The 72089-nt window shown below is 44.7% G+C and overlaps 1 protein-coding gene across 1 annotated transcript; it reads left to right on the plus strand.

The window, feature by feature from the left end:
• The first annotated feature begins 21303 nt into the window (after positions 1-21303).
• On the plus strand, positions 21304-47626 carry CA4 (carbonic anhydrase 4). Its single transcript, XM_069971774.1, has 8 exons — positions 21304-21403; positions 35810-35854; positions 38267-38437; positions 39790-39935; positions 43678-43770; positions 44533-44596; positions 45017-45177; positions 46885-47626. The coding sequence occupies exons 1-8, from the start codon at positions 21343-21345 to the stop codon at positions 47062-47064; spliced, it is 921 nt and encodes a 306-aa protein (XP_069827875.1). The 5' UTR covers positions 21304-21342; the 3' UTR covers positions 47065-47626.
• Positions 47627-72089: the final 24463 nt, after the last annotated feature.

Genomic DNA, 72089 nt, shown 5'->3' on the forward strand with positions numbered 1-72089 from the left:
CAGGAGAAGCGTGGGACGGTTATAGCGATGCTGCAGCTCTAACTAGACATACGCCATATTCTTCTATAGGCACGCACCTATAGGAAGGATGGCCAATATAATAGGGATTGTCAGTGCTATAATAGTCATGGACTGTTCTTATAGGGGGGAGACGAATCTAACCTGCTGATAGCTCCCTGGTGGGCACAGAACGACCCCCTTAGGGTAGCTTCACACATACCGTATCGCAGCAGATTTTCTGCACCGGATCCGTAGCAGATTTGACTAAATGAATTATCACAGCATTAAATCCTGCTGCGGATTTGCAGCAGAAATTTTGCTTCAATGTGGTACGTGTGAAGCTACCCTAATGATTATCAATGGGGGGGGGGGCAGTTCTAGCTGCATACCGGGCAGAGGATTTCAGAATAAACAGCACGGAGGATGAAGGTAACAGACAGACCCTCATCTTCAGGGCCCACTAGGGAGGTACCAGCAGATTCAGTTTATCTTAGCTGCTGAAAGTTCCCCTTTTTGACCATGTTCACACACAGTATTTTTGCTCAGTATTTTGTTTAGTTTATTGGCAACCAAAACCAGGAGTGGACTGAAAACACAGAAAGGATCTGTTCTCTCACTGATGAAACTGAGTGGATGGCCGCCATTTAATGGTAAATAATTACCGTTATTTTAACACAATGGCCGTTATTTGCCATGAAATGACGACCATTTCCTCAATTTCAACAGCGTGGGAACATAGCCCAAAAGGGTTTACCAACGCACACCACCCTGGTGGAGACCAAAAACACCCTCCATTGTCCTCCATCTGACCAGGGAGGCGCTATGCTCACAGAGAACAAAGGAGAAAACTAAATTCTGAGACATAAAATGAGAAACCTAAAACATTGAATACGCAGACAACTTATATAGTGTCGTCTGACGTCTCATTTATTAAGTCCTTTAGTTCTTGGCCAGTTTTAGCCAGGAAACCTTTTTTCTTTCCTGTTTATGTAGTTTGGTATATGTGGGTTACAGCACTCTGTAATCTATATACTGTATACTCCGTTCTGAGGCCTAAAGACTTTCCAGCACGTTTTGAGGACACGCTGTAGGCTACATTGTGGTGTATATATAGATTTGTGGTGTATATATAGATTACAGAATACAGATCGCTGCTGATGCTTTTTTAGCTTTTTGCCGTCCACCATCAGTAACACATTCCGGGGAATAAATAAAAACAATTTCACAACAAGAAGGGATGAAAAACCCTAAAGAAATGACTGTTTTATGTCTGTCAGAGCGGCGTGCGTCTTCAGGCTCTCTGCACTGATAAATGTGATGGTGTGACAGGTATAGGGTAGGAAGGTAGATATTGTGCTGCAGCTCCCCGGTGTCCTCCTGTACCGTCTCCAGGTCCCCGCTAACCGCTGACACTGTCACATCTAAGACTTGGCAGTGACAACCCGGTCAGGCAGTCAGTGACTGGGGCGGTAATTGATTATCCGGGTTTTTAACATTGCAGCAGGAAGAGCTGCAGGAGGCCAGTGGGTATCGGCTGGACCTGGGAGCGGCGCTGTGGGGCTCTTCTCCTGTAAGGTAAGTACAATTTTGCACACATTATTGTTGTTTACCGCTGGTGGATGAAGATTTCTGGGACAGTTAGTGTTTGCTGCACAACAGGATCCCGAGCAAAAGTTACAATAAGACCGTTACATTTGCCGGGACAATTAGGCTGGGTTCACACTACATTTTTTTGGCAAAAAAACAGATGAAAAACGGGAGGAAAAATGGATGCAACTGTGTGCATCCCTTTTTCCACTGACTTCCATTAAAAAAAAAAAAAGTCTCAAAACGGATCAATTTTTTTGACGGACACAAAAACGTGGTTGACCACGTTTTTCTGTCTGTCAAAAAACAGGATCCGTTTTTTTTTGTTTTTTTTTAATGGAAGTCAATTGAAAAATGGATGCACACAGTTGCATCCATTTTTTCCATCCGTTTTTCATCTGTCTTTTGCAAAAAACAGATTGAAAAAACTGCAAAAATGTATGTGAACCCAGCCTTAGTGAATTATAAACTTTGCATAAGGGAGCCGTATGAGACTGACATCCCGAGTATATATGGATGCAGTTTTGGTGAGATATGACCAAACACACTCCAGGAATAAAGATGGCGGCCGATGAGGTACAGTATCTTTTAGTGCTACACATATACATTTTAATAGTCTGAATAGAAGTAAAGTTATAAAAGTTTTCCGCTGCGTCAGTATCATATATCACCTGTGTACATGTAGCAATGTATAGGCCGCACACAAGATCCGCTGACCGACAAAGGTTTGCTGATTCCTGGGCTGAGTACTCCTCCTCCATGGACAGTCCTAGGGATCCTCGCTTGCCTGATAATTGCACCGTGTGAATTGGCCTCTAGTTACTGTCCACCAGCTACTAACTAGCACGGATTTACTGATGCTATAAACCTGTCCTCTGTCTATAAATCTGCTTAGTCCTATAGTCGCCCTAGAGATGTGTGATTGGTAGACCGATCAAGGACAGAGGTCACCATACACAAACAGGCCATTAAAAGCAATGGCTGTGCAAACCTATAATAGTGATGACATCATAGAGTCGGCTATGGACAAGGAAATGGTGTGTAAATGGGGACCTCAATGTGTTTACAGAGGCCGCTCTTATTATGGCAACTCACCGTGCACATACATTGCCCTTGTACAGGTCGGCGCTCTGAGTCTCTAATGTACACATTGTAAAACCTTATGTCACTAGAACACTATACGCGCCTATTTATCCACCAGTATTTGACAGGTAAATATTATTTAGATTTTTAGACTTTTTCTTTAATCTGCCTGTTTTGAGTTTTCACCCAAAGATTCCCATAATCTGGGATTAAGGAGTCGCTACATGAATTATCCCCCCCCCCTTTTCCTTCTTACAATTACATATGCTAAAATTAAATTAGAATAAATAAAAACACATCATAAATACGAGACCTGCTCGCAAGAGCGTACAGACTACAAACTGGGGGTAACACGAGGCACAAGTGCTTTATTTGCCCCTGGTCCGGCCATTGTACATAGAAGGAGCTGGATGTTTCACGCCAATGTCTTGTTACAGGTAAAACGTATAAAGTGCATAGAACCGTCAAAGATATAGTAAAAAGTGAGCTGACAACAGAAGGGGGAACAAGATGAGGAAAGGTTATAAGCGAGCCTGAAGAGATGAGTCCTCAGGTTGCACTTGAGTATTGGGAATGAGGTCTGAGCTCTTCTGGTAGGGCGTTCTAGAGAACTGGTGCAGCACAAGAGAAGTCTTGGAGGTGATAGGTTCTGATTATGAAAGATGTTAGTGTAAGATCACTAACGCAGAGCGCAGAGCACGGGAAGGATGATAGGTGGAGATGAGGGAGGAGATGTATGGAGGGCAGAGTTGTGGAGATGAGGGAGGAGATGTATGGAGGGCAGAGTTGTGGAGATGAGGGAGGAGATGTATGGAGGGCAGAGTTGTGGAGATGAGGAGATGTATGGAGGGCAGAGTTGTGGAGATGAGGGAGGAGATGTATGGAGGGCAGAGTTGTGGAGATGAGGGAGGAGATGTATGGGGGGCAGAGTTGTGGAGATGAGGGAGGAGATGTATGGGGGGCAGAGTTGTGGAGATGAGGGAGGAGATGTATGGGGGGCAGAGTTGTGGAGATGAGGGAGGAGATGTATGGAGGGCAGAGTTGTGGAGATGAGGGAGGAGATGTATGGAGGGCAGAGTTGTGGAGATGAGGGAGGAGATGTATGGGGGGCAGAGTTGTGGAGATGAGGGAGGAGATGTATGGGGGGCAGAGTTGTGGAGATGAGGGAGGAGATGTATGGAGGGCAGAGTTGTGGAGAGATTTATGGGTGAGGGTGAGGAGTTTAAACTGAATTCTGAACTTAATGGGTAACCAGTGCAGTTACTGGCACAGTGGGAAGACTTCAGTGTAACAGCTGGAGAGGAAGATGATTCTGGCTGCTGCGTTCAGGATTGACTGGAGAGTGGAGAGCTTGGAGAAAGGAAGAGCTTAGGGAGTTACAATAGTCAGGACGGGAATGGATCAGGACTAGGGATGGTCCGAACCGAGTTCGGTTCGGGTTCGTACGAACCCGAACTCTCGGTAATGATTCCCGCTGTCTGCCCGCTCCGTGGAGAGGGTGGATACAGCGGGAGGACCGCATGGAAAACTGGGATATAGCCATAGGCTGCATCCCAGTTTTCCAGGCTGTCCTCCCGCTGTATCCACCCGCTCCACGGAGCGGGCGGACAGCGGGAATCTGATGCCGAGCATTCGGGTTCATGCGAACCCGAACCTCGGCAGTTTCGGACCATCCCTAATCATGACGAGAGAGTCTGAACGGTGTCAGTGGTGAGAAATGGGAGGATTCTGGAGGTGTTTTTGAGATGTAGATGCAAGAGCTTGGATATAGGGAGTAAAAGTCTAGCATAACCCCCAGACATCGAGGGGGGGCTGCCCAGGTAATCACTAGATCGTCCGGGCAGCCCATAGAAGATAGCAGCAATCTGCTGCTGCTGCTCCTATTCCATGGACCGACGGCAGCAGATCGCTGCTATCACATTCGTTTGTCTTTTAACATGTTGAAAGACAAACGACTGCAATGATCAGCCGAGATCGTTCTTGTCGGCTGATCGTGGCCTTCTATTAGACGGGACGATTATTGGCCGAATATGGTCGATAATTGTCCAAGTAATAGGCCCTTAAGGTTACAAACCCACTTGGCGGGTCTGCAGCGAGTCTCCATGCTGCGTTTTTGCAGCGAGACTCGCTGCAGATCCCGGCCCTATGCTTTTAATGGCAGACAAACACGCAGCAGGGATGTACATCCCTGCTGCGAGTTTGTCTGCAGCCCTCCCCATTAACCCCCCGGCCACCGGAGCTGATACTTCACCTGATCCCGGCTCCCGCGGTTCCCGATGTCTTCAGCAAGCCGGAGCGGGGACCAGGTGAAGTATATGCTCCAGCCAGCCGCCCGCAGCCCCGGATGCCCGATCGCCCCCCCGCAGCCCCGGCCGCCCGATCGCCCCCTCCGAAGTCAATAAAAGTGCATGGGTTACACAAACCATTCAGGCTATCAGTGGAGATCTGTTTACAAAGCTTTCTATGTGAAATCCAAACACATGTACAGTGTAATATATAGAGGGCGCGGGGATTTACTTCCCTTGTCGGTAATAATTGATTATGCTCAAAGCAAACTCCCCAGAGATCAGTCAGTTATGGTGACGGATCTGTGATCGGGGTTTATGTTTCTCTTCAAATTCAGAATTTCTGTGTCTTCCCACATGTGTCCTACTGAAAATATACAAGGAAACAAATAATCACAATATACGATTAAAGGGGTATTAGAGGGTTATGCTGATGAGCTATCTGTTCATTGCTGTTTCTGCTCATTGTGTAGCGGTGGGGTGTGTAACTGCGGCCCAGCTCACGTTAAAGGGAACCAATCAACCTGTTTGGGCTGATATGTTTCCCTTGAGCATTGTATAAAGCACCTGGAGCGGCCCCTGCACGTACCGGCCCCGGCCGCAGCAGGTGCTTTATAACGGAGAAAATGACTTTTATTCCCCGGCTCGTGACTAGATACGAGCGGGGAAGTAGTCATGGTGGGCGGCTCCCCGCTCGTATCTAGTCACTGCGCTCTGCCTGTCAGCTCGCTCGGCAGGATGATTGACAGGCAGAGAGGCCAGTAACGGACCTCTCTGCCTGTCAATCATCCCCTGTGAGTGCGCTGACAGGCAGAGCGCAGTGACTAGATACGAGCGGGGAGCCGCCCACCATGACTACTTCTTCGCTCGTATCTAGTCACGAGCCGGGGAATAAAAGTCATTTTCTCCGTTATAAAGCACCTGCTGCGGCCGGGGCCGGTACGTGCAGGGGCCACTCCAGGTGCTTTATACAATGCTCATGGGAACCATATCAGCCCAAACGGGCTGATAGGTTCCCTTTAAATTAATCAGCTCTGAACAGCTGATCGGCGGTTGGTGTCAGGTTACGGATGTGCTCTCCTGTGTGTAGCTCGTCACTAGTGTTGAGCGGATCTGTCAAAATGTTCAAGTTTGGAGACGTTATCTCAACCAAACAGCATGGTGTCTAACTTCTGCAGGGGAGTCCAGCGCCGAGCGTTTAGGTTCAGATAACGTTGCCGCTTAACTCTTCTCATCAGTAAACTTTGCCTGGAATACCCCTTTAAGGTTTATGCAGTAAGTATGTTCAAATCATGTTTTTCTCTCCATTTCACTGTTTCTGTTTCAATATGCTTGAATGGGAACTCAGGCTCCATTTTGTTTCTTTCAAATCAACTGTTGTTAGGAAGTTATACAGATTTGTAATTTATTCTATTAAAAAATGTTCAGTCTTCCAGTACTTATCAGCTGCTGTATGTCATGCAGGAAGTGGTGTATTCTCTCCAGTCTGACACAGTGCTCTCTGCTGCCACCTCTGTCCATGTCAGGAACTGTCCAGAGCAGCAGCAAATCCCCATAGAAAACCTCTCCTGCTCTGGACAGTTCCTGACACAAATATTAAAGTGACTGCATTGTGCCAGTGCTGCAGTCTATTTTTTGAACGGCGGCCTGGTTCCCGCACACAGGGCCAGTCTAGTCTGCAAAAAACACTGCAGAGACACCATCACGTGTCTTGACATCAATGAGATAGCCAGACCTTCCTCTAGTAGGGAACAACCAAGCCAAGGAATGTCTCCAGTCAAGGAAACCACCCAAGCAAGGTATCCATCCACAGACAGCTGTTTCGGGGTATTTCCCCTCATCAGTGTGGAGTAGAATTCTGGCTAGTGGGAGCAATGACTAGTAAGTGCATGCAAAAGGAGATTAACCAAAACACCGCAGAGACACCATCACGTGACCCCCGGCCCCCAGTGTGACAAAACCCCCTCTGTGACCCGGCTCCATTAGAATCAATAGAGGGGGCGGTTACACTGGGGGCGGTGGTGCATTTGCTATAAATGTAATGAATGGGGGGCTAAAATTAAAAGAATTAGCTTTGTCAGTAATAAATGCCATTGTCAATCTGTTATCAGTCCTTCTTTGCTTGTGACAGCCTTGAGGGACTACCTATAGAGTATATGAGTGACGGGTGAGCTTATATTCCCCGCACCCCCTGCCTGTTTTTCAGTTTCTCAGAACTTCTCCTTTAACCTCTGACAGAGTACACCCTTTCCATTTATTACTTTTGTAGAACTTAAACAAATTACAAGAAATGTTAAGAATCTGTTTTTCAGGCTGGGGCTACAGGACACCTTTGGTTTTGCAACATGGAGATCCCCAAATAGCATTGCATCTAATGTGTGACTGCAGTGTGACCGCAGTGTGACCGCAGTGTGAGTGCAGTGTGACCGCAGTGTGACTGTAGTGTGACCGCAGTGTGAGTGCAGTGTGACCATAGTGTGACCGCAGTGTAAGTACAGTGTGACCATAGTGTGACCGCAGTGTAAGTACAGTGTGACCGCAGTGTGACTGTAGTGTGACCGCAGTGTGAGTGCAGTGTGACCATAGTGTGACCGCAGTGTAAGTACAGTGTGACCGCAGTGTGACCATAGTGTGACCGCAGTGTAAGTGTAGTGTGACCAGAGTGTGACCGCAGTGTGACCAGAGTGTGACCGCAGTGTAAGTACAGTGTGACCAGAGTGTGACCGCAGTGTAAGTGCAGTGTGACCAGAGTGTGACCGCAGTGTAAGTGCAGTGTGACCAGAGTGTGACCGCAGTGTAAGTACAGTGTGACCAGAGTGTGACCGCAGTGTAAGTGCAGTGTGACCAGAGTGTGACCGCAGTGTAAGTACAGTGTGACCGCAGTGTAAGTACAGTGTGACCGCAGTGTGACCGTAGTGTGACCGCAGTGTGACCGCAGTGTGAGTGCAGTGTGACCAGAGTGTGACCGCAGTGTAAGTGCAGTGTGACCAGAGTGTGACCGCAGTGTAAGTACAGTGTGACCGCAGTGTAAGTACAGTGTGACCGCAGTGTGACTGTAGTGTGACCGCAGTGTGACCATAGTGTGACTGCAGTGTGACCAGAGTGTGACCGCAGTGTAAGTACAGTGTGACCGCAGTGTAAGTACAGTGTGACCGCAGTGTGACCGCAGTGTGACTGTAGTGTGACCAGAGTGTGACCGCAGTGTGATTGTAGTGTGACCAAAGTGCGACCGCAGTGTAAGTACAGTGTGACCGCAGTGTGACTGTAGTGTGACCAGAGTGCAACCGCAGTGTAAGTACAGTGTGACCGCAGTGTGAGTGCAGTGTGACCAGAGTGTGACCGCAGTGTAAGTACAGTGTGACCGCAGTGTGACTGTAGTGTGACCAGAGTGTGAGTACAGTGTGACTAGAGTGTGACCGCAGTGTGAGTGCAGTGTGACCATAGTGTGAGTGCAGTGTGACCGCAATGTGAGTGCAGTGTGACCGCAATGTGACCATAGTGTGACCACAGTGTGACCGCAGTGTGAGTGCAGTGTGACCATACATCCTATCACCATACATCCTATCACCATACATCATATCCCCATACATATAACCATACATATAACCATACATCCTATCACCATACATATCCCCATACATATAACCATACATATAACCATACATCCTATCACCATACATATCCCCATACATATAACCATACATATAACCATACATCCTATCACCATACATATCCCCATACATATAACCATACATCCTATCACCATACATCATATTCCCATACATATAACCATACATCCTATCACCATACATTATATTCCCATACATATAACCATACATCCTATCACCATACATCGTATCCCCATACATATAACCATACATATAACCATACATCCTATCACCATACATCATGTAACCATGCTCTATGTTCGCTGATCGTTGTCTTTTGATGTCTTTCAGCATGTTGAAACGACTTGGATGGCAACGATCTTCTGCTGTCGCTCTGTGTAATAGGAGTGGTGGCAGCAGACTGCCGTTATCTAAACATCGTGTGGGGCGCCCCTCCCGCAGCTACAGCCCCTCCCCCCAAGGGTGTGAGAGGTTCCTTGGGGTTATTGCGAGTATTCTGACCAGTTCTTGTAGGGTCCCTAGGAAAGCACTTAAAGGGGATCTTTAGGGTTTTACTCAAGGTAAAGATTGCCATCTAAAATGGAAAGGTGAATTGTCTGTTATGTATACGGGAAGCCTGCCGATATATCACTAAGTGTGTAAGCCCATCGAGGTGTCCACATTGGTGGGAGGCTAAGTGTGATATATGGAGTTGACTTATTCTGATGTCAGGAGAAGTAATTGTTGGCTGTACACAATCGTGTGGGTTATCAGTTCCCATCTGTGCGTATACACAACAAGCAGATCAATGCTTATTATGGGTGGGAGATAGTAGATATGGTGATTATTGACGGGCAGATACACAGGATTGTATGTGGGGGTGGGGGTGGGGGTGGGGTATATATCCTTATCAGGATGGCCAACAGGTGGTCGGAATTTACCTTTGTGACCGATTCCTCTCCTTCCTTGTTAACAAACATTGGAAAAAAAATTCAATAAAATATTCTTTAAAAAATAATAATTATACCAATAATACCAGATCCAAGACCAATTATCCCGTACAATATTTGTTAGGACTCTCCCCCGATACACACTAACTTGGTGGACATTACTGAGTTCCCTTCTCACTTGCTGAATGTTATTTCTTTCAGTCCCAGCTTTGTAAAATTCCGCTGTCACGTGAACCATCTGTCACTCTGTTCTGCTGAGAATTGAAAAGGTTCATCGGCTTTTTATAAGTTACCGTCTATAGAAAGAGGTGTTAGAGGAAAACAAGGTCTTGTTTTATTAAGCCGTACAATGACAGGTATGTGGAATCTCCATTCACGTTTAGTCCGAGTGACAAGTGTGGTTTGGATGACTGCAGAGCATGGTGGTTCCCGGTTATGTATTATACTGTATTTGTCACTTATAATCCTAGTCAGTATGTTTGTTGAGTTATATATGGCGCAGTGGCCGCTCTGTTCACTCAAGTGACAATTAACCCCTGTTTTCTAATGGGGGTAGCAGCAGTCTGACCCCCACCCGTCAGCTTCTTATCTCCATAAGGATTGCCTTGTTGAGTAGACTCCACCAGTGTATTCTGAGGAGGCTAAGGAGGAGTGCAGAAGACTCGGGTCCTATTACATGGAGCAATAATTGGCTGAATCAGGATGACATCGTTTTGTGTAGTAAAGACAATGATCAGCTGAAGAGCCGATCTACAGCTGGTCATTGTCTTTTGGCCAGTTTAAAAATCATCTCCCGCCAACAGCGCATGATGATTGTGTGTATAAAATAATAAAGCTAATACTTACCTGTCTAGGCTCCCCCAGTGTCCTCCAGCTTTGTCTGTGGGATTTCCCAGTCACCGCAGCTGCAGCTCTCACTTTTTGACCCATCTCTGTAGTGACAGAACACGCAGCCAATAACTGGTCAAGACAGGACAGCACCATGGCCAGTGATTGGCTGAGCGGTCTGTTGCTTCTGAGACGGGATCAGAAGTGTGAGCTGCAGCTGCGGAGACCAGGTAATCCCACAGACAAGCTTGGAGGACACCAGGAACTAGATCAGGTAAGTATATTTTTATTCTTTTACACCAAAGAAAGAGCTGCACGGACATCGAGCTGTGTAATAGGCTCTGTAAGCGAGCACCGATCTATTAGATCAATGCTCACATGTGCCTTCAGGAGACTGGACCTGGATACAGTAAGTATAGCTGTTATATAGCAGCCTTCAGGAGACTGGACCTGGATACAGTAAGTATAGCTGCCTTCAGGAGACTGGACCTGGATACAGTAAGTATAGCTGTTATATAGCTGCCTTCAGGAGACTGGACCTGGATACAGTAAGTTTAGTTGTTATATAGCTGCCTTCATGAGACTGGACCTGGATACATTAAGTATAGCTGTTATATAGCAGCCTTCAGGAGACTGGACCTGGTTATAGTAAGTATAGCGGTTATATGGCAGCCTTCAGGAGACGACCTGGATTTCTGGTAAGTATAGCTGTTATATAGCAACCTTCAGGAGACTGGACCTGGATTTCTGGTAAGTATAACTTATATAGCTGCCTTCAGAAGACTGGACCTGGATTTCTGGTAAGTACAGCTTTTTTTACAGCATGATAACAACAAAAAAATAATGAATGTATATTGCAAACTTGATTAAGATTTTGAAAGTTATAATGACAGGGACACTTTTAATCTTTTGTCATTGTGTTTAATGAAACCTAACATAGACCCGACCTGACAAGTATCATTGATAAATAATGTTGCATTTTGGGCTGTATTTATCACTTTTAAAGGGAAAGTTATGTGAGTCAGGTTATGCAGTTATGCAATGGGAGTCACATACCTTGCCTCTATCTGTGATCACATGATGGAGGTCATTGTCTAGCCATGGCGTGATAGATGATTTAGGATCTGTAACATGTAGCTATCAGGGGTAACCATCAGGGCAGTACAGGAAGTACTGCTGTCATTTCACACATTTTTAGAATCTGCTAGGGACAGGATAAATGACGAGACCAGACACCCACTTTATTTGGAGTTCATTGATGAAAGAAAGAAAAAGTTGATGGTAGTTGAGGGGGTACAGTCGATTTGCATTGGGCTCCAACCTTTATAATGGCAGCCCTGATAATTCTCTTTCTACCCAGGTCAGGGACACATTATAGATCTCATATAATCTGACTGAAATACAGTCCCAGCTGCAATATTATTATAAAATATCCCTGTGATGCCTAGTAAGGTAAATGTTATGTATAGGCGCTTAAGGCCATATTGCACAAAGCAATTATCGGCCCTATTCGGCCAATTATCGTCCATTATGGCCGATAATCACTTTGTGTAATAAACAATCATCAGCTGACATGCATGATGATGACTGATCGTTGTCTTTTAATGTTTTTTCAACATGTTGAAAGACGAAAGACAATGATAGCAACAACCTGCTGCCGTCACTCCGTAATGGGAGCAGCGGCATCAGCTATCTCCTATGGGATGCCCGGACGATCTAAAGATCAGTGATCGCTGTTGGTGCGTGTTATAGCAGTGAGCAGGGACGAGGAGCAAGCGATCGCTGACCTGAGAGATCGTTGTTTGCTTGCTCCCGGAAATCGCCCCATGTAATAGGGGCTTTAGAAGTGCTTTGTCATTGAGTTTTTAAAGTATTTAAAGTGACTCTACCCACAATCTGACCCCCAAACCACTTGTACCGTCAGATATCTGCTTTTAATCCAAGATCTGTCCTGGGGTCCGTTCAGCAGGTGATGCAGTTATTGTCCTAAAAAACTACTTTTAAATTGGCAGCCCTTTGCCCAACGGCTGGGGCCTAGAATATCTGTGCCCTAACTTTGCACCACCCCTCCGTCCCTCCTCCCCACCCTCTTCATCATTAGGAATGCTCCTAGAACATTCTCTCCTTTCTGAACATTGCACAGGTGCCTTAACGATCCAGCCCATGTGCCGTGCTGACACAGGTGAGGAATAGGAGGCAATCTGCCTGGAGCATTCCTAATGATGAGGAGGGCGGGGAGGAGAGACAGAGAGGGTGTGCCAGCCTAATGCATACACAATCTAGGCCAAGGCAGTATGACACAGGTCTGCAAGTTTAAAAGTTGTTTTTTTAGGACAATAACTGCATCACCTGCCGAACGGACTCCAGGACAGATCTTGGATTAAAAGCAGCTATCCGAAGGTACAAGTGTGTGGGGGGGGAGATTGTGGGAACATGGTCGCTTTAACTATTAGCTGATGCATAGAGAGGATTCCTCGGCTGCGGAATATAATAAAGAGGACGATTCAGCTCCGGAATATAATGGAGAGGACGACTCAGCTCCGGAATATAATGGGGAGTACGACCCCGCTCCGGAATATGATGAAGAGGACGACTCGGCTCCGGAATATAATGGAGAGGACGACTCAGCTCTGGAATGTAATGCAGAGGACGACTCAGCTCCGGAATACAATGGAGAGGACTCCTCAGCTCTGGAATATAATGGAGAGGACTACTGAGCTCCGGAGTATAATGAAGAGGACTACTCAGCTCCGGAATATAATGCAGAGGACTCCTCAGCTCTGGAATATAATGCAGAGGACTCCTCAGCTCTGGAATATAATGCAGAGGACTCCTCAGCTCTGGAATATAATGCAGAGGACTCCTCAGCTCTGGAATATAATGGAGAGGACTACTGAGCTCCGGAGTATAATGAAGAGGACTACTCAGCTCCGGAATATAATGCAGAGGACTCCTCAGCTCTGGAATATAATGCAGAGGACTCCTCAGCTCTGGAATATAATGCAGAGGACTCCTCAGCTCTGGAATATAATGCAGAGGACTCCTCAGCTCTGGAATATAATGCAGAGGACTCCTCAGTTCCGGAATATAATGGGGAGGACTCCTCAGCTCCGGAACATAATGGAGAGGACTCCTCGGCTGCGAAATATAATAAAGAGGACTCCTCAGCTCGGGAATATAATGGAGAGGACTCCTTAGCTCCGGAATATAATGGAGAGGACTCCTTAGCTCCGGAATATAATGGAGAGGACTCCTCAGTTCTGGAATATAATGGAGAGGACTCCTCAGCTCTGGAATAGAATGGAGAGGACTTCTCAGTTCTGGAATATAATGGAGAGGACTCCTCAGGTCCGGAATATAATGGAGAGGATGACTTAGCTCCGGAATATAATGGAGAGGACTACTCAGCTCCAGAATATAATGGTGAGGACTCCTCAGCTCCGGAATATAATGGTGAGGACTCCTCAGTTCTGGAATATAATGGAGAGGACTTCTCAGCTCTGGAATAGAATGGAGAGGACTCCTCAGCTCCGGAATATAATGGAGAGGACTTCTCAGCTCTGGAATAAAATGGAGAGGACTTCTCAGTTCTGGAATATAATGGAGAGGACTTCTCAGCTCCGGAATAGAATGGAGAGGACTTCTCAGCTCCGGAATATAATGGAGAGGACTCCTCAGCTCCAGAATATAATGGAGAGGACTCCTCAGCTCCGGAATATAACGGAGAGGACTCCTCAGCTCTGGAATAGAATGGAGAGGACTCCTCAGCTCTGGAATAGAATGGAGAGGACTTCTCAGCTCCGGAATAGAATGGAGAGGACTTCTCAGCTCCGGAATATAATGGAGAGGACTCCTCAGCTCCAGAATATGAAAATTGCAGATATAGAATCTGCATTCATTAATCTATGTACGGATATCTTACGTTTAGTGGGTCTTTTGCAGGTGATTCCCTTTTATGTTTGTAATCTGTATAACCTGAGTAACACGTACAGTACAGTAATTATATAGTTTAATAGGACTGGGGGAAAAAGCCTAAAAAAAACTATGGGGAAAAAATTAGAATACTTTTTTTCTCCTAATATATAAATGAGTATAGATAAAAATAAAAGGCCAATGTACATGTACTCTGCAATGACACATGACATTATAACGCTTATTCGGCCTGAAAGTAAACAAATTAAGATGGCTTGAAAAAAATATATTAACAAATGGCGCGGGTTAAAGGCAAGTAGGCACTACCTGTGTGGTCCCGGGTCGGACTACAAATTTAGAATCTTGTTTCTTGTGTAAATATACTGAAGAAGAGTTAATGTGTACCTCCAGAGTTTTTGTTGAGAAGTGACTGCACCCTATGAGATGGGTCTTCCTGCTGCGTCTCCATAGCTGCTGTCTCCACCGTGAATACCGGCACCATAGCATCATAGACTTACACTTTGCTGGGCCTCTCACTGGAAGCAGGAGCCATGGAGGCAGCAGGAGGCTCGCATCATACAGGAGCAGGAAGGACAGACGCTATTACAGCCCCGAATTCACAATAGATTCGTATTAGAGGAATTCCTATTGGGCATAGTGCTACACCATAGTCATTTCTCAGAAAAAATGCGGAGGTCCACTTTAAGGACAAATTATAGTCACTATAAATTACAGGACAATAAGGAAGTAAAAAAAGATATTGATGGTCGTAAAGCTTTATCATAGCATCATTAAGCCAATCTAATCTACTTCCGCTCTTACATGATGGCCATGATATACAGAAATAGTCTCAGACAGTCTCAGAACACTAGGTCCCACCCCCTTGACACTTTTTTTCCAGTGAGGCCTCGCCCCCTCTGCGTACAGCCGCACCCCCCATAATGCCCTCTCTCCGCCTCACTGGCGAAGATGGGGCAGATGTGAAAAAAATATTCGCTAACATACCGTTTGCAAATATTTTATGGCGATTTGCCCCATCTGCGCCTAAAAAAGGCATTTACGCCTTTTCATACATGTCCCCCATAGTGTATAGATGAGGCCACGGTCCAGCGTGCATCCTGCTGCGCCATTCATAGGAGGGCACGCAGTTCTGTTACGGTTATACCCAATTTATATCGTATTCCTTCCTTTGCAAAACATACCTGTAACCTTTTTTGTGTTGGCAAATTCTGTTACTATTTTTTTTAATATATTTTGGCTGATAGAGATGTAAGAGGGTTTTGGTTTTTTTGCTAAGCAAAAAGCAATAAACTTCCAAACTTACATGGGGCCATTTCCATTTGATCATTACTACTTACCTTTCACTTTTTTTTAAGGTAATTCTGGCTTTTTATTTTACCATATAGTCTTAGGGGGGGATTTATCAAACATGGTGTAAAGTGACACTGGCTCAGTCGCCCCCGGCAACCAATCAGATTCCACCTTTGGAATCTGATACCTGGCTACTTGGGACATACCTGGCTACTTGGGGCATACCTGGCTACTTGGGGCATACCTGGCTACTTGGGGGGCATATCTGGCTACTTGGGGCATACCTGGCTACTTGGGGGGCATACCTGGCTACTTGGGGGGCATACCTGACTACTTGGGACATACCTGGCTACTTGGGGGGCATACCTGGCTACTTGGGGGGGCATACCTTGCTACTTGGGGCATACCTTGCTACTTGGGGCATACCTGGCTACTTGGGGGGCATACCTGACTACTTGGGGCATACCTGGCTAATTGGGGGGCATACCTGACTACTTGGGGCATACCTGGCTACTTGGGGGCATACTTGGCTACTTGGGGCATACCTGGCTACTTGGGGGCATGTCTGACTACTTGGGGCATACTTGACTACTTGGGGTATACCTGGCTACTTGGGGCATACCTGGCTACTTGGGGCATACCTGGCTACTTGGGGGTCATACCTGACTACTTGGGGCATACCTTACTACTTGGGGCATACCTGGCTACTTTGGGCATACCTGGCTACTTAGGGGCATGCCTGACTACTTGGGGCATACATGATTACTTGGGGCATACCTGATTACTTGGGGCATACCTGATTACTTGGGGCATACCTGGCTACTTCGGGCATACCTGGCTACTTGGGGCATACCTGGCTACTTGGGGGGCATGTCTGACTACTGGGGGCATATCTGATTACTTGGGGCATACCTGGCTACTTGGGGCATACCTGGCTACTTGGGGGGCATGCCTGACTACTTGGGGCATGCCGGACTACTTGGGGGGCATGCCTGACTACTTGGGGCATAGCTGGCTACAAGGGACAATACTGGTAGCGTTGCTTCAGGTGGTACAGCTGGCATTATCTATGGCTACAGGAGCTTTGTTATTTGACAATAGTTGAGAATTATGAATGGGGAAAAAGTTCAGTCACATTTTTCTGTGAAATCTGATATGGAAAACAACTTCTATCCTACTTGGCCAATTGGGTTATTACCGTATACAATTGGCATACCTGGCCACATATTTTATACCAAGCTACCCTGGGCATGCTTGGCTACTTCTGGCATAGCTTCCAACAAGGATTGTGCTCGTGCTGAGCTCTGATGTCCATCCTGCTGCGAGTACGTCTTCCATACAAACTACAGTCCAGGGATCCGCAGCGGATCCTCCCTGTGTGTTTGTAGCCTTAGACTAGGTTCCCACACAGTATTTTTGTGAGTATTTTGCTAAGTATTTTGCAACCAAAACCAGGAGTGGATAGAAAACACAGAAAGGCTATGCTCACACACTGATGAAATTTTGTGGATGGCCGCCATATAATGGCAAATTTTTGTCATTATTTTAAAACAATGGCCGTTGTTTCGAGAGAATGCCTGTTATTTGCTATTAAATGACGGCCATCCACAAAATATCATCAGTGTGTGAGCATAGCCTTTCTGTGTTTTCTATCCACTCCTGGTTTTGGTTGCAAAATACTCAGCAAAAATACTGTGTGTGAGCATAGCCTAATAAAGTAATTTAAAAGATGATGACCTTTTTCACTGGAATTGCAAAAAATTAAGGCCCCCCTCACCTAATATTCCCTGAGTTGTTCAAATGTGTTATTTTCCATATTGTTTTTTCATTATTTGGTATTACTTCCCCTACATATCTATGTATACTGCTTTTATTTGTATGGCGCCATTTGATTCTGCTGCAATTTACATAATTCATCAATTTTGGACCCGGTCCCCATTAGGGCTCACAATCTAAATCCCCTATCTGTATGTTTGGGGAGGAAAACCACACAAACACGGAGAGAACATACAAACTCTTTGCAGATGTTGCCCTTGGTGGGATTTGAACCCAGGACTCCAGCGCTACAAGGCTACAGTGCTAACCACTGAGCCACCGTGCCCAAAAAAGTACTCCGCTCTCCCTGTGTGGGGACGAACCACCAACTCTGATGTTTACAGCCGAAATTTTGGATAATAAAATGATTGAGCAAGTTTAGACAATTCTGTGCCTAGCACTGTGCTTCTCGGATTGGTCCCCTCAGTCCTGTGTCACATGTAATCACAGTGCCTCTCTATTAGGACACATCCCATAGTGAAAGGCAAAGAGAGGGTTGCTCATATTATTAAAACAACAATGGATGCCACTATGTACAGTTATCAGGAGGCAAGGATGGACAAGCAACCCCTACGCCTACCTAAACATTTTGTGTGATATCTTGAGTTCAGTGTGATTTCTTACTGTAAGAGTAGTGACACTATGGAGCTCTCTATATTCTTTACTGTAAGAGCAGTGAGACTATGGAACTCTATATTCTTTACTGTAAGAGCAGTGAGACTATGGAACTCTATATTCTTTACTGTAAGAGCAGTGAGACTATGGAACTCTCTATACATTCCTTACTGTAAGAGCAGTGACAGTATGGAACTCTTTATATTCCTTACTGTAAGAGCAGTGACACTATGGAACTCTCTACATTCTTCTCTATATTCTTTACTGTAAGAACAGTGATACTATGGAACTCTCTATATTCTGTACTGTAAGAGCAGTGACAGTATGAAACTATTTTTTTTTACTGTAAGAGCAGTGAGAATATGGAACTCTATATTCTTTACTGTAAGAGCAGTGATTGTCAGGAAGGACAGGAAGACACACAGACAGGTGAGCCCTGAAGCTGACACCCACCCACTGGTCCTACCTATTTGCCTCAGATGCCCTAGATGGCAAACGGACAACTGGACGGCAGTCCCTGTACTTACTAAGGTGCAACACGAAACAGACAAGACAGACACACACAATGAGAGCGAGGTCAGGATTCCGGGTCAGTAACAGTCGAGCGGCGAGGTACAAAAACACAAGTCCAAAGGGTAGTCAGTAATACAAGCAGAAGGTCAGGTAACGAGAATAGCAAGGTCAGGGAAAAGATTGCGAGGTCAAGAAAACACTAGGGGTACTAGGCTCTATCGCAGGCAAGGACTGAGACACAGGGGAAGGAACTTATACACCCCGGAGTCTCAGCCCCCTAAACACAATTGGAGCCGAGACTCCAGGCTAACACAGAGAGGTGAATTGACTGGAGCAATCTGCTGTCAGTCAATTCCCTAACGTCGCTCAGCTGGGGGGAATGAGCCCAGCCGCGGCTAGTACTGTGGGCGTAGCCAGCAGGCTGACTGCCAGGGACTCCCCTAGCAACCAGCCCTGCACTAAGGACGCCGTCGGCGTCTCCTGAGCCTGGCCGCGCGCACCGCAGAGCAAGAGCCGGGAGCGCGGCCGGCCGTAACAATATTAACAGTGGGCCGGCTGCTAGGGACGCCGGCGGCGTGCCCCCAGCAACCGGCCCTGTACGTTACCAGGGACGCCGAGCACGAGCCGAGCGCGCGGCCCGGACCCTGACAGTGATACTTTGGAACTCTTTATATTCTTTACTGTAAGAGCAGTGACAGTATGAAACTATTTTTTTTACTGTAAGAGCAGTGAGAATGTGGAACTCTCTATATTCTTTACTGTAGGAGCAGTGATAATTTGGAACTCTATTCTTTACTGTAAAAGCAGTGAGACTGTGGAACTTTCTATATTCCTTACTGTTAGAGCAGTGACACTATGGAACTTTCTATATTCTTTACTGTAAAAGCAGTGAGACTATGGAGCTCTCTATATTCCTTACTGTTAGGGCAGTGAGACTATGGAACTCTCTGCCACATGATGTTGTCATGGCTGTGATGCTTTTTTTGAAAAATATCATTTAGATTACATGTGATAGGTAGCTCATCCAGGGATTATTCTGGTTGCTATTTTGGAGTCAGGAAGGAATCTTCTCCCTGTGATGGGGCAATTGTCATCTGCCTGGTAAGAGTTTTCCTCTTCTCTCCTCTGGATCCACATGTTAGGGATATGGGGGCGCTGCTTTTAACTATTTTCATGTCTGTATCTTGCCATTGCGGTGAGCTGTTGCATTTTTTTGTGTATTAGGGATATAGGTTGAACTTGATGAACTCTCGTCTTTTTTTAACCTTAATAATACCTATGTAACCATACAGCAGTTCCAGAGTGTTCCATCTATGAATCCAGGAGACATTTCAGGATGTGGATAGAGTCTAGTTCTCATATCACCCACCTACAGTGTAATACATTGTGTGGCCACCAAAGTTCATAGATGATCCACCAGGAGGCACAGGTAGGATAACCGCATATGTCCTTACAGCAACAGGGTGAATAAAGTGGAGACCGTTCTCCATAGAAGAACTTCCTATACACAATAAGCATGAAAAAGAACCCAGCTCTTAGTGGTTAACTCCTTCCTGTCAGTAACATGCATATATACGTTCCTGCTCTGATGGGGCTTCTGATGTGTGCAGGACCGCTGCAGTGAGAGCTGTCCCGCACACATCAGTGTGTCCGAGGCTGGAGGTAATGAGAGGCAGCTACGATCCCGCAGCTGCATCTTATTAACCCCTTAAATGCCGCAATCTATAGCGATCATGAGGTTTAAGGTACTCAGTGTCAGAACGAGCATCTGTGAGTGATCGGCTGCGGGGGTCCCAATCGCTTGTGCTGACAGGCGGGGGTAAGTCACTTACCTTCGTCCTGTCGGATCGGTCATCCATGTATAGAGTCTGCTCTCAGGCAGATAGATTGCTGATAACACTGATCTATGCTATTCTATGGCATAGCATAGATGAGTACATGCAATCAATAGATTATGAGTTGTGATGACGGAGAATGCCTGTGCCGGCTGATGGACTGAATAGCTTAGCCAATCTGGACTGGAGTGAGGTCCCATCCCAGTCACTGAGTTGCCAGTCCATCCCGGAGCCTAAAGGGGGTCCTGAGGCGAGTTCCTCTGCTCACCGCAGGCATGGGGAGAGGTAAGTTCGTACTTGTTATCAAATTCCCCCTGCCAGCAGCCACATTTTCAAAATGGCCGGACTTCACCTTTAAAGAAAACTTTTCTGCTAAGGATGTACAGTATGCTGGAGTCTGAGGTGGAAAAAAAACCCAATACTCACCCTCAGTCCCCAGCTGCTGCAGCGCTGCCACTTCTGATGCACCAGCTGACAATGTGACACTGTGATTGGCCGCAGCATCATGTCCACAATCTCATTCCAGCCTTGCCAGTGAGAGGATACCAGAACGGCAGTGGTAACAAACTGGGGGGTGAGTACTGTGGGGGGTTTTTTGTTTGCTGTTACTGTTATTCTTCTCCATGGTCTCTAGAAGACCTCTGACTGACGGCCCCTTTAATCTAGGTACATCTGATAATTTGAGGTGCAGTAATTTACAATTCAATCATTTAAAAATCTGTAAAAACTTTTTTCTTAACTTTATTGAACATTTGTGTGAATTTGAGCCGATCATAGAAGAGGCCAACGACTTCCTTGTTTCTGCCAGAAATAACAGTATTTACAGTCACTGAAATCTTACAAGGATAAGCGGTGACATTTATTGTTGGAAGCAAAAGATATTGAGCAGAAGGAGGAGTTGTGAGGAGGAGCTCACCTTCCCTGGGTATAAGATGTGTCAGCCGGGATGGGATGTCAGTGGGAAGGTGGTGGATGAGTCCCAGCATCACTGGCTGCAGACATGACCCTTTCCTGCCTGCTCCTCTCCCTCTGCCTGTATCTCAGCACATCCTCTGCAGCAGGTAAGACGCTCTCCTCTCTTCTTTTCATGCTCTCTTGAATCTTCTTGATAAATTGCATTGTACTCAAAATCCGGACAAGCGTGCAAGTCCAAGCTTCTTAGCGGATTCACATATCATTCTCAGTGTAACCTTTCCTCAGGAAGGCTGATGATTACAATAACTTCTATAAAGATTTGACTTTACTGAAAGAGTAGTAGATTCTTGGAACAAACTTCCAGCAGATGTGGTTGGTAAAGCTACAATAACAGAATGTAACCTGCCCGTTTTATATATATATATATATATATATATATATATATATATATATATATATATATATATATATATTATATATATATATCCTAAGATAATAAGAAGGAAATACTAATAGGGCAACTAGATGGAGCGGGGGGCTTGATCTGCCAAAAATCTTCAATGTTTCTATGACAAAATAGTCAAAAATCTGCTCTGTATTCTATGTCTGTGAATTATGGAGCTAATAAAGCTAAATGTGAACTGCAGCTGAAAGTTTAGTAATTTCACCCCCCTTCTTATCTGTTAAATCTGTCACATTCACATTGTATCTAATGTAGTAAATATTATTATTATCTAATTTTTATCCAGACACAGAACAGTGTTATTAGAAATAAACTATTATTATGTTATATAACAGGAAAAAAAAAAAAAAATAAAAAATATATATATATATATATATATATATATATATATATATATATATATATAAAACTCTTATTCATTGTGCCAGATTTTTTACAGTATTTCCCCCTTTATGCAAAGTCTGCAGCAGTATCTAGGAACAATAGATGTAGCGATTTGTATCTGAATTGTGGACGGTACATACAATGACATGTATGTTCTTCTATTGTTATTGATGTCAGATAGATATAGTTTTTACCTTGCTGAGAATCACATAATCTAATAAACAGCTATATCTAAGCAGATAGGTTATAGCCTGTAATATGGGGGGGGTTACAGTAATAAGACGTGCGGAGCGGAGGAATACGTCCAGAAATCTCCAGGATACTGAGATACTTAGGAGGAGTTGGGAGTCATTACAGGAAACCCCGTCCGTTCTCCTCCATGTGGATAGGGATGGATCAGTTTCTGTCAATGTCACAATTATTCAGTCATTGAATTGTTCTGTTTTGTGACTCGGGGTCAGTGCACACGCCAGTCCATGCTGTAATTCATAGAGAATGGGCGGCTGGCGGTATATCCTCTGGAATTTATATTAATACTCGGGTATAGTTGATACCAGCGCCGCGGGGGTCAATAATTAACCAAGCTTCTTAATATTTCATTAATAGTGATGTGTCATAGTTATAGTGATGTCTCATAGTCCAGCATTATGTCCAATCTGGCGACATCATCAGCACTGAATGACTTTGGGGGGCAGGTAATGCACCCCACCCTATATATTGGCAGATTATTATATATATATATATCCACAGTGGTGCCTTGGATTAGGAGTATAATTCGTTCCGGGACTGCTTGTAATCCAAATCCACTCTTATACCCCATAAGAAATCAAAGAAATGCAGACAATTGGTTCCACACCCCAAAAAACAATGATTTATTATTCTGAATAACATGTAAAAGAGATGAAACATTCAGAAACAGCAGAGTCTGTGATATATAAGTTACTGTACAGTAATGGAGAGGAGGGGAAACACAAGGGCGGACAGAGACTGCGGGGAGTATGAGGGAATGAGCAGGACAGATGTGGGCACATACATGCAGCGCTCTCTGTCCAGGGAGAGAGGGGTTACAGCTATGGAGAGATTACCTCCACAGTCCTGTCCCCTGATGTAAGCCCCAGCCTGAAGTGGATCTGCTATGATATGGAAGGTGAGGGAGACTTCCTGGGGCAGAGTACAGGGCTGTACACCCCGCTATGCAGACCATACCCCTCCCCCACTCATCTCCCACCCAGTACAGGGAGCTCTTACACCAAAGCAATACTCTTACACCAAGTTACTATTCTGAAAAACTGTCAGCTCTTAAACCAAAACGCTCTTAAACCAAGGTACCACTGTATACTAAGCAGAGACATTGCCACAGGAATAAGCTGAAACAGCAACTTAGAGATGTGCATTATTCTGCAGGGGGGGTCCTATCTGACTACATGAACCGTATGACCGAGCAGCGGCAGCGTAGCCTTGAATGTCCCGACTTATCTCAGCAAGTGTCTCGGTTCCTATGTGTTATGTGTAACTTTAAGCACCTGCGTCCATTTTCAATATAACTCCTGATCACTATCCCATCCCTAAAATTTTTAACCAAATGTATAAGATACGTTCAGGATCTGTTATATACACATGGAATCTGAGAAAATATATACAAGGTATCGTTCAGACCATACCATGACAGCTTTGTCCTATTGGGTGACATTTTATGTATATTTATTAGGTACTTGAATAGGCGCTGTCATCAGACATGTCAGAAGTTACTGATCACAGCGGATCTCCCTGCTGGGACCCCCTCTGATCAGGATATATAATCGGGGAGAGAGCACAGAAGCGGGATCCACTCCCGTCCGGCCGCTCATTCTGTCAATATTTTCTCATAAACTTACATAGAAAATATATACGGACTACTCGGCCGGCCAGGGAGTGGATCCCGCTGCTGCGCTCTCTCCCCAATTATATATCCTGATCAGAGAGGGTCCCAGCAGGGAGATCTGCTGTGATCAGTAACTTCTGACATGTCTGATGTTATTTGTAGTGACAGCTACTTTATTTATTGTGTAAACATTATAATAGTCCAGTTCCTGTATATTTCCTGGAGTAGTGATTGATTTGCTTTCTAGCGGCGCTGGGTGAATTCCTGACATCTCTAGGAATACAACAAATGTCCGAGTCTTTCCAGATGAATGGGGGGTTCCATCTCCTCCGATGGCGCCAGTGCTTTTAGTTGGCCTTATGTATCACATTTACAGTATTCTGCCGTGTTTCATCAGGGGACGCTGGACCCCAATGGCAGAATGTGTCACTGTATAACATCACATCAGTCTGTATATCATGGATACAACCCAAGTCATAGTGCAGTGCAATACACGTGGTCACAATCGGAAGGACGGATCATTCTATCTACTGTCTATATGAAAGAGGGTGTGCAGGGAAAATTAGATGGTCCCCTATCCACTGGAGAGGGGACAAGTAAGAGATCCTGGGGGCCCGACATCTGTACCCCCCGCTGATCTCCATATCGCCCCCCGGCTGTGGTATGAATAGTGTCGTGCGTTCATCTCTATTGATTCCTATGGAGCCGCTGGAAAGAGCAGGGTGAGAACTTTCCAGCTTACTCAGCACTTTCCGGCACCTCCATAGGAAGGAATAGCCGGGGGTCGTGTGCCGTACCTGCAGCTATATACATAGAAAGAAGTCAGGGACCGATATAGAGATTGGTTGGGAGTACTGAGGTCGGACCTCCCCGCCATCTCTTACTGGTCCCGGATTCTATGGATTGGGGACAAGTTAATTTTCCCTGGACAACCTCTTTATCATCTATATATAACTGTATCTGATATCCGTCTGCCTATACACTATCCATGGATATGTCCTCTGTCCGTCCATGTTTTTGTAGCAGTAGTTGTATCGTAGTAGTGAAGCCGCTTGCAGAAAGGTGACCGATCATACAGAATAAGTCAAATTAGATCAAATGACATAAATCCCCAGGAGAGCGGAGCACATGGCAGCTAAGAATAGAGAAGGCCGCTTTGTTGGCTGGAGGTGCTGATGGTTTTGCTGTTTTGCTGTTTTACCCGCAGGAGCCGATCAAAATATTTTATTCTGAATAGAGAACGGGGAAGCATTGTCCTAGCCGACCCCAGGAAGGCTGCCAGAAGTCCGAGCGTTTAGGATAAATGTGTGTGTGATATGTATTATGTGTGTATTATGTGATGTGTGTGTGCAATGTGTGTATTATGTGTGTGTGTGATATGTGTGTGATGTGTGTATTATGTGTGTGTGATGATACCTGCACTATGTAACGATGTATAGGAGAGATAGACACCTGCACTATGTAACGTTACGTTACTACATGCTGAGAAATAGCTGCACGGATGTGTTACATGTATAATAGGTAGAATTATAGGACTATACAGTATATCATCAATGTAGGAACTTAAGTTGTGTGTTTTAGCACTGCGGAAGCCTTTGAAATTGTCACCTGGTGCACTGAATACTCTCAATTCCGCCCCATATATTAGATGGCATAACCCCATGTATATATAACACCATGTATCTATACTGTATATATAACACCATACATATATACTGTATATATAACACCATGCATATATACTGTATATATAACACCATGCATATATACTGTATATATAACAACATGAATCTATACTGTATATATAACACCATGCACATATACTGTATATATAACACCATGCATATATACTGTATATATAACACCATGCATATATACTGTATATATAACACCATGCACATATACTGTATATATAACACCATGCATATATACTGTATATATAACACCATGCATATATACTGTATATATAACACCATGTATCTATACTGTATATATAACACCATGCACATATACTGTATATATAACACCTTGCATATATACTGTATATATAACACCATGTATCTATACTGTATATATAACACCATGCATATATACTGTATATATAACACCATGCACATATACTGTATATATAACACCATGCACATATACTGTATATATAACACCATGCATATATACTGTATATATAACACCATGCATATATACTGTATATATAACAACATGAATCTATACTGTATATATAACACCATGCATATATACTGTATATATAACACCTTGCATATATACTGTATATATAACACCATGTATCTATACTGTATATATAACACCATGCATATATACTGTATATATAACACCATGCATATATACTGTATATATAACACCTTGCATATATACTGTATATATAACACCATGTATCTATACTCTATATAACACCATGTATATATACTGTATATATAACACCATGCACATATACTGTATATATAACACCATGCATATATACTGTATATATAACACCATGCACATATACTGTATATATAACACCATGCATATATACTGTATATATATAACACCATGCATATATACTGTATATATAACACCTTGCATATATATATATATATATATATATATATATATACTGTATATATAACACCATGCATATATATATATATACAGTGGTACCTTGGTTTAAGAGTAACTTGGTTTAAGAGCGTTTTGCAAGACGAGCTCACAGTTTTTCAAAATTGTGACTTGGTTTAAGAGCATTGCTTTGGTTTAAGAGCTCCTGGTATTGGGTGGGAGCGTGAGTGGGGGAGGGGCATGGCCTGCATAGCGGGGTCTACAGCCCTGTACTCTGACCCAGGAAGTCTCTCTCACCTTCCAATTTATAGCAGATCCACTTCAGGCTGGGGCTTGCATCAGGGGACAGGACTGTGGGGGTAATCTCTTTATAGCTGTAACCCCTCTCTCCCCGGGCAGAGAGTGCTGCTATACTGTGTCCACATCTGCCCTGCTCATTCCTTCATGCTCCCTGCAGTCTCTGTCAGTCCTTGTGTTTCCCATCCTCTCCATTCCTGCTATAATGTTCCTGCACTCACACTTAGCTATACACACTGCTGCTATAATGTGCTTGCACTCACACTCAGCTATACACACTGCTGCTATAATGTGCTTGCACTCACACTCAGCTATACACACTGCTGCTATAATGTGCTTGCACTCACACTCAGCTATACACACTGCTGCTATAATGATTATAAAATGATTTTTGGGGTGTGGAACCAATTGTCTACATTTCAATGATTTCTTATGGGAAAATTTGCTTTGGTAAAAGAGTGGATTTGGATTACAAGCACAGTCCCGGAACGAATTATGCTCGTAATCCAAGGCACCACTGTACTGTATATATAACACCATGCACATATACTGTATATATAACACCATGCACATATACTGTATATATAACACCATGCATATATACTGTATATATAACACCATGCATATATACTGGATATATAACACCATGCATATATACTGGATATATAACACCATGCATATATACTGTATGTATAACACCATGTAAACACTTGGGAATATATATATATATATATATATATATATATATATATATATATATATTGCAATATACAAGCTGACACAGAAAATCTGTAAGTGTCCCTGAATAGGTAATACCATGGATATCCGAGTCCCCTACAAAGTAGCCATTGTTTGGTTTGTGGGTATTTTATACAATAAGCTTTGTTTTCTATGGTAAATTATCAGTTTTAGCCCAAGGTAAGATATCTACAGGGAAAGATAGCAGAGACTTATCTGGAGCAAAGCTGTCATATCTAATCTCTACAGCCATCACATCCCCATTAATAAAACTGCACAAGGTTGTATTGGATTAATGCTGCTAACTCCATTACACAGGAGGCTGCGGCTGCATGGAGAATATGCCAGGATAACACTCACTGAATACATCTATTGTATAACTGCACCTATCTACACTGTGGGCCGCCAATCACAACTGTATACAGAAGAACCACTTTACGGATTATAAATCTCTTGTTGGCTTCAGGTAAAGTCACTAACTGGGATTATATACTGGAAGGGAAAGATTAGATCCTAACTAAGGAACTATCTATCTATCTCTCTATCTCCTATCTATCATCTATCTATCTATCTATCTATCTATCTATCTATCTCCTATCTATCTCCTATCTATCTATCTATCTATCTATCTATGTCCCACTAGGGGTGTTACTCCTGTGCACACCCTTTGCAAAAGTCTGTCCATTTTGTGGTCTTATTATGGTGAAAGTAGTATTGAGCATTGGCCACTAGATGTCGCTGTATTATGTATTGATGTATGGAAGCTGCACAGCTGAAGGATCACAAAGGGTTATTGTGTTTATGTGTTACCAGAATCTGTAGACCAGTAGGATTTCTGCTTTCTTCTTTCCTATTACCTCTCCTTTCTGTTCTTCTATTGCACTCTGTTCACCCAATCACAGTGCACCATACATGCTGTAGAGGAAGTTAGGTCCTTGGGTGGGGGAGGAGCAAGAGCTTTTCCGTTCGGGACGGTGTGGAGAAAGGACGCAAACTAGATAGCTCTCTACAGCAGTCTTGTCCTGGCCCTCTGCTAGGTCCCCAGAGTTCAGTCTTAGCCAGTACCCCGCATGGGTAGGACGCAAGACAGTACACTGTTACCAACCTTCTCACGAGTACCCACACAAAGCACTATGCAGTGTTAAACCTCTTAGGAGAGGACTAGCCAAAAGATAACCTAAACCCACGCCGTGGACAAGGAGAAGTCACAGAGCAGGACAGTATCCACTATAGAGCCATAGAGCCAAAGGGCCAGGAACTGATCCGGGTGGAGCAAAGTTGCAGTAAGCCTATGAACTTGCAGCGCGGGTGTCAGCAGGGAACCCTCAGCATTCCACTCAGCCCAGGTAACAAGGTCTGGGGCCTGTGTCACCCATTAGTATGGTTGGCCAAAGCTAGTGGGCATAAGGTGATATGAAGACTGAAAGCAAAGGTCAATACACTACACTTTTCTACTGTATCCTCCAACATCCCGGCAGAGCACATTACTACATGGGTTGGGACTCTCGGCATCCTCCTCTCTGCTACTCTACCTCAACACAACTATCTCCTACTCCGCACTTATCTCACAGATCTGATCGTCTTATGTTCAAGTCTGTATGGGAACTCTGTCAAGTGTATCAGAGACCTTCTGTATCACCTGCTGCACATTTACAGGTAGTAACCAACTCAGCGTTATCTCTGAGTCTGTGATCATTCATCACCACCTACGCAGCACTTACACCGCAACCTTGGGACACTTCCCCTTTCTGTGGGTGGCGGGTCCTACTATCCGGGAGGGTCATTACACCGCTCTGACTATCCGTTATACTTTGTAATATCACTTCATTAAAATAAATGTGTAATTCTTCATTTATACATCATCACAGATTGAGCGGCAGCAGTAAGGGATGGCACAGGCCCCTCTCTGGCCACCAACCTTTATGTTGGGAATGGTGCGGCCACTGCTTAGCATTGTTACTAAAGAGCAGCCCCCGCCCCTGTATACTGTATATTCTTATTATTATAATCTATAATCCAAGGGGAGAAGCTGCCTGACAATATAGCTCAGTGCGCTGTGCAGAGGCTGCAGCCCACAGCAATAGTGACAGCCAGCTTCTCCCCATGTATTATCGATTATAATATTAAGATACAGTATACAGGGGGGTAGTAGTAGTAGAAGACGTATAGTAGATGAGGGGAGTAGCAGAAGTGGGAGAAGTAGTAAGAGTAGTAGTAGCAGCAGTTGTGGGAGTAGTAGTAGCAGAAGTAGTGGCAGCCATAGTGGGAGTAGTAGTAACAGTATTGGGAGTAATAGTAGTTGCAGAAGTGGGAGTAACTGTAGCAGTTATAGGGCGGAGCGCCATGTCAGGTGCTCCCTCTCTGGTGATCTTGGGATCTCTCTCTTGCTCCTCCCACCAATCTTCCTTTGATTGGGACTGCTCAGGGCCCGGCTGCGGCTACCGCTGGAGGATTGTCTGTGTGCGCGGCAGGGGTTAAGCGGATGCGGCAATGGTGGATTCAGCAGGAGGTAGCTGTGGCTCCAGGCCTGGCTGAACTCAGAGTTCTAACTGGAGGGCACCAGTAACCATGACACCCAGGCCCTGAGCTCTGCTGCTCCCCCTGCAGGTCAGAGCACACTTTTTTTTTTTTTTTTTTTGACAACCAATTTGCGGTTTTTAAAAATAACCAAATTGATTTTCAATTTAAGGACAAATTAATCAAATGAATTTAATTAATCGCCCACCCCTAGCTCTTAGCAAATACAGCAGGACCCGCGCCTACTGACAGGCACAGAAGTCAGAGCTGTCAATCCTATGGACCCACATTAGGAGTGACATAGAGTATACTGCTGGCTATGGGCAGCCCAGAACCCTGTACTGCAATATCTGATAGAGCCAGAGGTTCCATCATCACAGGCCACTAACCTTTCACTAATATAATAAGAATTACACCAAACAATGGACCCGGATGGATCAGGCATGTGGCAATCACGGCTAAGTAACGTCCAAAACAGAGAGAGATTTCCTGACTCACTAGTAACTAGAATTCCAGATGCTGAAAGGTAGTGTGCTTGACTGGGTGCGTCAACATTGTGACCCTATTTTGGACGTGGCTTCTAAGGCTAAAGCTAATTTTCACCCTTTACTGAAGGACCTTGGAACCTTCATTACTGCTGCCCACCACCCAAATGTTCCAACAGGGTATCCAGGATGTATTTAAAGGAGAACTTGTATGTTCTTTGTAGATAGCTGTAGATGTCAGTCCGAGCACCGCAGCATTTAACTGTAAGTGTTTATGACGAATGCCAGGGGCTGGCGGGCCCCCTTGGTGCATGGGCCCCGTAGCAGTGGCACGGTCTGCCTATATGGTAGCTAGGCCACTGGACCCAAGAATAAAGTCAGTTTTTATGATAGAGGTGTCTTGTTATACTGTAGTAGAATAAAAGCAAGCTGTTCTTTTGTAGCGACGTGATAAAATATGTGCCAGGATATAGTGTATCAAGCTCAACTTTTTTGCAAATAATCTATTTTAGACTGTGAGAAGCTGGAAATAGATAAGCGTTTTCCTGCTGCTTTCTCTGAGCCTGAACAAATAACATCCACACACATATCAGGGGGGATTGGCAGGCACATAGGTTGGATATTCAAGCTGAAAAGTTTTGCATTTAAAACTAAGAAAGTGGTGGCCATGAGTAGCAAGGGCACAAATTTTCAAGGATTTAAAGGGATCATATCATCTTTTATGAAAGAACTATGTGGTGTCCCACCACGAGTGTTTCTAGTCTGAACAACTGTCGTAAAAGCCTTGCACTCTAAACCAAAGTGGTGATAAAGTTGTGTATGAGTCTCGCCACTAGATATAATCACTATGTATAGTCTTGTATATATTGTACAGCTGTAATCACTATAGGGTTACTGTCGTGTTATGTGATTGTGTACCAATGAGAGCTCTTTCCCTTCTACCTATCTCTATCCTCTTTTTTTAACACACTCTCTTCTCTACCACTCACAGTGACTTTAACACACCCTGTATGAAGTAGTCACATGGGGAGAGGAAGTGTAGCGTCACTTAGCTTAGTTCCCCTCTGATTCTCCGAGGAGTAGGACATACACAGATCAGGCATCCCTGCTGAACTTAGCCAGGGCCTGGCTCTGCCAGGTTCCCTGTCCTGGACAGACCAGCTGTGATGGTGGACAGACACATGTATGGAGAACGCAGAGATTTTCTTCTTCCAAGCTACACCTACAGACACTATGCAGTGCTAGGTCACTAAAAGAGGACAAGTCAGAGATCACCTCAGCCCACGCTGAGAACCTCTCTTAAAAGAGCAGGGTGGTATCCTAGACAGAGATAGACCCGGATAGAGCAAAGCAGCCATACCCAAGGCCTATGTACTTTATCTCGCAGCGCAGGTGAAAAACCGGGACACGCTCGGACACTTATCTACACTCAGGTAACCAAGACTGGGGCTTGTGTCACCCTTGTAGGACAGGTAACCCGACACTGCAGGGCATAGGGTTTATTTAATATATATACAACTCCCTGTAATTCTGCAGTAGACATTTCACGTTGAATCCCTGCTTGTTTGTATACCATCATAGACTGAACGTTTCTGCCCACAAGAGACCTTTTTCAACCGGGTATAAGTCAGTTGTGCAGAGGAAGAAAAAGATGGATGGTGCCTGACTGTATATCGCTGGTTCATGGCTCTGGCCATTTACTGATCCAACAATACGTAGTCGGGCACCATCCATCTTTTTCTTCCTCTGCACAACTGACTTATACCCGGTTGATAAAGGTCTCTTGTGGGCAGAAACGTTCAGTCTATGATGGTATAGAAACAAGCAGGGATTCAACGTGAAATGTCTACTGCAGAAGTACATGAAGCTGTATATATAATAAACCCTATGGCCTGGTCTGGTCAGTGTGCAAACTCTTTTCCCTCATAAAGTATATTAACCAATTGCATAAGTCGTGATAAAAATTCCATCCTAGAGGCCAGTGATTATTAGCTTTTAGTGATACCTACATCCTCCTTATAGGTGATCACAGTAGTGGTGGCTCCTACTACCCCCTCTCTATCTCACTCCTCACTTTCTCCTACACTAAACAACTCCCCCATCCTCTACTTCTATTACTTCTGTTACTTTAGACTGTACGACCTCCTCAGGTTTCCGGCTGCAGCTGAGTTGGTTCTTTTCAGCCCATTCTGCGATATCTGAGAGAAGCCGCAGCTACAAGGACTGTATCACCAGGGACAGCGTTCTAGGCTTCAGTGCCCAAAAGGGACCAGAGTCATCAGAAAATGAACTTATTTTTTTAGGAATTTGTGGTGTTTTTTTCTGATTTACTATTTATGGCTATGTTCACACTATGTAAATGCAGCGGAAATCATGGCCGTTGTTACACCGGCCGTGATTCCTGCGGCACTTTCGTGGTGCTGCAGCCTGAGGGGATCCCTAGCAGTGGCGTAGAAAACTGACATGTCAGTTTACAAAACCCTGTCAGTTCACACAATGGAGCGAGCAGCTCCGGCCGCATGCTCCATTGTGTGCTGTGGGGAGTCCTGATGCTGGCACGCACAGGACTGGCGCAGTACCACCCAGGATGATCTTTTCAGAGATCGGCTGTTCCGTGACCTGGCTCTTACAGAATGTGAACTTAGCCTATGTTTTAAAACATTAATTCTGATCATCATTCTTATCACTCACTTTGAAACTAAGCTGACACCTCCTGCTCTGTAAAGATTACTCTCTAGGAGTGTCCTGCTTATAATCACAGATGGAAACAGGTGAAACCCTTCACAATAGCTGAAGCCCAGTGCTTAGTACTAAAGTTTAGTAAAACTGCATGTACACCGCGCTGCCTCCTGAATGTAGAGTTTAGTACTGCTACATGTTCACAGCGCTGCCTCCTGAATGTAAATTTTAGTACTGCTACATGTACACAGTGCTGCATCCTGAATGTAATCTTCCTCCCTTTGCATCATTATCACCAGCAGCTGCAGCAGCAGTTCAGCGCTTAGTGTAACCCTTTCCTTGCTCTGCTGCTCCTGTTTCTTCCCTTAGTGGTGGCTCACTACTCCCTCTCTATCTCACTCCTCACTTTCTCTTATGCAAAACAACTACTTCATCCTATGTTACTTCTATGTAGACTTTACGACCTCCTCAGGTTTCCGGCTGCAGCTGAGATGGTTCTTTTCAGCCCATTCTGTGATATCAGAGAGTCCGCAGCTACAAGGACTGTATCACCAGGGACAGCGTTCTAGGCTTCAGTGCCTAAAAGGGACCAGAGTCTTTAGAACTATTTTTAAATCACTTTTTTAGGAATTTGTGGTGTTTTTTTCTGATTTACTATTTGGGTTTTAAAACATAAATTCTGATCATCATTGTGATCAATCACCTTGAAACTAAGCTGACGCCTCCTGTTTCATACATATTACTCTCCAGGAGTGTCCTGCTTATAATCACAGATGGAAACAGGTGCCACCCCTCACAATAGAGCTGAAGCCCAGTGCTTAGTACTACTGCATGTACACAGTGCTGCCTCCTGAATGTTATCTTCCTCCCACTTCATCATTCTCACCACCAGCAGCAGCAGCAGCAGATTAGAGCCTGGTGTAACCCTTTCCTTGCTTTGTTGCTGCTGTTTCTTTCCTTTCTGTACACATAGCACAGTGCACAAATAGTGTCCTATGTATCATTGCTGTGCACAATGCCAGGCCGTCCAGTCTTTTTACATTTTACAATTTTAATACAATATTAATTGATTCCAGGGCCACCATTGTAAGTTGGGGGACCTCTGTATTGTCATCAGCACTATTTCATGGCAGAGCAGACCCATCCTATGCTGCCCGAGCTCGGGGAGCTTAACAAAAATAGAATGATAGTGATGATTAGACTAGAAAGAGGGGTCCACGTACCTGTGAAGCAATTTGGGGGAGATCCATACCCCAGGGTTATTCTCTCCTATACGTCTGTGGATATGCACATATCCGCTTCAAATGGTCTTTAAAGGGTTATGCAGGGCTACAAAAACATGGCCGCTTTCTTCCAGAGACAGCATCGCTCCTGTCTCCAGGTCAGGTGCAGTTTGCAGTGAAGCTCCATTCACTTCAATGGAACAGAGTTACAAAACCTGCACCCAAACTGGAGACCAGAGCGGTGCTGTCTCTGGAAGAAAGCGGCAATGTTTTTGTAGCCCTGGATAACCCCTTTAACTCTGGTTAGGCTTTCTGATGGGAACCAGACTTGATAGTGCCTTAATACATGGATGAGACATCATTTATAATGTTCGCAGGACCCAAATAGAGAGGTTATTTATCTCCATATAACTAAAGGATGTTGCTATGACGGCATTCTTGATGTGTTGTTTGTTTTATAACGTTTTAAAGAGGTTATCCAGCGCTACAAAAACATGGCCACTTTTCCCCCTACTGTTGTCTCCAGTTCAGGTGCAGTTTGCAATTAAGCTCCATTTACTTCAATGGAACTGAGTTTCAAAACTTCACCCAAACTGGAGACAACAGTAGGGGGATAGTGGCCATGTTTTTGTAGCGCTGGATAACCCCTTTAATCTTCTATCTGTGTATGTGTTACAGTGGTAGTTGGGTCCTTGGGTCTTTGTAAGGGTGTATAGGCAGACGTTTGCTGGAGGTTTTGTACCAGCTGTTTGGAAATAAAAAGTTTTGATATGAATAAAAAAGATTAAAATAAATAAATAATAAAAAGTTTTGATATGAATAAAAAAGATTAAAATAAATAAATAATAAAAATGTTTTGAAAGCACGGGTAGACTTAAAGTATAGTCAGGCATAACTTAAAGGGAATCTATCAACAGGTAAGTGCATCCTAATGACATAACTTGCTGATAGAATCCCTTTAAGGGTGTGTTCACACGTACAGAATCCGCAGCAGATTTGATGTTGTGTTCAGTTATTTAGTTACATTGATATCTGCGCCGTCAAATCTGCTGCGGATCCTGTACGTGAGAATGCACCTTAAAGGAGTAGTCTGGGCAAATCGATCGAAGTGCTAAGGAGGGGGTGGATAAAAAAAAATTACCATGCACTTCCCAGGGGGGATGTACACGGCCATCATCGTTGGAGCATGTTAATTCTCCTCCGATTGATTGCCCAGACTTCCCCTTTAAGAACAATCAGGCATATACTCTTTATTTATGTGCATTATATTATTGCTGCTATTGTTTCTACACACATACTATAACCTGACGTTAATCTTGTCTCTCTTACAGAATGGTGCTATAACATTGAGGCAAAGACTAATTCTGCATGCACAGGTGAGAATCAATGACTAATGATCAGGTTGTCGGGTCAAAGGTCATAAACAAATCATAATAAGACCGACTAGCCAAGTATCTAAGAAATAAAGGTTAATCATTACATCTACATAACAAATCATCTCAGCACAGTGAAATCTCCTTTCATCCGGCCGCATACGTTTAGGACATTGTATGAAATATCATCTATCAGATTTGGATGTTTCAGCCTTGGAATCTTCTAGCTAAGCATTAAAGGAGAAGTGCGGCGACAATTTTTATTAAAGTATAGTATTGCCCCCCAAAAGTTATACAAATCACCCATATACATTTATTACGGGAAATGCTTATAAAGGGCTTTTTTCCCTGCACTTACTACTCCATCAAGGCTTAATTTCCTGGATAACATGGTGATGTCACTTCCTGGATAACATGGGGATGTCACTTCCTGAATAACATGGTGATCTCACTTCCTGGATAACAAGATGATGTCACTTCCTGGATAACACGGTGATGTCACTTCCTGGATAACATGGTGATGTCACTTCCTGGATAACATGGTGATGTTACAACTCCCACAGCTGTGCGGGCTGTGGCTGCTGGAGAGGATGATGGCAGGGGGACACTGAGGGACACTGATCATCCCTCTGCCATCATCCTCCCCAGCAGCCACAGCCCGCGCAGCTCTGGGAGTTGGGTCATGACATCACCATGTTATCCAGGAAGTGACGTCACCAAGTTATCCAGGAAGTGACGTCACCATGTTATCCAGGAAGGGACATCACCATGTTATCCAGGAAGTGACATCAACATGTTATCCAGGAAGTGACATCACCATGCTATCCAGGAAGTGACATCACCGTGTTATCCAGGAAGTGACATCACCATGTTATCCAGGAAGTGACATCACCGTGTTATCCAGGAAGTGACATCACCATAATATCCAGGAAGTGACATCACCATGTTATCCAGGAAGTGACATCACCATGTTATCCGGGAAGTGACATCACCATGTTATCCAGGAAGTGACATCACCATGTTATCCAGGAAGTGACATCACCGTGTTATCCAGAAAGTGACATCACCATGTTATCCAGGAAGTGACATCACTATGTTATCCAGGAAGTGACATCGCCATGTTATCCAGGAAGTGACATCACCATGTTATCCAGGAAGTGAATCCTTGATGCAGTAGTAAGTGCAGGGAAAAAAACACTTTATAAGCATTTCCCATAATAAGTGTATATTGGTGATTTGTATAACCTTTAGGGGGCAATACCATGCTTTAATAAAAAATTTCACCAAACTTCTCCTTTAAGGACAAGGCCGGGGTCACAGTGTGGTTTGACAATCTGTTTTTTCATCTGTTTTATGAAAAAAAGCATGAAAAACTGATGTATTTGAGTGCATTCATTTTGATCCCTTTTCCTGTTGTCTTCCATTATTAAAAAAAAAATATCAAAAAGCATTGACCACTTTTTTGTGTGCGCTAAAAAAACCCAGATGCGTTTTGATTATTTTTTTTTTTTTATAATGGAAGGTAATGGAAAAAACGGGTGCACAGAAATACATCTGTTTTTAATCCATTCTTTGCATAAAACTGATAAAATATACGTATTGCAAAGACGCAGTGTGAACCCAGCCTAAGACTAGACACTTTTCTGAAAAAAATCCCACAAAAAATGACAGTTTTGGTGATTTGGTGTTTTGTTTAGCTCAAAAAATGCTGCGGCCGGCTGTTAGCTGGGAGATAGTGGGGAGAATAGAATTCACCACCCACAGGACAGGTATTGCTATGGGTTTTTTAGGGCAGTTTGGAGTTTTTCATCACGTTTCTTCGTTTCTAACCTTCATCCGTTTCCATGTAGTTTGTAGTTATATCCTTAAGCTTATTGGGCGGTTTGGAGCCCTGGGGGCAGGACTACCCGCAGCTGGCCAGTCCTTCCTAATTAATATTGTTGGTGTGTGCCGGATCGGTGCTCCGAACCTCCCAATTAGCCTGAGGATATAACTACAAACTACAGAGAAACCTAGCCGAGGATGAAGGTAAGAAAGTCCCCTTCATCCTCAGCTCCCTAGGAAAGGGATGTAATAGGGATGTATCAGCAGGCTGGATGTGCCTAACCTGCTCATAGTTTATCCTTGGGGTTACATTATGGACATTGTCTCAGTTCCTTCCTCATGATTCCTGGACTGTGGTGGGCTTCCTCGGGGGGGCAGACATGGATTCTGCTCTTGGATAAATGACAGTCCGCGTCTTGCAGTATTCACTATTTACCAGTGTTTATATGGGGGCGCGTTATTGTATCAAGTGTCTTATCTAACTGTCCTATGTAACATTGATGTATTCTGGTAATAAAATGTCCCCCCCCCCTCCCCCCACTCCATCCCCCCCAAAAAAGAATGAACATAATTCCATATTTTTATCCCAAGGGCCAAGCAAGTGGAGTGACATAAGTGGGTATGAAGCCTGTGGGAAGAGCAGCCAGTCCCCGATTCATATTCTTACCTGTGAAGCCGAGTTTGACTCGAAACTGAAGCCATTTAAATTTGAAGGATACGACAAAGAACAGGAATGTTTATTAAAAAATAATGGACATTCCGGTGAGTTCCGACCTATAGATATTTACTTTGCATTATATCACATCTCTATATATTGTATTGTGATGGGATCAGCCGTTAATAAAATACTAATCTCAAGCATGAAGATCGTGGATATAACAGTTGTGTATGACGTCCTTCACACGGCCGCCATAGTGGTTTCACAGTCCATAAAACCAGGATTTGTGACAGACCTCCCTCAATTGCAGACATATTTATTTTACAGTGCAAGGGGCCTTAAAGTCTTTGTAACTTAAGGGTATGTTCACACTACGGAATGGCCGTGCCATCCTCCTCACCATCCTCCTGGCACGCCGTCCAGCTTCTCTTCTGTCTCAGCTTACTGTATAGGCAGAATGATCCAGTAACGCCGCCCTCAATGGAAGTTCCAAGCAGTTTGTTCTGTTTCACTCTTTTAACTGTGTGGACACCTTAAAGGGGTAGTGCACCCAAAAAATTTTTCTTTCAAATCAACTGCTGCCATGAAGTGCCAGAGATTTGTAATTTACTTCTATTAAAAAATCTCAAGCCTTCCAGTACTTATCAGCTGCTGTATGCCCAGCAGGAAGTGGTATTATTTCCATTCTGTAGAGCAGGAGAGGTTTTCTATGGGGATTTGCTCCTTCTCTGGACAGTTCTTGACATGGACAGAGGAGGCAACAGAGATCACTGTGTCAGACAGGAAAGAAAACACCACTTCCTGCTGGACACACAGCAGCTGATAAGTACTGGAAGGCTTGAGATTTTTTAATAGAAGTAAATTACAAATCTCTGGCACTTCATGGCAGCAGTTGATTTGAAAGAATTTTTTTTTGGGTGCACTACCCCTTTAAGGCTATGTTCACACTACGTAAAATAACGGCTGTTGTTTTCACCAGCCGGATTTTTGCGACCAAAACTACGGCCGTAGAATTGCGATTGTACGGGCTAGTTGTGAAACTACGGCCGTTGTTTAATTTTGATTCCTAGCATGTTTATTAACGGGATGAAACAGGTCATTTACTTTAAATACTGCGCCCAGCCCGAGAAACCACTCAGAAAATGTTTTACATCACAATCAAGTTTAATTCGGCAGATATAAATTTTACGTTCGTGGCCGCATTGAAATCCACGCCTGTTGTTGCAGTATTAACGGCTGGAAATAATTGACATGTTCATTTTTCATGGGGCTGTATAAACAACGGCCGTTATCTGATACGTAGTGTGAATTTAACGACCGTAGTTACATTGCATTGCAGTCATTATAGGAACCTCAAAACAACGGCCGTAGTTTTGCAGCGCGGACAACGGCCGTTATTTTATGTAGATATGGCTGCTTATTAGTGGTGTTACTGTTGTTACTGTTTTGTCCCTAGCTGAGCTGGCTCTAGACGGCCACCAAACTATTTCGGGAGGAGGACTCTCAGGTACATACACAGCCAAACAACTCCACTTTCATTGGGGCAGCATCGACAATCCAGGATCAGAGCACACGTTAAACGGAGATAAATACCCCATTGAGGTGAGATTATATTATTGTATTATTTCCATTATACATATCAGTTGCTGATGTAATATATATATTTAAATATGACGAAATATATAAATTTTTTAAAATACTAAGTGCCTATGCATCACATTGATCACAGTTGCTGTTAATATGCTGTCAACATAATGGATTCTAGTTGTAGGACAAAAAAAAAAACAGAACCGGCAAAATAAATAATAATAATAATAATAAGGTTCCTGTGCAGGACTCTCTAGGTAACAGACCTGGCAGAGGTGGATCATCTGCTCACCATTGGTAACCAGAGATGGCTAAGGGGTTAAATGCTTCCAGCCAGTTCGCTTGTCTCTGCGTAGAGATGGCGGCCCAAAGGTTGTTTATTCTTAAAGTCACTGAAAACCTTTTTGAAGAGGCCAAATAATAATAAGAATCTTTATCTGGGCCGTGGTGGTCGCTTCCTGGGATGTTTCCTATTTATAAATATAAAAGACTGATAGCGGATAGAAACATCTCGGAATCTCCCTGGCGGCCGCCAGGAAAACACGGAGCAATGGCGTACATAAAAGAGAGGCGATCCTGTTACAGAGATTAGGCTGCACAATGCTGCCCACAAATAAACAGCGGCCTGACGCTATTTCCCTTCCATGTCCTTTCCTCAGCGCTCAGACAATTCTTTACCCACTTGTTGCTAACAATGTTGTTCCTACGACTACTACCCCACTACGGAAAAAACCTTCCTGTGCAGCCAATTATCCACCAGTCTCCAATCTCTCCTTCATCTCTAAACTCCTAGAACGTCTGGTCCACTCTCGCCTAACCCGCTATCTCTCTGATAACTCTCTTCTCGACCCTCTACAGTCCGGCTTCCGAACCCTTCACTCAACTGAAACTGCTCTCACCAAGGTGTCAAACGACCTCCTGAAGGCCAAGTCACAAGGAAACTCCTCCATGCTGATTCTCCTGGATCTCTCAGCAGCGTTTGACACCATAGACTACCTGCTCCTCCTCTCCATGCTCCGCTCTATCTGTATGTGACACCATAGACTACCTGCTCCTCCTCTCCATGCTCCGCTCTATCTGTATGTGACACCATAGACTACCCGCTCCTCCTCTCCATGCCCTGCTCTATCTGTATGTGACACCATAGACTACCCGCTCCTCCTCTCCATGCTCCGCTCTATCTGTATGTGACACCATAGACTACCCGCTCCTCCTCTCCATGCTCCGCTCTATCTGTATGTGACACCATAGACTACCTGCTCCTCCTCTCCATGCTCCGCTCTATCTATATGTGACACCATAGACTACCCGTTCCTCCTCTCCATGCTCAGCTCCCTTGGCCTCAAAGACTCCGTTCTCTCCTGGTTCTCTTCCTACCTTTCTGACCGCTCCTTCAGTGTATCCTTCTTGGGCGCTATGTCTTCTCCCTTACCTCTCTCTGTTGGGGTTCCCCAAGGATCAGTCCTGGGTCTCCTCCTCTTCTCCCTCTTTACAGCCCCCATCGGACAGACCATCAGCAGGTTTGGTCTTCAATTTGGGTCTAGCATAACCCCCAGACACCCAGTTATACACCTCCTCCCGTGACATCTCCCCTGCCTTCCTACAAAATACCAGTGACTGTCTATCCGCGGTCTCTAACACTATGACCTCTCTGTTTCTCAAGCTCAACCTCTCTAAAACTGAACTTCTTGTACTCCCTCCCGTTAACCAACCCAAACCCAACATCTCACTCTCAGTCTGTGGTACTAGCATCACTCCTGTGCATCACGCTCGATGTCTGGGGGTTATGCTAGACTCGGATCTATCCTTCACTCCCTATAGCCAAGCTCTTACACGCTCCTGTCATCTTCATCTCAAAAACATCTCCAGAATCCGCACATTTCTCACTGCTGACACCGCTCAGACTCTGACTGTCGCCCTCATCCATTCCCGTCTGGACTACTGTAACTCCCTACTAATCGGTCTTCCTTTCTCTAAGCTCTCCCCTCTCCAGTCTATCCTGAACGCAGCAGCCAGGCTCATCTTCCTCTCCAGCTGTTATACTGACGTCTCCCCCCTGTGCCAGTCACTGCACTGGTTACCCATTAAGTCCAGAATTCACTTTAAACTCCTCAACCTCACCTATAAATCTCTCCACAACTCTGCCCTCCATACATCTCCTCCCTCATCTCTACAACTCTGCCCTCCATACATCTCCTCCCTCATCTCCACAACTCTGCCCCTCCATACATCTCCTCCCTCATCCCCACAACTCTGCCCCTCCATACATCTCCTCCCTCATCTCCACAACTCTGCCCCTCCATACATCTCCTCCCTCATCTCCACAACTCTGCCCCTCCATACATCTCCTCCCTCCACAACTCTGCCCTCCATACACCTCCTCCCTCCACAACTCTGCCCCCCATACATCTCCTCCCTCATCTCCACAACTCTGCCCTCCATACATCTCCTCCCTCATCTCCACCTACCATCCTTGCGTGCTCTGCGTTCTGCTAATGATCTTACACTAACCTCTTCCATAACCTCTCACTGCGGCCTCCAAGACTTCTCTCATGCTGCACCAGTTCTCTGGATTGCCCTACCCAAAGAGCTCAGACTCGTACCCAGTACTCACAGTTTCAAGCACACCCTGAGGACTCATCTTTTCAGGCTTATACCATTCTCTAATCTTGTTCTCCCTTCTGTTGTCTCCTCACTCTGTACACTCTCGCGAGCAGGCCTCGTATTTATGATGTATTTTTATTTATTCTAATTTAATTTTATCAGATGTAATTGTAACCTCTTTACTGAGTGTTAAAAAAAAAAAAAGTGCTGTGGAATCTGTTGGCGCTATACAAATAAATAAATATTATTATTATTATTATTACTATTTGTTCCTGGGTCTGAGGTTCGGCGCTGGGGTCGGAGGGCAAAGGGGTCACCTGCTATCTGGTTTATGTGAAACATATTTAGAGGGTCATACACAGAATTCCTGGCAGACAGAAAAAGGACACATTTAGTCTCATCAAGTGGCAAAGGGGATGGGACCAAACAGGACTAGGACCCCTCTATAGTAGGTAGAGATGAACGAACTGAATCTTATGAAGTGGAATTAGTTCCAAACTTTTTGCAAGGTTTTTACGGAGTTCATAAAGATGGCATCTGCACAATTTAATACACATTAAAAAAGGGGTACGCTCTTACCTTCCTGTGCTCCCCCAGTGTCCTCTTACAGGTCTCAAATGTCTTTAGCTGCCGCCGGCCCACTCATCCAATCACTTACTGGGATGGGACTGCAGCATGACCAGTGATTGGCTGAGCAGACTGTCACGTTCATCTGGGTAGTGACAGCCTGCTCAGCCAATCACTTAACACGACACTGTCTTGTCACAACCAGTGATTAACCTAGCAGGCTGGAAACAGTTGCGGGGGACATTGAAGAGGTAGGACACCGGGGGTAAGTATTAATGACACACAGGTAAGTATTAATGATCAAACTTGCTGAACTGTGCAAAAACATCTACAGTGCAATCATTTTGCTGTTTTTACTTCAGTTCGTCTAAAGTTCAGAGAACTCACAGAGCCAAACTTTTGAAAAGTTCCCTCATCTGTAGTAGTAGGGCCCTGTAGCCCCTGTATTGCCTGGCTCTGGGACCCCTGATGTAGAGAGATGAGCTGTTATATATATGTTATATATGTTGTTATGTATATGAGCTGTGATCAGGATGCCGCTCCTGTACTCTTCATATAATAATTTTTCCTTTCTCCTCTCCCACAGCTTCATGTAGTGCACACACCCAGTGCCGTGCGCTCAGAACCTGCTGGAGGCTCCACAAGTGGGGGTTATGCAGTACTCGGATTCTTTATTGAAGTAAGTAAATAATATGATTGGGTCATAAATCTTCAGATCACACTTGTCAGGCACCTGAGAATGCTTATTTAGTTGCAGTTTTGCTGTTCCATCCAGATGTCACCCTTTGCCATGCATGAGGGTACAAGGTGTGCTGAGCCGTCTCCCCATTGGGCAGGGAAGGCAGCTGTCTGGGGGCCCATCACTCATAGGGGGCCCCTCTGCGCTCTGAACTGACTGTAAAACACTGACAAAGGAGTGATGAGCTATTCGCTCCTCTGTCTCCTCTTGTAAGAACCGCAGGCTATTCTTACCTCTCCGCACTCCCCCCATGTCCTCCTGCACAATTTTCCTGCTTTTACTTCCGAGACAAACTTGTCTAAGCAGTGACTGCCTGCTTAGCCAATCACTGACTGAGACAGGAGAGGGCTCCAGCCAGTGATTGGCTGAGCGGGCTGTCACTGCCAGACGAGTCCGTCTCAGAAGTGGAGGTGAGGTCATTCAGCTGGGACCCGAAAATTCTGCAGGAGGACACCGGGGGAGCGCGGAGAGGTAAGCATCACCTGGACGGCCACATATTCACAGTTTAACTTCAGCAGAATTAAGGCATTCTCATTATCAAAGAGAATAGAGAACAAATGTCCACTGAGTGATCGGAGTCGCGGCACATCCTAACGCTGCATCTTAAGTTAGGATTGTGATTTTAGTTCAGCGTCAGGGGAATAGAACAACGTCCCGCTTCTTTCCAGTATTTTTTACTCTGGATTTTCATTCTCTTTGCAGGAAGGTCCAACTAACGAAAATTACAATGGGTTAATTAAAGGCTTTGACGACATCACCAATAACGGTAATTACGACCGTGAACGTTTTCTGTGACTAAATGTTCAATAAGTAATAAGACAGACTTTCATGTATTAGGATTGCTTGAGGTTATCAGTTTAAAGGAGAAGTCCGACCTCAGGGTGATCCGCCATCTGACCGTCTCCGGGACCCCCGCCGGAAAGGATTTTCTCCTGAGTTTTGATGACGTCACGACTTGGGGGAGAACGCCTGCTACGGTTGATGGACTGGCCGCTCAGCCAATCAGTGACTGGAGCGATGTCCCGTCCCATTCACTGACTGAGCAGCCTGTCCGTCAGCCGGGTTATGGTCAGTCTTTAGCCGCAGGGATTGACATGCTGGGTCAGGAAGGTGCGGATTATAGGATTACTGTAACATTGTAACAGTCAGAAAACAATATAAACACAACATTTTTTTTGTATTATAGGAACCAATACGACTGTATCTAAAGTAAAGCTACAAGATTTGATTCCGAAAGAGAACCTGACCCTGTTCTACAGATACCAGGGCTCCCTGACTACTCCTCCATGTGACGAGACTGTTACTTGGACCGTGTTTGCCCAAACTATAAAGATGGATAAAACTCAGGTGAATACTGTAATCTGGGAGATTTATGGTTCTGCAACCCTATGCAATTCTTCTATTGAAGTGAATGGAGCAGGAGCTTAGATATCACACACAACCTAAGGGCGGATGTGGTTCTGGTTTTACAGGAAGAAAAAAACATGGCTGCTTGTATTTTTATTTTTCATTTTTTTTGCAGTCCTGGATAAAACCTTTAATGTAATAAACCATAACTAGGAATATTACCAATTAATGGGAAATCGTCACACTGCAGATTTTTAACCCAAATATAAAGGAAGGATTTTTGGTTTCCAAACAAACCGCTGTGTATGATGGCGGCCTGAGGCTGTGTTCCCACTATGGGATTATATCGGGAAAAGGCAGCCATGAAAATGACGACTACACATAAGGATCCTGATCCGTAGTGTGAACAAAGCCTAAAGGTGCCGCCTTCTTTGTACAACTGCATCTTAGATTTCAGGCATCGCCACTGGAGGCATGTTGGCTGGACGTGCACCATGTATCTATATGTCACTTACACCATATTCATATTTAGTTGAAGTTCTCAGTAACAACTTACTGGTTTCAGATCTGTAATTTACATCCGTTCTCCAGTACTTATCAGCTGCTGTGTGTCCTACAGGAAGTGGTGTATTCTCTCCAGTCTGACACAGTGCTCTCTGCTGCCACCTCTGTCCATGTCAGGAACTGTCCAGAGCAGCAGCAAATCCCCATAGAAAACCTCTCCTGCTCTGGAAAGTTCCTGACATGGACAGAGGTGGCAGCAGAGAGCACTGTGTCAGACTGGAGAGAATACACCACTACCTGCAGGACATACAGCAACTAATAAGTACTGGAAGACTGGAGATTAAATAGAATTTAAAATATATGTAAATGACAAATCAACAAAACTTTCTGAAACCAGTTGATTTAAAAAAAAAAAAAAAAAAGCTAGAGTATTATTTTAACATTAAGGCTATGATTACACAACGTACATTTTATGACAAGAATGACCGTTGTTTTCAATTAAAACAACGTCCGTTCTATTCATTGTGAAATGGGTTGCATTGAAGTCAATGAAAACAACGGCCGTTATTCATACAATGTATTGAACAACAACTGCTGCTTGATTGAAATAAAGAGCCTGTCCATTATTTCCCGCCGTTGCTTGCGTGTTGTGTGAACATAGGTCAAGGCTGTAAATATTGTAAAACCTTCACACTTACGAAAGGAAAAAGAAAAGAACAAAAAGATGGCGCCTCGGCTGATCCGAAGTTCCGTTGTTTTTACCTCGTGGGATCCCAGCCCCAACCTGTTTTTATAGTGATTACAGATTGTTTATGTAAAAAAAAAAATTTCAAGGCTTTGCTACTTTTGGTCAGTATTTTGCACACAATACAATATGACCTGTACTACCGTATTTTCCGGCGTATAAGGCGACCCATGACTTTTAAGCAGATTGTCAGGGGTTCGCCCTATACGCCGGAAAAATCTTAACCCCTGCCTGACCACAGCCCATTTTTGAGCCGTATGGGGCGACCATACCCGGCGTATAAGACGACCCCCGACTTCTAAGACTTTTCGGGGTTAAAAAGTCGTCTTATACGCCGGAAAATACGGTACTTCTCTGCCTATTTATATACAACAATATGTAATTTTGTGTGTAGTATAAGAGCCCTCCTTTATGGTATACAGCATACAAGACAAGTTTATGTTTTTTTTTCTCTACAGATTGGCGCTTTCTATACAAAACTAAAATACAAAAGTGGGGACGCCATGGCCGAGAACTTCAGACCTATCCAAAAACGGAACGGTAGAAAAATCACCACTTCGGGCGCGGACATGTTACTGTCTCAGGCGAGATATCTGCTGATCTCATTGTTTGTGTTTTTTTTAACATCGATATCTTAAAGGGGTCTCCGCCTCCACCTTAAACTCAGGTCGAGTTGGTGCATAGTAATTCTTCCAGGTTGGATGTAGCGGTGGGCGTGATGAATCCCGATCCCTGCCCGCTGCGTCTGTCTCCTCCTCCTCACTTTGCACTAGGTTGACAGCTCAGGCATAGATGTATAAAGAAGACCTCCGCAGATGCCGCACTGTATTATAGCCATGTAGACAATCACAATGTAATTATGTAATAGAATAAGTATACATATGAATACATTCAAGTTGATAGAATATCTAAGTTATTTTTCCATATTAGTTATTTAATGATCCAAAGTAGAACAATCGATCGGGGAGAATAACAATAGGCAACGTTTTCTATTTTTAAAACTATTTAAATAAAAAAGCTGAAATCTCAGGTCAATATATTGTAATTCTTTTCATACCTCTAATGATGCCAAGTATTATTATTTGTCGTTCCCACTGAAGATAAGAATGTAAGCTCCGAGGGGCGAGGAAACTGTGACGGAATACAATGTAGATGATATGTAAGCACAATGACTCGTACTAATAAACTCCATTACTATTACACCGGACTCTGAGACATTGCTGGTTACTGATTCTTCTGAATTTCTATTTCAGATTAAGGAAATCTGCGTTGTTATATTAAAGGGGGAAAAAATTCTTTTGAATCAACTGCTTTCAGAACGTTGTAAAGATTTATAATTTGTTTAAAAATCTCCAGTCTTCCAGTACTTATCAGCTGCTGCATGTCCTGCAGGAAGTGGTGTATTCTCTCCAGTCTTCCAGTACTTATCAGCTGCTGTATGTGCTGCAGGAAGTGGTGTATTCTCTCCAGTCTTCCAGTACTTATCAGCTTATGTGCATTGGATTGTTCCAAAGGAAATGGCACCAGCAGCTGATTTTCTCTGGTATAATACGGACCATATAATGGCTGCTAGAGATCAGCCAATGCTGGGAGAAGCTGCATCCAGTCTCCAGACCTGGGGGAGGCTGTGGACGTTGTGTATATAGACTGGACCTGGGGGAGGCTGTGGACATTGTGTATATAGACTGGACCTGGGGGAGGCTGTGGATGTTGTGTATATAGACTGGACCTGGGGGAGGCTGTGGACGTTGTGTATATAGACTGGACCTGGGGGAGGCTGTGGATGTTGTGTATATAGACGGGACCTGGGGGAGGCTGTGGACGTTGTGTATATAGACTGGACCTGGGGGAGGCTGTGGATGTTGTGTATCTTGTGCATGTAAGGTTGGTCTACAAAATGAGGATGCTGGGACTTGGGGAAAACATATTTAAATGGGTAAGTAACTGGATGTGTGATAGAAAACAGAGGGTGGTCATTGATGGAACATACTCTGATTGGGTTTTAGTTACTAGTGGGGTACCACAGGGGGCAGTGTTGGGTCACAGTTTCTAGTGGGGTAACACAGGGGTCAGTGTTGGGTCACAGTTACTAGTGGGGTACCACAGTGGTCAGTGTTTGGTCACAGTTACTAGTGGGATACCACAGGGGTCAGTGTTGGGTCACAGTTACTAGTGGGATACCACAGGGGTCAGTGTTGGGTCACAGTTACTAGTGGGGTACCACAGGGGGCAGTGTTGGGTCACAGTTTCTAGTGGGGTAACACAGGGGTCAGTGTTGGGTCACAGTTACTAGTGGGGTAACACAGGGGTCAGTGTTGGGTCACAGTAACTAGTGGGGTACCACAGGGGTCAGTGTTGGGGCCACTTCTTTTTAATATTTTTATTAATGATCTTGTAGAGGGGCTACAGAGCAGAATCTCCATTTTTGCAGATGATACTAAACTGGGTAAAGTAATTAGTGCAGAAGATGATAATATCATATTACAGAGGGATTTGGAGAAGCTGGAGGCTTGGGCGGTGAAAAAGCAAATGAAGTTTGATGTGGATAAATGTAAGGTTATGCATTTGGGCCGTAGAAATAATTAATTCAGTTATGTGTTAAATAATAAAACATGGGGTATAATTGCTTCCAAAAAGGACCGAGGGGTATTGGTGGAGAGTAACCTCAACTGTAGTGATCAGTGCCAGGCAGCAGCTACCAAGGCTAATAAAATAATGGAGTAATCGCTGAACTCAAGGAGAACAGTGAAAAAATCCAACTAGCCAGAATCCTACTCCACACTGATGAGGGACAAATATCCCGAAACGGCTGTCTGTGGATGGATGCCCGCCTTGGCAAGTCCTTGTCATGATCGCAATCAGGGGCGTAGCTAGGATTCATGGGGAACCCATAGGGGCTCCCCTACACACTATACTCTCTCTCTCTCTCTCTCTCTATATATATATATATATACTCTGTGATGTGGCCAAAAATAAATCTCTTGTGGCCAGAGCCAGAATCCTGCGTGCAACCACAAAAGTCACTGGCAGTGGAGAAAGCCAATGTCTACTTGTTCTGTCCATCCACTGTATTTAACTATAACAGCCTATTAGGAGCAGACTACCTTTTGCTTAACCCCTCATGTACTGCAGTGTGTAAGTGACCCAATGTTCTCTTACATGCTGCAACACAAAAAAGGGTTAATAAGCTTAAGACAATTAGCTCTCTCCTTCACTACTACTGCACTAATAACCTCTGACCTCTGTTCTCTGAGCTCCTGCAGAGGTCAGGGGTTATCAGTGCAGGAGTAGTGACGGAGAGAGCTAATTGTCTTTAGCTTATTTACCCTTTTTTGTGTTGCAGCATGTAAGAGAACACTGGGTCACCTACACACTGCAGTAAATAAGTAAGGGGTTAAGCAGAAGGACACAGGAGGCTCTTATCTTCCCTGTGCATCCCCGGGCCCCCCTCCCCCCAGGGGCCCCATAGCAACTGCCTTCCCTTCCTCTATGACAGCTATGCCACTGGCCCCAGCTACTGACTGGCTGAGCGGGCAGTCCATCAATTGTTATGTGCCCCCCCCCCCACCTTTTGGGGGGGGGGGGGGGGGAATTGCTGTGGCTGGACTTCTCCTTTTATTTAGGCCTTTGAATCGTCTCTTCCAAAGAGTTCAAAGAGGAAGGTGAACAAGGACCTTTGGGCAATTCTAGGAACCTCAAGAGATGTCCACAAAAATGTAGCTCAATGGTGTAGCTCAAGTATTGAGGTTAACCGAGCTGCGACGTCCCCCCCCAAGTCCCCAAAAAGCCAATAGGTGAAGGTCCTCATAGCAGTGAGTGAAGGAATTGAAGGTCGGCCCAGATGTGTAGATGGTGCTGGGATCTCTGGTAAATTATAATTATTTAATAAATGAAGCAGAATTAGAGGAAAAACACACATTTCCTTTAAAAAATTCCGGAAGGCCTCTCTTCTATCATGTACACATCTCCAATAGATCAGAATTCCCTCTGTGGTCTGGCTACAGACACCACAGCTCTATGGAACTACAAGTCTCAGCCAGCCTTATCCGCTTCTGGGGACCTGAAATCAAGATGTCAAAGTTCTGTGGCACTAAAGGTCTCAGCCGACCTACACTGGTCCAGATCTCTGATGAAGACCTTCGGTCCAGTCTTACAAATAACAAGGTTTTGTGGCACTACAGCTCTCAGCCGACCTGATCTGTGGTTATTCAATGGAAAACAGATACTGTGTACTGCGTCCCCCTCCCCGTATTGTTCATGAGTCTAAGGGCAAGTAGGTGACGTGGAACAGACAGTGGCGACAGACACTCTCACCCGTCCAGATGGAAATGGTTCCAATCGGTACAATCTGTCAGAACGCCCTCCTGCCTCTGGGCGCTACGGGATGGAATGGAGGCTCTAGCTGCATAAACTAAACATTTTAGTAAAGATTTTTTGTGTCTCTTGGTAGAGATGTCAGACAGGTGTAATAAAAAGAAAGCCGGGGTGTTCGGGATTTGAAATTGCAATTTATTACTGATAACATCGTAGACTCCCAGAAAGGACGTAGGACGGGGCAGGACCAAAAATAATAATACGTAATAATAATGGAATACCATCTCGCCAATCATTTATACCCTGCCTCCTGGAATTTACTAGCTATTGAGGATGTGTGGGTAAATTGGAGCCCCCTTTCTAGTTATCAGTCACAGTGATATTCGGGTCCGTCTTCCACTTCAGCACAAAGTGAGGATGGAAACCTTAACGAGCAGAGAATTGAATATAGAAAGAGAGTGGTGCAATGAATCAGAACCCAAAAGAGTGCACCCCAATGGTTCCGGGAGAGACCTCAAAAAATGTGTCAGCTGTCTGACTCTCCAATCACCCAAATTGGTCAGGTCTCTAATATCCAAAAGTTCCTGAGCAGAGAACCATCTGTCATTTTGGAGGAAATCCAGAAAATTTCCCAGGTGCACAGAGTGGATCCAGGGGAGAGACATAAGTGGCACGGAGGTGAAAGTTTGTTCCAGGCGGACCCACTGCTTTAGATCTGCATGTCGGTGCCAATCCAAGGCTCTCAGCAGTACAGAGGCCTCATAATAAGCCCTGACATTTGGTAGACCTATACCACCTCTGTGTTTCGGTATGAGCAGAAGCCTTCCCTGCCAAAATAAACTTGGTCAAGTCCCTGGAGCGAGAGAAGTGTGCAGGGTGAGGTGTAATCGGGTCTGAATAAGGTTTAGAGTTCAGGGCAGAACATTCGTTTTGTAAATAGAGCATCTACCGGACCAAGTGCAGAACTCCTTAGACCACAACTTAGATCCCTGGGAAGTATCTTTTGGTAAATTTAAAAAGTTTTGGACGTACAATAGTCAGGACTGGCTGTCCGGGACGTCTATGACAGATGGACGTTATCTGTTAGAATGATTCTGGACTGTTGTTTTATCATTTCACTTCGTTTTTTATAGCTTAGTATATAGTCCCCTCCAGCATAAAGGTCAGGTGTCCGCCCCAATCCCGGACGAGCCCCCAAAGGAAGGGTGCCGATACTGTCTGACCACAAATTCTTCTTCAGGCAGAAGTTTCTTGACCTCCTGCGAATCCATTGGACACCCCATGAGGTCTGGTCCAAATTTGTAACAATTAGATGACAACATTTCTGTAAAATCAATCACAACAGAGGCTCAAAAATCCCCTTGGAAATCTTTATTAAAGGAGAACTCCGTCACCCGCTTACCTCCCTGGCTCCTGCGCTGACGCCCCCCCAATCACTGGGAATTCAGGAGAAAAAGCCAAAGGTTTGTTATAATGGAAACTGACCTATAAGCAGATTCCAGTAATGTCTCTAAAGACTTTGTTGTCGGGCAGTGTGATGGCTTAGGGGGTCTGTGTTATATCTCACATGCTGGAGACCTGGGTTCAAATCACCTCAAGGACCTTTATTCTCAGTTGAAGGCATATATTGTAGTGTATGATCAGAGGAGTAAAACTTATAATATTATGAAAAAGTCTCTTCATATAGTGACTGGCCTGATGGCTGAGGGGGTATGTGTTATCCCTTTCATGCTGGAGACCTGGGTTCAAATCACCTAAAGGCTCTTTATTCTCAGTTGTAGGCAGATTTTATAATGTATTCTCAGAGGAGTGAAACTTATAATAGTATCAAAAAGTCTTTTCTTCTTGTATCTGGTGTAATGGCTCAGGGGGTCTGTGTTATCCCTCTCATGCTGGAGACCTGGGTTCATATCTCCTAAAGGCCTTGTCAAATCTTCTTAAGGTGTATGTTCTATTGTATTTTCAGAGGAGTGAAACTTATATCATTATCAAAAAGTCCCTTCTAACAGTGACTGGTGTAGTGGTTCAGGGGGTCTGTGGTCACCTTCTCATGCTGGAGACCTGGGATCAAATCTCCTGGTGGTTGCAGTGAGAATGGTGCAGATTCCTTCATGTGTATAAGACGGTGAGTAGATTCCTTCTAAAAGAAGTATAACTTTTATAAAGGAGATTCTTTATATTATAAAGGAGATTCATTAGCTACTACGATCTAAACTATAAAGAGCTGCCCTAGCCAGGGCAGCTCTCTTATATAGAGTACATGGAGTCCCTAACAAACAGGGACCTGGCACTGCTATTAGCAAGGAGCTGGCCAGGATTGCACCCTCCTAGCACAGGGTACTGCCCCCAGGTTACTCACACCAGCACAGAGCATTGCACCTTCATCACCAGCACATGATGCATTGGGTCCTGGACCTGGGTCTCTAAGCCAAGCCAGCAGGGGGTGCTGCTCCTGGGAGTCACTGCTCCCCAACACCTAGCCAGCAATGGGTATTAACCTGGGTCACTCACACCAAGCCAGCACTGGGTCTGGTAGCACAACAGCAGACAGCACTGGGTTCTGAACCTGGGACTGCAGCACCACATCTGGGAACTCACGGTTCTTACCCCCTGAGCCACAGCTCCTGCTCCCAGAGTCGACGGGAATAAGGGAAAGATGGAGGTCAGAATAAATGAAGGTTTCAGAAAATGGGCAACCTAGGCCACAGGAACTGAAAAATCCTATAAGCAGATGATACAGGATTAGAACCCTGGTCTCCAACATATAGGATAGACAGGCTGGAAAGGCTACTCAGACCACTGAGCCACAGCTCCTGCTCTCACAGTCAGTGGGAAAAATGGAAAGATGGAGGTTATAGTCCGGAGAAAGGAAAGTTTCAGAAAATACACAGCGCAGGATTAGAACCCAAAGCCCCAATACATGGTCTGACACCTAATCCTCCAGGCCACTAGGCAAACAGGAGGAAGGGGAGGAAGGGGAGGAAGGGGAGGAAGGGGAGGAAGGGGAGGAAGGGGAGGAAGGGGAGGAAGGGGAGGAAGGGGAGGAAGGGGAGGAAGGGGAGGAAGGGGAGGAAGGGGAGGAAGGGGAGGAAGGGGAGGAAGGGGAGGAAGGGGAGGAAGGGGAGGATCAGTCAGATTATAAAGGAAATCTACACTTTTGCTGTAAGATATATAGAGCTGCCCCCACACCAGCTCTCTTATATAGAGTACATGGAGTCCCTAACAGGGACCCAGCACTGCTATTAGCAAGGAGCCAGCACTGGGGATCACACCTGGGTCCCTAACACCCTTAGTATCAGCCATGGAGTCCAATACATGAAGCACTGGGTCTCTATGCCAAGCAAGCAGGGGGCATTGTATCCATCACCATCACCTATAGCCAGCATTGGGTAGTAACCCAGGTCACTCACACCAAGCCAGTATTGTACCAGGGAGACCAACACCTATCGCCAGCATTGGGGACTGAACCTGGGACTGTCGGGGTCATCATGGTTCTTACCCCCTGAGCCACAGCTTCTGCTCTGAGATTTATGGGAAATAAGTGAAGGCGAAGGTCAAGGTCCAAAGAAAGTTTCAGATAACAGCAAGACCCAGGATTAGAACCCAGGTTCCCAGCACGTACACAGCCTGACAGCAAAGCCAAAATGAATGGCTTACCTTGTAATAAAATGGTAAACTAGGATTTGAGCCCTGGTCCCTCACATATAAGGCAGAGCACTGAGACCACTGAGCTATAGCCCAGCTCCCTTACAGAAAGGCCTGACCCTCATATAATGCCCCAGAGGGCTCAAACAGTATCATGAGGCTGACACTCCAGACCCTTACCCACTGAGCCATCCTGTGGATTCTGTCATGTCGGTGAGGGACATGGCCTTCTATGTGCTAAGGGTCGTGTTCCCAAAGGGATTCAGCCCCCAGCGGATGTTATACAGGGTTATACTATTACACTACTCTAGTCACTGACATGTAGCAGGTGCTGACCTTGATCAAATATGAAGCAACTTTATGACGATTGGGCGTGCAAATTTCTTATAGCTTAGTCGCTTTTTCTTTTTGTTTTGGATGTAGCGTATACTGAAGGTACCTGAAGGGTTTACAGTATTCTGCTGTGAAAGTCTGCCACCTTCTTGCAGAGTTGGTCTGTCTGGGTCACTGCCCCACTGTCAGCCTATCAGGGCTTTGCCTGTATCTCCTTATTCCCCAATGGGCTGCCAAGTTGCCTAAGGCCTCTCTCCACCAATGAGAGCTCGCTCCCTTTAGTATAAAAGGGTGAGCAGGCCTGGGGGTTGTTCGGTCAGTCAGTTTTTCTCTAGTGCCAGCTATATCCAGAGCCAGAGAGAGTTTTCATCCAGGGGCCTGGCCGCTGGCCAGGGCCTACCCTGACCCTGAGCTGCTGTTTCCTGTCTGCCCACATTCCAGAAACACCTAAACACCTGAAGTGCAACTACCTCAGGGAGCCGGCCAGTCCACGCTGCAAGGTCCATTGTCTCAAGTCAAGTCGGGGTTTGGTACTCATGCATGCGCCACATGGGTGTCATATCACAGCAAGGTCAGATGTGCGGTTTTCTCTCTCTTCTGTCTGCAGCCGAACCAAAGCTGTAAAGGTCCTCGCCAGCACAGTCTAATCCTTATTGGAGAGTATCTCCTCAAGTTGTCTCTGTCAAAAGACAACTTACCTGCACCCTGATTCAGAGGCCGACCTTTGTTTAGCACCTTCCCCATCTTAACTTATGGTACTGGTTTATAACCGGTACAATGACTTGAAGGGGCAGTGACAGACCATCTCTCAAGGCTTGTATTGAACTGGATTGTACTTAAAGGGGTTCTCCAGGCTATGTGTATTTTCAGTGTACGGCCGGTGGGGGGGGGGGTATAGAAGCCGCCGGTCACTTGTGAAGCTGAAGCTGTCAGAGAGAGGAGAAGCAGAACGGGCGGAATCTCTCCGGGTATTTGGGAATGCAGCAACACTTCATAAGTCAGATCAGTAAATGAGGAGATGGAATCCATATCAGGTGATAGATTATATACAGTATATACAGTATATACACTCCCTAATTACTCTGAAAGATTCCAGCCTGGATATATGGGGAAGCTTTACTACTGTGCAGTGATTGTAAATCCCAATATTTACCTTAATACTGATCTATTGCGTAACCAGAAGAGTGCGGATGAATACGGTAAGACATGAAGTGTGTGCGTTGTGCGTGCGTCATATATATGTGATCTCATTCCCATCCCTCATATACTGTGATTACACACCATGCACCATGTGCAGGGAAACATTAAAGATACAAAAGCCAAATGGGGGATTTTACAAGATTTTTCTTCTATTGCACGTTCGCGGAGGGGGGATCCCTTGGTCTTACCGGGCCTCAGCGACATATGGATCGGTGCTGTCTTATACAGCTACACTGATCTCTATGAGAGATCAGTGTAGCTGTATTAGAAGTCCCCCAGGGGGGAATAACCCTAACCCCAGAGGGGAATAACCCTAACCCCAGGGGAGAATAACCCTAACCCCAGGGGAGAATAACCCTAACCCCAGGGGGAATAACCCTAACCCGAGGGGAAATAACCCTAACCCCAGGGGGGGAATAACCCTAACCCCAGGGGGAATAACCCTAACCCCGGGGGGAATAACCCTAACCCCAGGGGGGAATAACCCTAACCCCAGGGGGGGAATAACCCTAACCCCGGGGGGAATAACCCTAACCCCAGGGGGGGAATAACCCTAACCCCAGGGGGGGAATAACCCTTACCCCAGGGGGGAATAACCCTAACCCCAGGGGGGGAATAACCCTAACCCCAGGGGGGAATAACCCTAACCCCAGGGGGGGAATAACCCTAACCCCAGGGGGGCTTGAAGTTAAAGTAAAAAAAAAAGTTAAAAAGTCTGAATCACCCCCTTTTCCCATTTTATAAATATAAATAAATAAACATGTTTGCTATCGCCGTGTGAGTAATCGCCCGAACTATTAATTAATCACATTCCTGATCTCGCACGGTAAACGGCGTCAGTGCAAAAAAATCCAAAGTGCAAAATTGTGCATTTTTAGTCGCATCAAATCCAGAAAAAATTTAATAAAAAGTGATCAAAAAGTCGTATATGCGCAATCAAGGTACCGATAGAAAGAACACATCATGGCGCAAAAAATGACACCTGACTCAGCCCCATAGACCCAAGGATAAAAGCGCTATAAGCCTGGGAATGGAGCGATTTTAAGGAACATATTTATGTTAATGGTTTGAATTTTTTACAAGCCATCAGATAATATAAAAGTTAAACATGTTACATATTGTTGTAATCGTAACGACTTGAGGAACATGCATCACAAGTCAATTTTATCATAGGGCGAACAGAGTAAATGCAAAACTCCCCGAAATCAAAACAAATTCCTTTTTTTTTCCATTTGACAGCGCAAATGATTTTTTTACGGTTTTGCAGCATATGTTATGGAAAAATAATGCCTGTCATTGCAAAGTACAATTGGTGTCGCAAAAAATAAGGGCTCATATACGTCTCTAGGTGAAAAAAATGCAAGCGCTATGGACTTTTAAACATAAAGTGGACAAAGCAAAAGTGCAAAAACAAAAATTGGCTTTGACCATAAGGGGTTAAGAGGTTAAGTGATAATCTTATTATTATTAGTATAACAATAATAACAATAATAATAATAATAATGATATAATACTAATAATAGTAATCTTTCTGATGCCGGCAATGTTTACATGACTAACGGAAATTTGTATGTATGTCAATTGCATTTTTTGAACCGACCATAAAATCATGGTTAATAATTCGCTAATCGTTCGGGAATATTTCGGTGTATGTGGACATCATTGACTTGTTATTACGGTCGTTTGTGTTCTATTGTATTCAAACTATAGTAACTAATGACCATGAAATGGTTTCAGGTCATTCGCAAAGGCGCTCATATACAATTATCGTTAATTGGAGAAAACAAAAAATCGCTTTGTCTAATAGGGCCCAATGTGGTAACGTCGGGCGGGCCGGGGGGGGGGGGGGGGGGGGGGAGATAACTGCACAACAAGCCCCAAATCCCTGTGCAAAGCCGTGGACATGAAGGAAAGAGAGTTAGTTGTGTGATTGTGTCCCGTCACCTGGTGACATTTCTCAGTTTCTTCCCTCCGCTTCTGACATTTCTTCTGCCCCCGTTACCTGTTATTATCTGATAAGAAAGTGCTCAAGAATCTGTCAAGGAAATCCGGGGGGAGAGATGACTGCAAAACAAGCCCCAAATCCCTGTGCAAAACTGTGCAAAAGGAGCGAGCGAGCGTCAGCGCCCACCTGGTGACATTTCTCAGTTTCCGCTCTCTGACATTTCTTCTGCTATTCAGGAATCCTGTTTGTTGTAGTTTCTGATCATGCCCCCCCCCCCTATAAAGGCCCCATTGGGGAGGGGTATAGTCTTACAAGCTTCCTTCTTCTTAGAAAAGTCCCGTTTTATCAGGGAATGTTTCACCTCAATTTGTCATGATGTCAGGGAAGTCCAAGTAACGTAAACTGTAGCGGCCGTGCGAATACTTCACATACCAGAGCGTGCTCACCATTCTTCTAGTAACAGATGAACGGACACGCTGCTTATCAGAAGATTATTGCTGCATTTTTTTATTATAGCCAAACAGGTGGCTGATAATGATTATTGCAAAATGTGAAACTTCCTATAGTGTTTGTATAAAGACAATGGCTTCAAAGGCTTCAAAGGGCTAACCGGTCAATAATCAGAGTTTTCTTAGGTAAAAGTGCAATATTTGGTTTAAAGGAGAAGTCCTGCAACCAAGCATCACTTCCTGGATAACATGGTGATGTCACTTCCTGGATAACATGGTGATGTCACTTCCTGGATAACATGGTGATGTCACTTCCTGGATAACATGGTGATGTCACTTCCTGGATAAACATGGTGATGTCACTTGATGGATAGCATGGTGATGTCACTTCCTGGATAACATGGTGATGCCACTTCCTGGATAACATGGTGATGTCACTTAACGGATAACATGGTGATGTCACTTCCTGGATAACATGGTAATGTCACTTCCTGGATAACATGGTAATGTCACTTCCTGGATAACATGGTGATTTCACTTCCTGGATAACATGGTGATGTCACTTCCTGGATAAACATGGTGATGTCACTTCCTGGATAACATGGTGATGCTACTTCCTGGATAACATGGTGATGTCACTTAACGGATAACATGGTGATGTCACTTCCTGGATAACATGGTAATGTCACTTCCTGGATAACATGGTGATGTCACTTCCTGGATAAACATGGTGATGTCACTTCCTGGATAACATGGTGATGCTACTTCCTGGATAACATGGTGATGTCACTTAACGGATAACATGGTGATGTCACTTCCTGGATAACATGGTAATGTCACTTCCTGGATAACATGGTAATGTCACTTCCTGGATAACATGGTGATGTCACTTCCTGGATAACATGGTGATGTCACGACCCAACTTCCAGAGCTGTGCGGGCTGTGGCTGCTGGAGAGGATGATGGCAGAGGGATGCTCAGTGTCCCTCCAGTGCCCTGTGTCCCCCTTCCATCATCCTCTCCAGCAGTCACAGCCTGCACAGCGCTGGGAGTTGGGTCAAGACATAACCATGTTATCCAGGAAGTGACATCACCATGTTATCCAGGAATTGATATCACCATGTTATCCAGGAAGTGACATCACCATGTTATCCAGGAAGTGATATCACCATGTTATCCAGGAAGTGAAGCTTTGATGCAGTAGTAAGTTCGGGGGGGAAAAGCACTTTATAAGCATTTACCGTAATAATTGTGTATTAGGGATTTGTATAACTTTTGGGGGGCAATACAATACTTTAATAAAATGTTTTACTGGACTTCTCCTTTAAGTGGTGTCATCATGGTTCTCCGACCTTATACTGCGAGATTAGTATTAACTTGTTAACAGTGGAGGAACTGCACCCCCCTAATGTCTGTGGACCTTGAATGAGTCTGTACCCGGTGACGTTCCAGTGACCTAATGTTGTTGGTTGAGTCAGTTGCTTTTAGGACATCCCATTCTAAATTCATAGGCATCAGTATAGAGTTGGTCTCCTAGATCTGCTAGATCAGTGCTCTTTTACATGGCAACCCTTGCTTTAAATAGTAAACAAGAAACATGTATATTTCCCTGCCCCCGCTCCCTGGTGTCCTCCTGCCTCTTCCCAGCTGACTGCTGAAGCTTCTGCATTTGTCTCTGAAGTGACAGGTGGCTCAGCCAATCACTGACTGGGAGAGGACAATGCCATGGCTGGTGATTGGTTGAGCAGTCTGTCACTTCGGAGACAGGTGTAGAAATTTCAGGAGTTGCTCTGGTCAGCAGGGAATAGGCAGGAGAACGCTGGGGAGCTGGGGAAGGTTTATTATTGTTATTACAAATTATTATTACAAAGTGGAAACATAGCCTTAGAGCATGGGTCTCCAAACTGCGGCCCTCCCACTGTTGCAATACTACATTTCCCATCATGTCTTAAAGACTAATTCATTATGGCGACTGTCTGGGCTTTGCCATGTCAATAGCATTACAACTGAACAGTCAAAGGCTTTGACTACACAACGTCAAATATTTTTTTCCGGCCATCATCTGAATAAAACAGCCACGTTTTGGCTCCAAAAAAATATCTTGTGTGAACTAAGGCTGTGTATTTCCACAGTGATTGGGGGGAAATTATGCTATTTTATGGTAATTGTGTCATTTGCTGTAAAATAGCGCTATTTGGAGGCGACACCTATCAACCCCCTGGCGTGATTCCTATGCACCCCGGGTATTATACTCACCAAAGAAGGAGGATTGCTGTCGGGTGATGAGAGCGTAATGCCACAGAAGACGGCCATGATGCACGCACGCACCTAATTAGCAGAAAGGTTGGCGGGTGACATCACAGACCGAGACCACCTGTTAGGAGGACTAGGGAACTGGACAGCACCAGACAGGTGATGCCCTGGCACTGACATCGACTGCGCTGTCCCTCGCTAATTGCCTCGACTGCCCTAGGTGGCAGTGGACAACTGTTCAACAGTCCCTAACTTATGCAGGTGCGACAAACAGACACAAAAATACAAATACTCAAGGTCAGAGGTCCGGGTTGGAAAGTAGAGGTCTGCGAAGGACAAATACGAAATCCAGACAAGTAGTCAGAAGGCACGGGGAACCAGAATAACAATCAGTAAGAAACGCTAGGTCATGATAAATTCGGGGGTATGAGGCTCTATTGCAGGCTGGGAACACAGGTATGGGGAGGATACTTATGGGGCCTGGAGTCCCAGCCCTGGTTGCCGGTTGCCAGGGACACCATTGGTAAGGGGCTGACCGCACACTCCAGCAGTGTGGGGAGTCGGCCAGCTCCTGACACCAGCGGTATGCAGGGACAGTGGTTAGTGAAGGTGGCGGGACGTAGGGATAGAGGTGAGCAGCTGCTGAGAGGGACCATGGCTGTTGTCACTTTTGTTAAGTTAAACATAACTAAATTGTCAGCGATGGTGAAGATTATGTTGTCTTCTCCTGGGACTGCAGAATCTGCCGCCTCAGGTGGAATACACATTCCAGCTCATGGCAGAAGCTGCCCTACTTGTAGCCTACAAAAAAATGCAGAGGAGTCCTGACCTAAGTATATTGCAGTGTAGTTGCAGAGGAGTCCTGACCTAAGCATATTGCACAGTGCAGTTGCAGAGGAGTCCTGACCTAAGCATATTGCACAGTGTAGTTGCAGAGGAGTCCTGACCTAAGCATATTGCACAGTGTAGTTGCAGAGGAGTCCTGACCTAAGCATATTGCACAGTGCAGTTGCAGAGGAATCCTGACCTAAGCATATTGCACAGTGCAGTTGCAGAGGAGTCCTGACCTAAGCATATTGCAGTGTAGTTGCAGAGGAGTCCTGACCTAAGCATATTGCACAGTGCAGTTGCAGAGGAGTCCTGACCTAAGCATATTGCACAGTGTAGTTGCAGAGGAGTCCTGACCTAAGCATATTGCACAGTGTAGTTGCAGAGGAGTCCTGACCTAAACATATTGCACAGTGTAGTTGCAGAGGAGTCCTGACCTAAGCATATTGCACAGTGCAGTTGCAGAGGAGTCCTGACCTAAGCATATTGCAGTGTTGTTGCAGAGGAGTCCTGACCTAAGTATATTGCACAGTGTAGTTGCAGTGGAGTCCTGACCTAAACATATTGCACAGTGTAGTTGCAGAGGAGTCCTGACCTAAACATATTGCACAGTGTAGTTGCAGTGGAGTCCTGACCTAAGCATATTGCACAGTGTAGTTGCAGAGGAGTCCTGACCTAAGCATATTGCAGTGTAGTTGCAGAGGAGTCCTGACCTAAGCATATTGCACAATGCAGTTGCAGAGCAGTCCTGACCTAAGCATATTGCACAGTGTAGTTGCAGAGGAGTCCTGACCTAAGCATATTGCACAGTGTAGTTGCAGAGGAGTCCTGACCTAAACATATTGCACAGTGCGGTTGCAGAGGAGTCCTGACCTAAGCATATTGCAGTGTTGTTGCAGAGGAGTCCTGACCTAAGTATATTGCACAGTGTAGTTGCAGAGGAGTCCTGACCTAAGCATATTGCACAGTGTAGTTGCAGAGGAGTCCTGACCTAAGCATATTGCACAGTGTAGTTGCAGTGGAGTCCTGACCTAAGCATATTGCACAGTGTAGTTGCAGAGGAGTCCTGACCTAAGCATATTGCGTAGTGTACTGATCGATGTACTGTACATCTACAGCCCGGGGTGAGGAAAGGTTTGTGTATTAACAACACAGGTTATATTCAGCGCACAAAGGAGAATGTGGGTAGGTGGGAAGGCAGCCTCCTGTTATTCAGTGTAACTAACACAATATAAGATGCATTAGAACCTACAACCCGTATACTGTGCATGATTGCAATATCTGTATTGACAAAACCCTTCTTCACCGTTCAGCATATCTGAGATTCCTGTGAACGTTTGCAAAGCACGGCCAAACCTAGCATTGTCCGTCCCTTTATAACTATCCTATACACCTTGTGTATACAGTGAATGTTAAGCATGAAACGGCAATGCGTGTAAATAGGAGAGCGGCTTTCTCTGGAATTCTCTCTTTTTAGCTTTCTAACCATTTCTTGTCACCTTTTAGAGATGACGTTTTTGCCCTTGATTGTTCTGTCGCTTTATCCGTTTATTGAAGAAAGTTCCCAAATAGCAACGTCTGATGTCAGCACCAGGTTAGCAGAAAAGTTGGCTTGGCGTTCTGTCCGACACTTAATACGGTCCCCAGGGACGCCGCGCAGCTTGTTAGGTAACTTTTATATACAAAGCTTCTAGGAAGATCTGCCCTCATCCCTGTAAATACTGCAATATTGTTTATAGTGTATTCACTATCTCCACGTTCCCTATTCTTGGTGATGAGTGAAGGTATACAAAGAGAAAGGATAGGATATCCATAGGATATGGAATAACAAGCTGATCGCTGGGGGTCCGACCACTGGGACCTCCAATGATCCTGAGGAAGGGAGGACAATCATCCCCGCCATGACTGGAGCTCTCACTGCAGGTTCCATTCATCCTCAATGGGGCAACAAATATTTAGCCCCTAAAGAGTGAAGTGAGCCAAGGCCATGGTGGCCAATAGGGGTCCCGGCTGTAAGACCCCCAATGATCAGCTCGTTCTACCCCGTCCTATGGATGACAATTGACCCTATGTTTGCCAGATTCTTTGAATATGCAAAAGAAGAGCCCGTGGAGCCTCATCAAAGAGTCTCAAAACACAGGACTAGCCAGATATCCCTCCAGGAAGGACCCAGCCAAGTGGCAGCTCCTGTAGGGAAACCACCAAAACCAACATATTAAGTGGCCCTATAAGTCAATGTAATGACAAGGGAAAAACCAAGGCCAGGTTCCGTCCAAGGCCAGGTCCATATCGTTTTGGCTGGTCTCCCTGAGATCAGCGATCTGTTTCTCTTATGGCTCTACTAGGCATTGCTACCACTAGCCTGCCCCACACTGATGAGGGGCAACACCCCGAAACAGCTGTATGTGGATGGAACCTGGCCTTGGTTTTTCCTTTGTCATTACATTGACTTATACACATACAGAAACACTACACATGACCGTACAGAACGGGAACAGATCTCATTGAATAAGATGCAAAACCCGTTTGCTGTCTCCCAGTATCAGCTTTTTAGATGCTTATGGCTCAGAGAGGCTAGTAACCATATAGTGACCACTGGTGTTAGTAATAATGGTAGATGAGCAGAGCCGACTTTGTTACCATTCCTACAATAGCTGTATCCATGTTTTCCAGGCGATCCTCAGGCTGTCTCCATCTTCTCCGCAGAGCGCCCAGACATCGGAACCCACACGAAACGTAACAAAGCAGCTTCGCTCATCTCTACTAATAACTATGATGTTTTAACACAGGGATGGGGAACCTTCAGTCTTCCGGCTGTTGCTAAAGCTTTGGCTCTCCAGACATGATGGGAATTGTAGTTGTGCCAAGGTCCCCCTCCCCCCCATCCCTGATTTAAAAGATTCCGACATTATAAACAATTACCGACAAATATGGTGACGGCTATAAATGCTCCGGCTGATAAATTATTGCATCTTCGCTGTTTTCCTACATTTGTGAAATTATTTACATTCCATCAGCAAATAGCAGGATATATCACAAGGAATTCTGGCGGTATTAACCCTCTCAGATCCTGAGAATGAAGGGGCCGCAGCTCTGCTTTAGTGTGGCAGCCATAAGTGATGGAGAGAATTTCAGCAAAACTCCACATGAATATATGGGGTGTGTGTTAGTGCCCAACCGCCGGGATGATATTATGTTATATAGCTCAGCCAGCGATGATTTAGTTGTGACGCCAATGATAACTCAGCACACAGGTGTGATAGTATACCTTCTTTGTTTAGTGGCTGTCCGTATTGTTCCCCAATGGTCGGTGAACTGCTCTTCCCTTGGGCTCTTATCACGGTGGTCCGGAGTGGAGAGATGACCCACCCGGACTGTCGGTACCGCCACCCACAGAAAGGGGAAAATAACCCAAGGATGGTGTAGCCGGTGTCTATAGGTGCTGGAGCAGTGATCACTGAGTCCCAGTATAATAAATAAAGTAGTTTTACTGAAAGTCAAATACAGAATACAGAATAGATTGTCAATAGGTAACTTCTGTGATATAGACTTGATTTCAATGAATCTGTGCTGAGGTAGAGTAGCAGTGCTGGTTTAGTTTAGTGTTTAAAAGAGTAGAAGAGTTTATCGGGAGAGCCCCAACCCAGTGTAGTGATGTGCTCTGCCAGGACGTGAAGAAATACTTGAAAAAGAATACTTAAGAAAAGCCCGTGTATCGACCTTACTGTCTCTAAACCACCATCTGCCCTGCAGTGTCGGGTTACCCGTCCTACGAGGGTGACACAAGCCCCAGACTATGTTACCTGGGTGAAGCTAAGTGTCCAAAGTTTTCCGGTGTCACCTGCACTGAGGGATAGAGTACGTAGACCTTGGTTACTGTTGCTTTGCTCTATCTGGATCAGTTGCTCTGTCTAGGATAACGCTCTACTCTGTTAAGAGAGGTTCTCGGCGTGGGCTGGGGTGATCTCTGACTTATTCTCTTTTAGTTGCATAACACTGCATATTGTCTGTAGTCACAGCTTGTAGAAAGAAAGTCTCTGTGTTCTCCATACACGTGTGTCTGTCCACTACCACACTCTGGACTAAACTAGACTTGACTTTACAGGTTGTGTAGAGTGCAGAGATAGGAAGGAAAAGAAAAGCAACACCTATTGGCTGGCACAGACCATGTGGTACAAAAATAGTAACCCTATAGTGACTACAGCTGTGTAACATATAACAGAGCTTAAACACAACACTTGGCTGGGTTCTTCCCGGAGGGATATCTGGCTAGTTCTGTGTTTTGAGACTCTTTAATGAGGCTCCACGTGCTCCTCTTTTGCATATTCATGTTTCCCAGGGGGCAATGCACCTAGGACTTCACTGCATTGATCGCTTTCACTAGCAGCCGGCAGTGTTGTCGTTTGGCTGGTCTCCCTGAGATCAGTAAACACAACATTGGCACCTTGTGGTGAAACCTTCACCACTGAAGGGATAACTTTCTGACCGGTGCCTAAGGTACTTAACTGTGGGACACCACATATACAGTATGCTGAACAGCCATAACAATAAAACCACTGACATATGAATAACATATTACAATGTCACCCGTCAATGGGTAGAAGTGAACAGTCACGTATTGATGCTATTGTGTTGGAAACAGGAGTTTTGCAAGCGCCAAAAACTAAACATCGGGGTTGTAGTGTCTGTAAATCTGAGTGTTCCCAGTGTGCAGGGGTTAATACCTGTGATTATTCCAATCAGCCCAAGAAAGCGAAACTGATGGACGTAGTAGTTACCCCTCCTCCAGTAAATTGAATCCCCCATGTAGTTAGCCCCATCTGTAGTCAGTAGCCCTGTGCATAATATTCACCCCGTGTGTAATCCCCACCCCCTGTGTGTAATCCCCACCCCCTGTGTGTAATCCCCACCCCCTGTGTGTAATCCCCGCCCCCTGTGTGTAATCCCCACCCCCTTTGTGTAATCCCCACCCCCTGTGTGTAATCCCCATCCCCTGTGTGTAATCCCCACCCCCTGTGTGTAATCCCCACCCCCTTTGTGTAATCCCCACCCCCTGTGTGTAATCCCCACCCCCTGTGTGTAATCCCCGCCCCCTGTGTGTAATCCCCACCCCCTGTGTGTAATCCCCGCCCCCTGTGTGTAATCCTCCTTTACATAACCCCACCCTCTGTGTGTAATCCCCCTGTACATAATCCCCACCCCCCTGTGTAACCCCCACCCCCTATGTATAATCCCCACCCCCAGTATGTAATCCCCTGTACATAATCCCCACCCTCTTGGCAACTCACCTGTAGGTAACAGTCAATAGGAAAAGCGATGGGCACTACGGTCAATAGAATACGAGCACTATATATATGTGGAAGTATTTTACTGTTCAATAGAGGAAGGTAAATACCGTGGGGTACACCTCAACTCCAGAAAGCAAGATGAACAAACATATAACATTCCAGGTAGAACAATAGAGGCGGCACTCACCAATTCGTTCACTGTATCTTTATTTTTTTTGTAGCAGAACATTAAAACGATTCATGACGTGTTGTGCAGGACGACTGAACACACCAACACCTTCATGTGGATGGTCAGCAGTCTCAGAAGGGAGGGGGGAGGAGACAGAGAGAAAAACTCACCCACAGATTATTGTGTCTTCAGCAGAAAGCAGCAGTTGACAACTGGGGGAAGGAGACTGAATGCATAATAACAAGTATGAAAGGAATTGTCAGTCTCACCATGGGCAGCAACATATTAAAAGTTATGTTTGAGCGGAATACCCCTTTAACCCTGTACATTCTAAAGATGATAAACAGGGAGAAGCACTGACTATGGATTGTCTCAGCTCTACAGTTGTGCAGGATGTTACTGGTCGACAATGGGAAAAAGCTAAGACAGGAAAGGTAAGGTGCTCCATATTTATCCACTAAACTGGAAAATCACTTACGTCCACCCGTTCTGGACACGTTTGTAAACAATTTGAGAGTCCAGTTCATTGTGTTCTCTATATCCCATACTAGTATCTCTATGACAATAACTTCCTGGGGAAAAATAATCTAAATATATTTTGAAATGAAGAGGATGAGACTCCTTGTTAAAGGGAAAAGGCGTTAGACAGGCTGACCATATAATACTAATCTATCGTAATAGGAAAGATTTCCTACGTCCTAGGTAGTTGTCATTATGTTTCCTTAAAAACAGGTAGAAGACAGTCCGCAGCCATCTGATATGTGCTCGAGAGGAGTCACCCTCCTTATAATAGCAAAGAGGACTATGGGGATTTATTTAAAGGGAATTTTTAAATACATAATAGCACCCGGCCAAAAAAAACTACATTTACCAACATGCATTGCATCTCAGAACCAACTGCCTGGTACCCGTCCCTGTCTTGTAGTATCTGCCCACCACTGGCTAGATCTGCTTCTGCTTTGTTCAGTAAACATTGTATCAATCGATTGATCTATCTATTTATCTACATAGATAGATAAGAGAAAGAAAGAGATGAAACAACAGTGTCTCCTTTCCCCTACACTACTCAGGAGAGGCTGTTGTGTTCCCGCCCTTGTCCAGGTGATCACTGTGTGATGTCAGTGGTGGGCGGGGTTACAGTTAAGATAAAATTTTAAACTGTCTAAAATAAAACCTGTCTTTCCTACACATAGATACCAACATTTTGAAAAGCAACATCTAGACATTTAAAGGGGTATTGCAGAAGATTTTTTTTTGTATATCACAATGCTTAATGCCTAATGCCCGCTTAATAGTTACTGTAGAGTCTTCCCTGCTCTCAGGTGTCCCCGGTCACAGTTAGTAACTAATCTACATGTCGTCCTGCCGGGGCTCATCCGCTCATACAGATGTGAGGACGGAATCCTCTACTGAAGCTCCTGGTCGTCTTCATCCTGGAGATAAAATATTGATGAGATGCAAGCGGGGATTGTGCAGACGCTGCTGTGTTACTCACCCGATTTGGGGAAGAGGACGGCATCAATGAGCGGTTTTCTCTGAGCTCAGGTTTGCTGGGATTTAAATTTTTAATGTTAATCTTAGGAATAAGGGGATTCAGAAAACCTATAGATTTCCCCGCCAGGTAGCAGGTGCAGAAGTTCTATAAAGATCCCTTATGATGGACACGCAATCTGCTTAACGCTTGGTAGTCGCCATGAGTATTATTTTGTTGGTTACATGAAATTTCGGATACATCTGGAAAGCCGCGGCCTGTATATAAAATGGATGCAAAATATTAAAAAACTGACATCAGAAAGTCATATAGATTTGTAATTTACGTCTATTAAAAAATATTACGTCTTCCCATACTTATCAGCTGCTTTATGTCATGCAGGAAATGTTGTTTAATTTTCTGTCTGACACAGCGCTCTCTGCTGCCACCTCTTGTCAAGACAGGAACTCTGTCTCAGTTTTCTATGAACCCTCATAGAAAACCTCTCCTGCTCTGGACAGTTCCTGTCTCGGCCAGAGATGTCAGCAGAGAGCACTGTGTCAGGCTAAAAATAAAAAAATAAAACATTTTGTGCAGGACATACAGCAGCTGATAAGTATGGGAAGACCTGAGATTTTTTAATAGAAGTAAAATTACAAATCTATATAACTTTCTGACACCAGTTGATTTAAAAGAAAAAGATTTTTTGCTGGACAACCCCTTTAAATAGAGACAAATAAATAACAACATCTGTCAGCAGTATCTTGCGGCATGTCGGCACGTCTTTTTGTCCACAGGAACCTTAAAGATACAGCTGTTATTTCAGTTCATTGCTCCATTCATTTAACATTTATGCAAATTAGGTGATTAAGCCCATATGAACCCCCTGTACTATATGACGATATAAACCCACTTGACACATCACAGCCACCTGATTCCAGTGTGTGCATGGGTGCCGACCACCACTGCAGCACCTATAGGGGTGACCCAGTGCTCCAGCAACCCCACTGCTTCCAGTCCAACACCCCAGGTCTCGGCCATGCCACCTCACAGGCAAAGTCCGACAGCAAGGGAGGGGGAGACAAAGAGAAAAGCTTACAGAAAGATTTTTTGTGTCTTCAGCAGGAAGCAGCAGCTCAGAACTGGGGGAAGGAGACTAAACCACCACAACTGCACCACAACACAACTGCACCACAAGTTTATTATATTAATTACTTAGTTGATTTATTTTTTTACCAAGTTATCTGAACAATCTGTAAAGGTAGAAGCTGATAGGTAGAGTCCTGCAATAAAAACAACACTACAATGTAAATTTTTTAAAAATGCATCATATAAATAAAAAATGCAGCCATATTCAGCTCAAACATAACTTTTGTTATGTTGCTGCCCATGGTGAGACTAACAATTCCTTCCATACTTGTTATCATTTATTCAGTCTCCTTCCCCCAGTTCTAAGCTGCTTCTTTCTCTGTCTCCCCTAACCCCTCCTCCCTTCCCAGATAGCTGATGTAATCAAGTCCCTATCTGCAACTTTTAAAATCCTGGGAGGGTTAATCACCGTGAGTTCATCAGCATTTGCAGATTAACCCTACCAGCATTACAAAGAAGCTACAAAGTTGCAGATAAAGCCTGTCAGGGATTTGTTTACATCAGACGTCCCAAAAGGGAGAGGGAGGAAGGGGAGACAGAGAGAGAAGCTTACAGAAAGTTTTTTTGTGTCTTCACCATGAAGGAGCAGCAGCTCAGAACTGGGGGAAGGAGACTGAATAGATAATAACAAGTATGGAAGGAATTGTTAGTCTTGCCATGGGCAGTTACATCTGAGCGGAATGCCCCTTTAAAGGGGTATTCCAGTATGTAAAACATTTAAATATTACTGGGGCACTAGATAAACTAGGAAAAAAAACTATACTTACCTACCCCAGTACTCAGGAGGTCCCACTGCAGCTTCTGTTTGCCTCCTTCTGGTCTTCCACTCACTCCGTCTTTTGCCTGGTTCTGAGACAAGAGCTTGGAGGAGGAGGAGGTTCTGACCGCTGTACTTTGTTGAGTGGACAGATACTGTTCAGAGTGTCTCAGCAGAAGACAGATGATCAGAGGTCCAGAAGGAGACAGGAGCTGCAGCGGGACCTGCTGAGGACCGGGTGGGTAGGTAAGTATAGCTTTCTTTTCTATTTCTCTACAGCCCCAGCAATATAGGAATACCCTTTTAAGTTGTACACATAGATAAGCAGCCACCTATCTGCTGTGGACAGGGGCCGAGAGAGGGGATTATTCCTCTTTACTGTTTCAGCAAGGAGTGTAAGTGACCGGGGGTGGGGAGCAGTAGAGGTAAGTACTCAGTCTCACCATCTGAACAGTGAGGGCTTTTAATATTGACTCATAATATCAGGTGATAGACATTGCTCAAGAATCAGGCTATAAAATATGGGAGTGCCCCGATTTACAGAAGAAAACATCAAATCAGCAAGAAACATTAGTAAAAATTCTGATAAAAGATTCCATGACGCAATGCAGATGACTGTGTGTTCCAGCACAATAAATGACTAATACTTGCATAGTCACAACGTTTTAGGAAGCTGCCATCTCTTTAGTTGTAACGCTGGAGACGATTTTCAAAATCTGCCCATTTTCCCTCTTTTTTTTTAAATTTCCCGTGACCCTATGACCTTGTGGATTCATTTTCCTCCTCTATGTCATTGGCTGAATCACTGTCCCTCTTAGAGTTCTTTATAACACTTTAGACACTTTAAACAGAACAAGAGCTCTTAGAAAAGTTTCTTTAGAAGCGGGAAAAGTCAATGTTGCATGGATAGCAAGTAACCTGACATCTCAGGAGAAGAGGTGCAGAGACAGATTGCTGCACAGGGTGGGGGGCAGAGTTACGCGTCGGCTCTCGGAATATATCCGGTCTCCATTCAGCAGTAGATCATCACTTATGTAGAAGTTTTCAGAATGTTTTTCATTCATTTCTAATTTTTCCTGATATTTTTGTAATGTGAAATTATGGTAAAAATGGCAAAAAATTACAAAACGCATAAACTGATTAGACGATCTGTCGGGATGATTGTGGAGACAGGCGACACGTATACATCAGGGAGGCCAGTGTGACTAAGCCAGTACATCCCCGTATTATTAACATCTGCTCATCCTTCCTTCTATGAAACATAGAACCAGAATGTGCGGGTTTTTTATCCAGATGCAAATTAAATCTGTCATCTCTACTACCCAGCTCTTTAGATAATGTCAGGTCCACAGGCTCTGCAGCTGGAGATGAGCGGATTTACAGGAGGAACAAAGCAAATGGCTTCATTCCTATCTGCATTCTGCTCTCTCATAGAGATCTATGACCTGCTTATATACTGCATTGTGTGAACGTAACCTTAAGATTTCTTTCGCACTGGCTGTTAGATAATAAAACTAGTTGCGGTGGCGGTGCGAGATGGTCGACAAGTATATTATTAAAGAAATGAGAAGCAGCCCCGTGTTTAATGTAAATAGTGGTCTATAGGATTGTTGAGCTGACAAAGTGCTATGTGTAATACTAACAATCCATCCAGCAGCAACCAAAGTCTATTACACTATACAACGTAAGAGATGAGTGAAGTTACAGTAAGTCCGGGCTCGTGAGACCCCCAACGCTCAGCATTTGACTCCAAAAAACTGGAGAAAATAGATGCAGACCGAGGGATAATATGGATAATAAGGATAATAAGGCTGCATCCATCTTCTTCAGCCACCGGGAGTATAAAGCTAAATCATGTTCTTA

This window comes from Dendropsophus ebraccatus, chromosome 5, assembly GCF_027789765.1.
Source record: "Dendropsophus ebraccatus isolate aDenEbr1 chromosome 5, aDenEbr1.pat, whole genome shotgun sequence".
Lineage (NCBI taxonomy): Eukaryota > Metazoa > Chordata > Amphibia > Anura > Hylidae > Dendropsophus > Dendropsophus ebraccatus.

What these genes read in the sequence shown, in the direction of transcription:
- CA4 (XM_069971774.1), top strand. Translation starts at nt 21,343, where the DNA reads ATGACCCTTTCCTGCCTGCTCCTCTCCCTCTGCCTGTATCTCAGCACA. An exon ending in CAGCACATCCTCTGCAGCAG is followed by an intron (nt 21,404 to 35,809) that starts GTAAGACGCTCT and finishes TCTCTCTTACAG; the next exon opens with AATGGTGCTATAACATTGAG. An exon ending in TAAAGATGGATAAAACTCAG is followed by an intron (nt 45,178 to 46,884) that starts GTGAATACTGTA and finishes TTTTCTCTACAG; the next exon opens with ATTGGCGCTTTCTATACAAA.